This window comes from Pristiophorus japonicus, chromosome 23, assembly GCF_044704955.1.
Source record: "Pristiophorus japonicus isolate sPriJap1 chromosome 23, sPriJap1.hap1, whole genome shotgun sequence".
Classification (NCBI taxonomy): domain Eukaryota; kingdom Metazoa; phylum Chordata; class Chondrichthyes; family Pristiophoridae; genus Pristiophorus; species Pristiophorus japonicus.
This window is the reverse complement of record NC_091999.1, coordinates 38,546,652-38,618,740: the sequence shown is the minus strand read 5'-3', so window position 1 is coordinate 38,618,740 and position 72,089 is coordinate 38,546,652. Positions and strand designations below refer to the sequence as shown.

The 72,089-nt window shown below is 41.9% G+C and overlaps 1 gene segment (V, D, J or C); it reads right to left on the bottom strand.

Moving 5' to 3' along the window:
- Positions 1 to 19,894: 19,894 nt before the first annotated feature.
- LOC139235491 (Ig heavy chain C region, secreted form-like) lies at positions 19,895 to 43,483 on the bottom strand. The segment is given in 8 exon segments: positions 19,895 to 20,196; positions 23,534 to 23,714; positions 25,827 to 26,024; positions 26,140 to 26,267; positions 32,616 to 32,924; positions 34,876 to 35,193; positions 35,840 to 36,139; positions 43,441 to 43,483. Coding segments are annotated over 8 exon segments (1,779 nt in total).
- Positions 43,484 to 72,089: the final 28,606 nt, after the last annotated feature.

Genomic DNA, 72,089 nt, shown 5'->3' with positions numbered 1-72,089 from the left:
ATGCATTCTTAATTATGCTGTGGATATGTGGTCAAACACATACTTCAGAGTTAAGTATGGCACCAAGTTTGCAAACAGTCCGGTTCAGGCACAGACACAAGTTGGGGAGAGGGATTGAGTCAGTGGCTAGGGAGCTGCGTTTGTGGAAATGACAATTACAAATATCAGAATATTTAACAGGCTATCACGTGCAAAATGTGTGGATGCATTTTAAAATTCAATTGGTTCCAAAACCAGGTTACAGAAAGCAACGGATTTCAAATCTTATGCAAGGCAGTTCAATAAAGGGGCGGTTCAAAGGATTTCAGCTGAGTTTAAAGTAAGACTCTGCAATTAAGTCTACTACAACTACAACTCGTGTACTCAAACGGAACAAGTTTGGAGTTTGATATAATAGAAGGTGAACTAGCTGAGGAGTGATGTAAGTGAGATTAAGAAAAAGCACTAAAATGGAACAGTCGGTAACAGAATATCAATTAGTCTCCTCTGATCATGGAGCAATCAAATATTCGACACACTGTGTTTGAAACGAAGAGAATTTGTTCAACATTTATACAAGATATTAATCTCCATCTCATATATAGGCGTTATTAAGATAATCAGAAACAAACAAGAGCTGCCAGAATGAACATGGTTCAGTTCCCAAAGCAATCCCAGTAAATCCAGTTCTGTTTACAAATGCAGTTTTTCTCCTCAGACCATTTAAAACAAAGATGAGAAGGAATTTCTTCTCTCAGAGGGTTGTAATCTATGGCATTCTCTGCCCCAGCGAGCTGTGGAGGCTGGGTCATTGAATTTAATTAAGGCTGAGGTAGACAGGTTTAACAGAGGTGTTCAAACTTAGGAAGGCGTTAGATTGAGTCAGCGAACAGAATGGTTCTGCTCACACAATCAGAGAATGGTTACAGCACGGAAGGCCATTCGGCTCGTCGAGCTTTTGCCGGCTCCTAGCTAGTCCCATTGCCCGCCCTTTACCCCCGGTCGGCAAATGTTTTCTTTCAGATACTTATCCAATTGGCTTTTGAAAGCTGTGATTGAGTTTGCCTCCACCAACCAGGCCGTGCTTTCCAGATCCTAAAGACTCACTGCATAAAATAGATTTTCTTTCATTGTCTTTGGTTCTTCTGCTCATCCACTTTAAATCCGTCTCCTCTGGTTCTCGACCCCTCCACCAATGCGAACAGTATCTCTCTATCTACTCTGTCCGTACCCCTCATGATTTTGAACACCTCGATCAACTCTCCTCGCAAACTTCTCTGCTCCAACGAGAACAACCCAAGCTTCTCCAGTCAATCCACGTAACTGAAGTCCCTCATCTCGTGAATCATTCTTGTCAATCTTTTCTGCACCCTCTCTCAGGCCATCACATCCTAATCTGCGGTGCCCAGAATTGGAAATAATGCTCCAGTTGAGACCCAACCAGTGTTTTACAAAGGTTCATCATAACATCCTTGCTTTTGTACTCTGTGATGCCCAGGATCCTGCAAGCTTTTTTAACTGCTTTCCCAACCTGTTCTGCCATCTTCAGCGATTTGTCCACATATACCCGCAGATCACCCTGTTCATGCATACTCTTTAGGATTGTATCCTTTAGTTTATATTGTCTCTCCTTGTTCATTTAATCATGCTTTTCTAATTTTATTTCTCAACTCAGATTCACGGCCTCATTTTATTTCTTCCTCCGAGCCCCTCAACTTAATGTGGCAGTGTCATGTTGGCGAGTGGTGATTGATTGCCCTGGGAACCAACAGGAAGAGAGGCCAGAGTCCGGAGGGTCCAGGGAGCAACGTATTCTGCAACCAATCACGGTGCTTGAGGGGTGGATCCTGAGTCGGCCTATCGCGTGAGTATCTGTCAACAGACACTTCAGTGCCAAGTGGACCAGGTATTTAAAGATCATTCATTCCCTCTTTCCATGTCGCTGTAGTTAATGGACAGAGATTGATTTCCTCTCATTATGCATTTGTAGTAGTAAATATAACATCCTTCCTGTTGGTAGTGGTTTAAATTCTGTGCTGGGCGAGATGGCTGATGGCATCAACCTTTAAAATACACATTCTCGTGTTCAAATCTCTCCAGGGTCTCACCCTTCCCTATTACTGTAACCTTCTCCAGCACACCAATCCTCTTAATAGTTTGTTTTCTTTGGAACAGAGGAGGCTGAGCTCAGACGTTAATGAGGTATATAAAATAATGAGGGGCCTAGATGGAATGGATAGGAAGGACCTATTTACATTCGCAGAGGGGTCAGCAACCAGCTGAACCTTTTAGTCAGTATGTAGCAAGCCCAGCAAGAGAGGGGGAAGTTCTGTACTTAGTATTAGGGACTTAAGCTGGGCAGGTGTAAGGGGTATCAGTGGGAGAGCATTGGTGCTATTGATCGTAATTCTCCTAGATTTAGCGTAGTTATGGAAAAGGACAATGATAGACCAGGAAAATAGACTGGTAACAGCTACTTGAAATGGTGAGATATTGGGAAATGTTGCTGTTCAGAGGGACCTTGGTGTCCTTGTACACGAATCAATGAAAGTTAACATGCAGGCACAGCAAGCAATTAAGAAAAGAAATGGTATGTCGGCCTTTAGTACAAGAGTAGTTGAGGATAATAGTAAACATAAGAACAGGAAAATAAGAAATAGGAACTGGAGAAGGCCATACGGCCCCTCGAGCCTGCTCCGCCATTCAATGAGATCATGGCTGATCTGATCATAGACTCAGCTCCACTCAACCGCCCGCTCTCCATAACCCCTTATCCCCTTATCATTGAAAGAAATTATTTCTGTCTCAAATTTATTTAATGTCCCAGCTTCCACAGCTCTCTCAGGCAGCGAGTTCGACAGATTTACAATCCTCCGAGAGAAGAAATTGATCCTCTTCTGTTTTAAATGGGCGGCCCCTTCTTCTAAGATCATGCCCTCTTGTTCGAGTCATCCCCCATCAGTGGAAACATCAGCTCTGCATCCAACTTGTCAAGGCCCCTCATAATCTTATACGTTTCGATAAGATCACTTCTCATTCTTCGGAATTCCAATGAGTAGAGGCCCAAAGTACTCAACCTTTCCTCATAAGTCAACCTGCTGATCCCTTGTATCAACCTAGTGCACCTTCTCTGAACTGCCTCCAAAGCAATTATATCCTTTCGTAAATATGGAAAACAAAACTGCATGCAGTATTCCAGGTGTGGCCTCACCAAAACCTTATATAGCTGCAGCAAGACTTCCCCGCTTTTCTACTCCATCTCCTTTGCAAAAAAGGTCAAAATACCATTGGCCCTCCTGATCACTTGCTATACCTGCATACTATCCGTTAGTGTTTCATGCACAAGTAACCCCAGGGCCTGCTCTATTGCGGCACATTGCAATATTTCTCCATTTAAATAATAACTTGCTCCTCGACATCTTACTGCAATTATATAGGGCCCTCGTCAGACTACACCTGGAGTATTGTGTACAGTTTTGATTGCTTACGTAAGGAAGGATGTACTTACCATTGAGGATGGCAACGAAGGTTCGCCAGAATGATTCCTGGGATGGAGGGATTGTCCTGTGAGGAGAGATTGAGTAGACGAGGCCTATATTCTGTACAGGTTAGAAGAATGAGAGGTGATCTCTATTTAAAACATACACAATTCTTACAGGGCTTGACAGTGTAGATCAGGGGTGTCAAACATACGGCCCGCGGGCCGGACATGGTCCCGCAAGCCCCTTCCTCCGGCCGCCACATGTTTTAATTTATATGACTCCTCCCCATCGACCCCCCACCCCCGCCCCGATCTTTCACTTGCTGACTGAAACACAACCTGAATTTGTCAGCCATCATAGAACAGGAGGAGGGCGGCGGAGGTACGGGGAAGGTCAGTCGGTGTCCACGGGGAGCAATTCTGGGACAACGAGGGCACTCACATGGACTGTCAATGGGAGATAAGTTTTGAGTGAGGCAGTGAGTGGATAAATACCATTAGAGAGGGTGAGGAGTGTCGCTGGAACTCCAGGTGATGTAACAGATGATGGGTATTAGTGCAGGGTAGGTAGTGAGGGGGTTGTGTTCCTGCACATCTCCCCCCTCCTCGGCCCCAGTGAGGCGCTGATTTTAAAATTCTCAGCTTCCTGTTCACATCCCTCGATGGCCCCGCCCCTCCCTATCTCTGTAACCTCCTCCAGCCCCTACACCCTCCCTATCTCTGTAACCACCTCCAGACCCTACACCCCTCCCTATCTCTGTTACCTCCTCCAGCCCCTACACCCCTCCCTATCACTGTGACCTCCTCCAGCCCTACAGCCCTCCCTATCTCTGTCACCTCCTCCAGCCCTACAGCCCTCCCTATCTCTGTAACCTCCTCCAGCCCTACACCCCTCCCTATCTCTCTAACCTCCTTGAGCCACTACACCTCTCCATATCTTTGTAACATCCTCCAGCCCTACACCCTTCCCTATCTCTGTACCCTCCTCCAGCCCGACACCCCTCCCTATCTCTCTAACCTCGTCGAGCCCCTCCACCTCTCCCTTTCTCTCTAACATTGTTAGGGTTAACTTCAACCCACCACAAGGATTCTGTTAGCCTTAAAGTAAATGCAAATTTTATTAATACAAGCCGGCAGGGAAGCTATTCTTGAAGGAACGCTCGAACTAGAGCCAGAGACATCTTACTTTATACAGTTTCAGATGATAGCATTCAGTAATTACGAAAGTTACATTTAATACATGCTGATTGATTAATACATGATTGATTGGTACAGCGCCTCCTCCAATCTGGCTTCTATATGCCTTAATTGGCAATTCCAAATACATGTTGTGATGATTCTTTTTATTTAACTCTTATTTTGTTATACAATTGAAATTCTATGTTATTTGTGTCCGTGCCCAGCTCCCAAGGCCTTTGGTCTATGAATTGGAACATCTGCTCCTCTGTGGAAGGCATCCCACACATGCTTCCCACAGTCTGAAAAACAGGCTGTGGTTTCCAATTTAAAAACCTGTTAATTCCATTTTAAAATATCGCAATTATTATTATTAATTGAAATTACAATTTGTAATCTGCACTTTTAGTCCCTCCTGTTGATCCCTGATTATTTCTAAATAATCTGCTGACCATATATATGTTCTGAGCCATCTGCTCGAAATGATGATATCAAGTCCATATCCCTGGGATCAATTGTCGTTCCATCTTTTGCGGAGTCTTTACATACTGCCCCAGACCATTTCCCTGGGATATTGGCACGCCACTCATCTTTCTTTTTGTACAGACAGTGCATAAGCTCTGGGGTCTAGGTTGTTTCCCTAACGCGTTCCAAAGTCACTCGCCTCCCTATCATGCCTACATTACATAATTAACAAAGCTGTTTGCTTTTCATATAGTTGGATCACGATACATATCCCTTCCACGACCATTACTACCTCAATTAAATGCCACATCGATTTGAGGACTGCGTAGGCTTCAGGTGACCAGACCTTAAAAATATCCCACCATGAACAACAATCTCCCTTTCCTTGCCTTATCCTGTCCTGATTCCTATGTCTCCCGCCTCGGTTTCGTTTATCAGGCGATAGGATTGGGACACTCACGACTCAGATCATGTGTTCATGCCGTCTTTTTGTTTGATTAACCCTCTTTGGTTTAAGCAAAGGCTTTCTGCATTCTTGGTTACGGGCCTTGGCCAAACTCTTCTTCCTGTATCTCTTGTTTCTGCCTGCACAATCTCCCAGGAGCATCAACACCACTATCAGCAGCACTAGGACTAACACATGGGATATAATTCTAATCCCTATCTTGTAACTTTGCTCGGCTAAGCCTTGCCTATCTTTGCACTTGTTAGATAACATCACCAACCAACTCAAGGCTATTACTATCTTTACTGACACTAGGGTAAGGGAAAGGATCCTTATCCAGGGATGTATAATCTCATGTACCAAGGCGGGTTTTTCAAGTTTTCCTTTATTTCACTGTCCAGATCTTTTGCTTTATCCTTCAGCTCTTGATATCTTTTAATGTTATTTCTTGAGCTCAGTTAAATCTTCAAATAACAGGGGAATTGCTCTTCCATGTAAACATCAATATCTTGCTCAATCTCATCGCTTATATTTCATGTCATTTTCTTCCTGGCATGTCATGTTTGCTCTTCTCACTGCCACCGACATTCCTGGAGTAACATAAGATCCCAGGCTAGTTATCACACAATATTCTCCTCGCACTTCAGAGGTGTAATGTGTGGGTTTGGTTCGGGCATGGTTTATTCCAATGACACATCCTTTCGTAGTATTGTCAAACCCGCAGCTATCCTTGCTACCGTCTCCCACTGGGTGAGGGCCTATAGTTAGGCTTCCTTCTCTCCAGCACACGGATAAAGATATTCCCCTTATATTTCCATTCTTTTTGATCTCGTACTGGTCCATCGCGGATGTACTCTTCCCCTTGTATTATGTTTGTTTCCCCTCACATCCTCCTGTAACAGCATACACTCTTGTCATTCCTTTCAAAAAGGGCCACATTACAGCAAAAGTCTCAAGGGACAAAGTTGTTAAAAAGACAAGCCTGAAGTCTCTGTGCCTCAATGCGAGGAGTATTCGTAATAAGGTGGACGAATTAACTGCACAGGCAGCAATTAATGAATATGATATAATTTGCACCACGTTGACATGGCTGTCCTAAGGCTCTGTCCCCTGGTTCTGGACTTCCCCAACATCGGGACAAGCTACCTGCATCTAACCTGTCCCGTCCCGTCAGAATCTTTATGTTTCTATGAAATCCCCTCTCATCCTTCTAAGCTCCAATGTATAAAAATCCAGTTGATCCAGTCTCTCCTCACATGACAGTCCAGCCATCCCGGGAATCAGTCTGGTGAACCTTCGCTGCACTCCCTCAATAGCAAGAACGTCGTTCCTCACATTAGGAGATCAAAACAGAACACAATATTCCAAGTGAGGCCTCACCAAGGCCCTGTACAACTACAGGAAGAATCTGTTGAATCTGCATTTTACTGTAACTCTGTGACATTCTGAACCGATAAAGAAATGGAATCGTGAAATGTATCTGTGTCTTTCAGTCTCTGCCTCACTCTCTATCTCTGTCTCTTTAGAGATCTGTGCATGTGTTTGCGTGTTTGAGTCTTTGTCTCCCTCACTCTGCCTCTCTCTGACTCACTCTGTCTCTCCCTGTTTTTCTGTTTGTCTCGGTCTCTCAATCTGCCTGTGTCTTTCTCACAGTGTCCAGTTCTGTTCCAATGGGATTCTCTCAGTCTCTCTGTCTGACTGTCTCTATCTTTCCCATCATCACTGTCTGTCTATATCTCTGCCTGTCTGTCTCTCTTTGCCTGTCTCTGTTCGACCCTGTCTCTAACCTGTTGAGTATTTCCATCATTTTCTGTTTTTATCTCTCTCTCTCTCTCTATCTTATGTCTCATTATTTCTCTCTCTCTCTCTTTGTCGCTCTCTTTGTCCATAGCTTTGTCTTTGTCTCTGGCTTTCCATTACTATTTGCCTCCCTCTCTTTATGGAGCACACACACAGTAATCTCTGTGTATGTGTCTGTTTGAGTCTTTGTCTCACTCAGTCTGCCTATCTCTCTTGGTCTCACACTTGCTCTCTATATCTCTAGCTCGCTGTCTGTCTCTCCCTGTTTCTGTTTTTGTGTCTGTCTCTCAATGTGTCTGTCTCTTTCTCATGGTGTCAAGTTCTTTTCACAGCTCAATTCCTGCTGACTCAAAATCCACACCCGTCAGTACCTCGTTAATATAGTCGTGAGTATCCCCACCTGTCAGGCGGGAGGAAGCATTTTCGAAATGTAGAATTGTACTTATGTTATTCGGTATAGATTCATATTAAAAGATCAAATGCAACATAGAAGAGTAAAAATACAGCAAGAGGATATTGGCTCTTCCAGATTTTTAGGAATCGGAGACTTTTTCAGGACTCTGATGTTCTGATGCAGAGAAATGAATGATTGAGTTTTGTCTGAGTAACATTTAAAAACGTGCCAACGCAGTAGTCGTGGCCGAGTGGTTAAGGAGATTGACTCGATATCCATTGGCGTTTACCCGCGCAGGTTCGAATCCTGCCAACTACGAATCTCAAAATTTTTCATTCCATTTCAAACTTTAACCAGATCCCTGCAAAACGGTTGGGTGGAATAACGTCCCACACCTTTCAACACTGAAATTTTTTTCTCATTTTGATTAATCTGCAATATTCACGATACATACGGATAGAAAAACGCAAATATCAGCTAAATTAGCGACAGTGATTCAGCCTGTCTATCCCTCTATATGTCTAAGGCACTCTGTGTATGCCCATTGGTGCATCTATATTTTTGGTTATGTATGCGTCTCTGTCTCTGTGTCTGTCTATCTGTGTATATGTCACTGTGTATGCGCAACTGTCTGTGGATATCATCACCATGAATTTGGTATGTCCTGGAAGTTTTAAAAAAGATTTGGGGAAAATAATACGGTTGTGACATTTGATATCGGCTTTGCTACAGCGACAGCATTTTCGACTTCAAGTCCCACTCCTGAGACTTGAGCTTGTAATCTTGGTTGACACTCAAGTGCAGTACTTGCGGAATTTTGCATTGTTGAAGCTGTTGACTTTCGGATGAAATGTTAAATTGAAGCTCCGTCTGCTCTCTCGGGTGAATGTGAAAGTTCCCACAGCATTATTCGAAAAAGAGTAATGAGTTGTCCCCGTGTCACTTTTATATGAATATTCTGAAATGCTCACTGAAAACCTGTGTGTATGCGTGTGTCTGTGAGGGTGGAGCTCAAGCCCAGATTCTCACAGAGACAGAATGTGATGGTTCACAAGTGCAGAATGGCCGAGTGTATAAGTCGTTGCATTTAAGATCAAATGGTTTTATACCCACGTAGATTCGAACCCCACTTCTAGTAACTGTTGAATTTAACACCGATTTTCTCCCATCCTGCTCAGTGATACCCGAATGCCTTCTGTTGAAACTGTAACTCTGTCACACTCTCAACTGACCAAGAAATGTAATTGTGAAGTGCCTCTCACTCTCTGTCTTTAGAGCGCTCTATATATCTTTACGTGTTTGAGTCTCTGACTCACTGTGTCTGAGGATCAACAAGCTGAATTCAGGGAGCTTGGAGTTAAATTAAAAAGTAGGACTTCATAGGTCACAAACTCAGCATTGCTGCCAGTGCCACCTGCTAGTCGGAGCAGGAATCACAGGAGAGCTCAGATGAATGTGTGGTGCAGATGGGAGGGATTCAAGTTCCTGGGACTTTGGAGCCGGTTCTGTGGGAGGTGGGACCAGAACGAAACCGGACGGTCTGCACCTGGGCAGGACCAGAACCAAATTTCAAGGGGGAGTGTTTGCTCGAGTTTCTGGGGAGGGTTTACAGTAATATGGCAGGGCGACGGGAGACAGAGGGAAGTAGAATGGGCGCAGAAGTGAAAGAATAAAAGTAAAGTTGGAGGGCAGAGAAACCCACGGCAAATATCAAATAGGGCCACTTTACAGCAAAATTCTAAAGGGTCCAAGTGTGTTAAAATAACAAGCCTGGAGGCTCTGTGCCTCATTGCGAGGAGTATTCGTAATAAGGTGGACGAATTAACTGCACAAGCAGCAATTACTGAATATGAAATAATTGGCATCACGGAGACATGGCTCCAGGGTGACCAAGGCTGGGAATTCAACATTCAGGAAGCATAGACAGAAATGAAAAGGTGATCGGGTAGTGTTGCTGGTTAAAGAGGAAATTAAGGCAATAGTAAGGAACGCCATTAGCTTGGATGATGTGGAATATGAATAGGTGGAGCTGCGGAATACCAAAGGGAAGAAAACGCAAGAGGAGTTGTGTACAGATCCGCAGAGAGTAGTAGTGAGGTTGGGGACAGCATCAAACAAGAAATTAGGGATGCGTGCCATAAAGATACAGCAGTTATCAAGGGCGACTTTACTTTACATGTAAATTGGGCTAACCAAAAAGGTAGCAATACGGTGCAGGAGGACTTCCTCGAGCGTATTAGGGATGGTTTTCTCACTCAATATAGCGAGGGACCATCTAGAGGGCTGGCCATCCTAGACTGGGTGATGTGTAATGAGAAAGGACTAATTAGCAATCTTGTTGTGCGAGGCCCCTTGGGGAAGAGTGACCATAATAAGGTAGAATTCTTTATTAAGGTGGCGAGTGACACAGTTAATTCAGAGACTAGGGTCTTGAACTTAAGGAAAGGTAACTTCGATGGTATGTGACGTGAATTTGCTAGAATAGACTGGTGAATGATATTTAAAGGGTTTGAATTTCGATTGGCAATGGCAAACATTTAAAGATCACATGGATGAACTTCAACAATTATATTTCCCTGTCTGGAGTAAAAATAAAACGGTGAATGTGGCTCAACCGTGGCTAACAAAGGAAATTAAGGATAGTGTTAAATCCAGGGAAGAGGCATATAAATTGTCCAGAAAAAGCCGCAACCTGAGGACTGGAAGAAATTTACAATTCAGCTGAGGAGGACAAAGGGTTTAATTAGCAGGGGGGAAATAGATTATGAGAGGAAGCTTGCTGGGGACCTAATAAAGTTCTATAGATATGTGAAGACAAAAAGATTAGAGAAGACAAACGTAGGTCCCTTGCAATCAGATTCAGGTGAATTTATAATGGGGAAGAAGGAAATTGTAGAGCAGTTGAACAATAACTTTGGTTGTGTCTTCACGAAGGAAGGAACGCATAACCTTCCAGAAATACTAGGGCACCGAGGATCTAGCGAGAAGGAGGAACTGAAGGAAATCCTTATTAGTCAGGTAATTGTGTTCGGGAAATTGATGGGATTGAAGGCCGATTAATCCCCGGGGCCTGATAGTCTGCATTGGAAAGTACTTAAGGAAGTGGCCCTAGAAATAGCGGATGCATTGGTGATCATTTTCGAACAGTCTATCGACTCTAGATCAGTTCGTATGAACTGAAGGGTAAATAATGTAAAACCACATTTTTGAAAAAGGAGGGAGATTGAAAACGGATAATTATAGACCGGTTAGCCTGACATCAGTAGTGGGGAAAATGTAGGAATCAATTATTAAAGATGAATTTGCAGCGCATTTGGAAAGCAGTGACAGGATTGGTCAAAGCTGCATGAATTTATGAAAGGAAAATCAAGCTCGACAAATCTTCTGAAATTATTTGAGGATGTAGCTAGTATAGTGTACAAGGGGAACCAGTGGATGTGGTGTATTTGGACTTTCAAAAGGCTTTCACAAAGGTCGCACAGACGTATTGGTGTGCAAAGTTAAAGCACATGGTATTGGATATAATGTACTGACGTGGATAGAGAACTGGTTGGCAGACAGGAAGCAGAGAGTCGGAATAAACGGGTCCTTTTCAGAAAAGCAGGCAGTGACTAGTGGGGTGCCACAGGGCTCAGTGCTGGTATCCCAGCAATTTACAATATACATTAATGATTTAGATGAAGGAATTGAGTGTAATATCTTCAAGTTTGCAGATGATGCCAACAGGGTGGCGATGTGAGCTGTGAGGAGGACGCTAAGAGGCTGCAGACTGACTTGGACCGGTTAGGTGAGTTGGCAAATGCATGGAAGATGCAGAATAATGTGGATAAATGTGAGGTTATCCACTTTAGTCGCACAAACACGAAGGCAGAATATTGTCTGTATGGCAACAGATTAGGAAAAGGGGAGGTGCAACGAGACCTGGGCGTCATGGTACATCAGTCATTGAAAGCTGACATGCAGTTGCAGCAGGCAGTGAAGAAGGCAAAAGGAATGTTGACCTTCATAGCTAGGGGATTTGAGTATCGGAGCAGGGAGGCCATACTGCAGTTGTACAGGGCCTTTGTGAGACCTCACCTGGAATATTGTGTTCAGTTTTGGTCTCGTAATCTGAGGAAGGACTTTCATGCTATTGAGGGAGTGCAGCGAAGGTTCACCAGACTGATTCCCGGGATGACAGGACTGACATATGAGGAGAGACTGGATCTACAGTGGCTTGTAGTCACTGGAGTTTAGAAGCATGAGAGGGGATCTCATAGAATCATGAACAATTCTGACGGGACTTAACAGGTTAGATGCAGCAAGAAAATTCCCGATGTTGGGGAAGTCCAGAATTAGGGGACACAGTCTAATGATAAGGGGCAGGTCATTTAGGACCGAGATGAGGAGAAACTTCTTCACCCAGAGAGTTGTTAACCTCTAGAATTACCTACCGCAGAGAGTTGTTGATGCCAGTTCATTGGATATGTTGAAGAGGGAGTTAGATATTGCCGATATGGCCAAAGGCATCAAGAGGTATGGAGAGAAAGCAGGAAAGTGTTACTGAGGTGAATGATCAGCCATGATCTTATTGAATGGTGGTGCAGACTCGAAAGCCCGAATGGCCTACTCCTGCACCTATTTTCTATGTTTCTCTGTTTGTCTCTGTCTCTCATTCTTTTTCTTTCTTTCGGTGTCAAAGTTCTGCTCCAATGGGATTCTCTCAGTCTCTTTGTCTATTTGGCTCTCTCTTTCCCATCATCCCTCTCTGTCTGACTGTCTCTCTCTTTCCCATCGTCTCTTTCTATTTGTCTATGTCTGTGCCTGTCTGCCTTTCTTTTCCTGTCTCTGTTCGTACCTGTCTCTAACCTGCTGAGTATTTCCATAATTTTCTCTTTTTATCTCTATCTCTCTTTCTATCTGTCTCTCTCTCTATCTGGCTATCTCTGTGTCTCTCTTTGTCCCTGTCTTCATCTCTGTATTGCTATCACTCTTTCCCTCTCTCTCTTTATAGAGCATGCACATATCTCTGTGTATGTGTGTGCTTGAGTTATTTTCTCACTGTGTCTGTCTCTCCCTCTCAGTCTCACACTTTATCTGTCTCTTTGTCTCTATCTCGCTGCCTGTCTCTCCCTGTTTCTCTGTTTGTCTCTGTCTCTCAGTGTTTCTGTCGACTTCTCATGGTGTCCAGTTCTGTTCACAGCTCGATTCCTGCTCTGAGAGAGCACATACCCGTCAGTTCCTCTGTTTGACTGTCTCTCATTGTGTCTGCCTCTTTTTCATGGTGCCCAGTTCTTTTCACAGCTCGATTCCTGCTGTCTAAAAAGCTGCACCTGTCAGTACCTCTTTAGTACAATGTTGAATATCACCGCCTGACACGCGGGAGACCAGAGTTGAATTTCCCGATGGGGAGAAGGCTTTTTCAAAATGTAGAATTTTACTTTTGTTTCTTGGTATAGATTCATGTTAAAAAGTTCGAGAGCAATATAGAAGAGTAAAAATACTGAAAAAGAAGATTGCCTTCCAGATTTTTTAGCAAACGGAAACTTATTCAGGATTCTGTGGCCGGCTGCTGCACAGAGATAGATGACTGAGTTTTATTTGAGTAAAATTTAAAATGCAGCAAACCAGCAGTCGTAGCCGACTGGTTTAGGTGATGAGCTCGATAATCTATTGGGGTTTCCCCGCACAGGTTCGAAACCTACTGATTGCAATTCTTGGCATTTTTCATTCCATTTCACAATTTAACCAGGTCTTGCAAAACACATACCGAAATAGGTGGAATAATATCCCACAGCTGTAAAGACTGACATTTATTTTTCATTTCTATTAATCTGCAATATTGACGATACATAAGGATAGAAAAACGCAAAAATCAGCCAAAGTAGCGACAGTGATACAGCCTGCTTCTCCCTCTATATGTCTGAGGCATCGGTGCATGTCCGTTGGTGCGTATATATTTTTGGTTATGTGTTTGTCTGTGTCTCTGTGTCTGTCTATCTCTATATATGTCTCTGTGTATGTGCAACTGTCTGTGGAAATCATCACCATGAATTTGGTATGTCCTGGAACTTATTAAAAAGACTTCGGGAAAAATAATACGATTGTGAACTTTGGTATCGGCTTTGGTTCAGTGGCAGCATTCTCGACTGAATCAGGAGTTTGTGTGTTCAAGTCGCATTCCTGAGATTGGAGCATATACATTTTGGCTAACACCCAACTGCAGCACTTGGGGAATTTTGCATTTTGAAGCTGTTGACTTTCGGATGAAATGTTAAATTGAAGCTCCGTCTGCACCCTCGGCTTGATGGAAAAGTTCCCAGAGCATTACACGAAAAAGAAAAGGAGAGTTGCCACCTTGTCATTATTACTAAAAATGTTCGGAAATGCTCCCTGAAACCCACGTGTGTGTGTTTGTCTATGGGGGTGGAGTTGAAGCCCAGATTCTCGGAGAGACAGAGTCGAACTGATGACAGGACCCGGATGGCCGAGTGGTTAAAGCGTTGGCCTTAAAATTCCGTGGCTTTTTCCCGCGTGGGTTCGTATACCATTCCTTAATAAAACAGAGATTTTTCCCATCCTGCTCAGTGACACCCGATTTTCATGTGTTGCAGTTGCATTTTTCTGTAACTCTGTGAAACTCTGAGCAGATGATGAAATGAATTGTGAAATGTATCTGTTTCGCTGTATTTGTATCTGTCTATGCCTCTCTCTCTCTCTTTAGAGAGATGTGTATGTATTTCTGTGTTTGAGTCTTTGTCTCTCTCAGTCCGCCTCTCTCTGATTCACTCTGTCTATCCCTATTTTTCTGTTTGTCTCTGTCTCTCAATCTGTATTCTTCTCACGGTGTCCAGTTCTGTTCGAAAGGGATTCTCTCAGACTCTCTGTCTGACTGTCTCTCTCTTTCCCATCATCTCTGTCTGCCCATGTCTTTGCCTGTCTCTGTTCGTCCTTGTCTCTAACCTGATGAGTATTTCCATAATTTTCTGTTTTTGTCTACTTGTTTCTCTCTCTATCTGTCTTTCTCTCTGTTTGTCTCCCTCTTTTTCTCTCTCTTTGTCCCTGGCTTTTTCTTGTCATTCCATCACTATTTCCCTCCCTCTCTTTATGTAGCACGCAAACACATTTCTGTGTATGTATGTATTTGAGTCTTTGTCTCATTCAGTCTGACCCTCCCTCTCAGTCTCAAACTTTCTGTCTCTCTTTGTCTCTATCTCGCTGTCTGTCACTCCCTGTTTCCATGTTTGTCTCTGTTTCTCAATGTGTCTGTTTCTTTCTCACGGTGTCCAGTTCTGTTCCAATGGGATTCTCTTAGTCTCTCTGTCTGACTGACTCACTCTTTCCCATCATCTCTGTCTGTCTATGTCTCTGCCTGTCTGTCTCTCTTTGCCTGTCGCTGGTAGTTCCTGTCTCTAACCTGCTGAGTATTTCCATAATTTTCTGTTTATATCTTTGTCTCTCTCTCTCTCTACCTGCCGCTCTCTCTCTATCTGTCTCTCTCCTTGTTACTGTCTTTATCACTGTCTTTCTCTCAATCTTTCCCTCTCTCTCTTTATGGATCACACACACACACACACATCTCTGTATATGTCTGCGTTTGAGTCTTTTTCTCCAGCTGTCTGCCTCTCATTCTCAGTCTCACACTTTCCGTCTCTTGTTGTCTCTATCTCGTTGCCTGTCTCTCCTTGTTTGTCGGTTTGTCTCTGTCCCTCAATGTGCCTGTCTACTTCTCATGGTGTCCATTTCTGTTCACAGCTCGATTCCTGCTCTGATAGAATTCATATTTGTTAATTTCGTGGTCAGTATCCCTGCTTGTCAAGCGTGAGATGTGGGGTTCAATGCCCCGATAGGATGAAACTTTTTCAAAATGTTGAATCTTACTTCTGTTTCCTGGTATAGATTAATGTTAAAAAGTTGAAGAGCAATTTCGAACACGAAAAATACAGCAAGAGGGGATTGCCTCTTCCAGATCTTTCACAAACGGAGACTGTTTCAGGATTCTGTGGCCGTCAGTTGCACAGAGTTTTATCTGAGTAACATTTAACAAGCCAGTTAGCCAGTAGCCGTGGCCGAGATTTTAAGGCAATAGACGAGATAATCCATTGGGTTTTCATCACGAAGGATCGAACCTTGCCGACTATGGTTCTAAGCATTTTTCATTCCACTTCACAATTTAACCAGGTCTTTGCAAAACTGATCCTGTGATAGATGGAATAATGTGCCACACCTTTCAACACTGACACATTTTTACTCATTGTTATTAATCTGCAATATTCACGATACATACGGATAGAAAAACGCAAAAGTCAGCCAAATTTGCGACATTGCTTCAGCCTGTCTTTCCCTCGAAATGTCGAAGGCACTCTGTGCATGTCCGTTGGTGCGTGTATATTTTTGGTTGTGTGTGTGTGTCTCTCTCTGTCTGTCTATCTGTATGTATGTCTCTGCGTATGTGCAACTGTCTGTGGAAATCATCACCATGAATTTGGTATGTGCTTGAACATTTTTAAAAAACTTGCGGAAAATAATAGGGTTGTGAACTTTGGTATCGGCTTTGGTTCAGTGGCAGCATTCTCGACTGAATCTGGAGTTTGTGTGTTCAAGTCGCACTCCTGAGACTTGAGCATATAATCTTTGCTGATTTTCAATTGCAGTACTTGGGGAATTTTTCATTCTCGAAGCTGTTGACTTTCGGATGAAATGTTAAATTGAAGCTCCGTCTGCAACCTCGGGTGGATGTGAACGTTCCCAGAGCATTACTCGAAAAAGAATAGGAGAGCTGCCCCCGTGTCACTATTACTAAAAATGTTCGTAAATGCGCACTGAAACCCTTTGTGTCCGTGAGGGTGGGGTTCCACCCCAGATTCTCACAGAGACAGAATCCGAATGCTGACAGGACCAGGATTGCCGAGTGGTTAAGGCATTGGATTTAAAATGTAATTGATTTAAACCCGCGTGGGTTCGAACTCAACTCCTTAATTTAACACAGATTTCCTCCCATCCTGTTCAGTGGTACCCGATTTTCACCTGTTGAATCAGCATTTTTCTATGACACTCTGAGCCGATTGTGAAATGTATCTGCGTCGCTCAGTCTCTGCCTCTTTCTCTCTTCAGAGAACTGTTTGTGTGTTTGAGTCTCTGACTCACTCTGTTTGTCTCTGTCTCTTTCTCACTCTGTCCAGTTCTGTTCCAATGGGATTCTCTCAGTCTCTCTGTCTGACTGGCTCTCTCTTTGCCATGATCTGCCTGTCCATGTCGCTGTTATTCCCTGTCTCCAACCTGATGAGTATTTTCATCATTTTCTGTTTTTGTCTCTATGCCTCTCTCTCTATCTGTCTTTCTCTCTATCTGTCTCCGTCTTTGTCTCTATCTTTGTCCCTGTGTTTTTCTCTGTCATTCCATCACCATTTGCCTCCCTCTCTTTCTGGAGCACGCAAACACATCTCTGTGTATGTCTCATTCAGTCTGAACCCCCCTCTCAGTCTCACACTTTATGTCTCTCGTTGTCTCTATCTCGCTCTCTGTCTCTCCCTGTTTGTCGGTTTGTCTCTGTCTCTCAATGTGTCTGTCGACTTCCCCTAATCTGAGGAAGGACGTCCTTGCTATTGAGGGAGTACAGTGAAGGTTCACCAGCTTGATTCCCGGGATGGCAGGACTGAGATATGAGGAGAGACTGGATCAACTTGGCTGGTATCCACTGGAGTTTAGAAGAATGAGAGGCGCTCCCATAGAAATATATAAAATTCTGAAGAGATTGGACAGGTTAGAGGCGGGTAGAATGTTCCCATTGCTGGTGAGTTCGAGAACCATGGGTCACAGTCTAAGAATAAGTTGTAAGGCATTTAGGACCGAGATGAGGAGAAACTTCTTCACTCAGAGAGAGGTTAACCTGTGGCATTCTCTACCACAGAAAGTTCTTGAGGCCAGTTCGTTAGTTATATTCAAAAGGGAGTTAGATATGGCCCTTACGGCTAAAGGGATCAAGGGGTATGGAGAGAAAGCAGGAAAGGGGTACTGAGGTTGAATGTTCAGCCATGATCTTATTGAATGATGCTGCAGGCTCGAAGCACCGAATGGCCTACTCCTGCAAATATTCTTTTTGTTTCTATGTTGATGCGTGTATATTTTTGGTTATTGTGTGTGTGTCTGTGTATGTCTACCTGTATGTATGTCTCTGTGTATGTGCAGTTGTCTATGGAAATCATCACCATGAATTTGGTGCGTCCTGGAAATTTTAAAAAGCTTGGGGAAAATAATACGGTTGTGATCTTTGGTATCGGCTTTCTTTCAGTGGCTCCATTCTCGACTGAATCAGGAGGTTGTGTGTTTAAGTCGCACTCTGAGACTTGGTAACGTCATCTTGGCTGACACTCAAATGCAGTACCTGGGGAATTTGGGATTGTTGAAGCAGTTGACTTTCGGATGAAATGTTAAATTGAAGCTTCATCTCCACCCTCGGGTGGATGTGAAAGGTCCCAGAGCCTTACTCGAAAAAGAATAGGAGAGTTGCGCCCGTGTCAATATTAGGAAAAATGTTCGAAAATGCTCCCTGAAAACCTATGTGTCTGTGTGTGTCTGTGGGGATGGAGTTCAAGCACAGATTAATACAGAGACAGAATCCAATCTCTGACGGGACATAGACATAGAAAATAGGTGCAGGAGTAGGCCATTCGGCCCTTCCAGCCTGCACCGCCATTCAATGAGTTCATGACTGAACATGCAACTTCAGTACCCCATTCCTGCTTTCTCGCCATACCCCTTGATCCACCTAGTAGCAAGGACTTCATCTAACTCCTTTTTGAATATATTTAGTGAATTGGCCTCAAATACTTTCTGTGGTAGATAATTCCACAGGTTCACCACTCTCTGGGTGAAGAAGTTCCTCCTCATCTCGGTACTAAATGGCTTGCCCCTTATCCTGAGACTGTGTCACCTGGTTCTGGACTTTCCCAACATTGGGAGCATTCTTCCTGCATCTAACCTGTCTAACTCCGTCAGAATTTCAAACGTTTCTATGAGGTCCCCTCTCATTCTTCTGAACTCCAGTGAATACAAGCCCAGTTGACCCAGTTTTTCTTGATAGGTCAGTCCCGCCATCCCGGGAATTAATCTGGTGAACCTTCGCTGCACTCCCTCAATAGCAAGAATGTCCTTCCGCAGGTTAGTAGAACAAAACTGTACACAATACTCGTGGTGTGGCCTCACCAAGACCCTGTACAACTGTATCAACACCTCCCTGCCCCTGTACTGAAATCCCCTCGCTATGAAGGCCAACATGCCCTTTGCTTTCTTAACTGCCTGCTGTACCTGCATGCCAATCTTCAATGACTGATGTACCATGATACCCAGGTATCGTTGCACCTCCCCTTTTCCTAATCTGTCTCCATTCAGATTGTAGTCTGTCTCTCTGTTTTTACCACCAATGTGGATAACCTCACATTTATCCACATTATACGTCATCTGCCATGCATTTGCCCATTCATCCAAGCTATCCAAGTCACTCTGCAGCCTCATAGCATCCTCCTCGCAGCTCACACTGCTACCCAACTTCGTGTAATCCGCAAATTTGGAGATACTACATTTAATCCTCTCATCCAAATCATTAATGTACAATGTAACAGCTGGGGCCCCAGCAAAGAATCTTGCGGTAACCCACTAGTCACTGCATGCCATTCTGAAAAGTCCCCATTTACTCCTACTCGTTGCTTCCTGACTGACAACCAGTTCTCAATCCATGTCAGCATAGTACCCCCAATCCCATGTGCTTTAACTTTGTACATATAATCTCTTGCGTGGGATTCCTGTTTGATGCCCTCCCCAACATCACTACTACTGTTTGGAGGTCTGTACATTTGAGTTATACCTACATCAGCAAGTATTACATACATAAGCAATTCACTACCTTCATCATAATTCTGAGCCCCTATGTGCAACCTTATAATTTATCCTTTACAGGGGTCGATGCAAAGCCTCCCTCAGTGCTCTCTATGAGTCCTCTAATTGTTTGGTGAGACGGTTATCCACTCTGCTTAGATCTTCGTTTTAAATCTGAAGATTTCCTAATTTTTCCATTGCAGTGCCTACGTGAATTGCATTGATACTCAGCTGTTGCATTACTCAGTAGCTAATGCAAATTGACTCTGCAAAATCTCAGTTTTCTGTTTAATGTCTGAATCTATTTTTTGCAAATCTTCATTCTTAGCCGAATTTTGTTTTTCCAATCCGATATTTTATCCTCTAATTCTTTCTTGACCTTTGATTCATGTTCTGCGAAGTATGAAGGTGCATAGGTAACTAGACTCAGCGCCTTACCAAGCTTCTTTTTCTTAGCTTTAATCTGTTCATCAGTAAAAGTGACCGTATCCTTAAGCGACACATTCGGGTTTTCCCCTAGGCAATCTACCAACAGTGTCTGCACTTGCGTATCGTCACATCTTTTTTCTAACTTTTTCTGATGCACTTCCCAAAGACACTCCTCTGGCAATTTAAAATTAATTATTTTAATTAAGCTTCCTTATCGAAAATAATAGTCATTATCGGTTGATGTAAATTAACCCACCATAAGGTTTGATCGGTGATCAAACTATCTGCCTTGCGTCTGCTGTTTATACACAACAACCTGATTTTAAATGGAGAGAAAAAATTACAAGAGTCCCCAATGAAATTGGAAAAGAATATATTGTATTTTGTTTTAAATATCTCTTTGTTTTGTCCCTTCGTGGTTGCCAGATGTAGTTTTTAAATACTGACCAGCTTTTTGCCGCTTGCTAACTATAGCAATTCAACTATTCTCAGGGTTTATCTTTAATTCAAACTGGGAGACATTTTTTTCAAATCATAACAAATGCTTTTACTACAGGTATAATGGATAAAAAAACAGAGCTTTATAAAGTTAATTATGTTCTGTTACAAAAAGTAATACTTAACAAATTATAGTCACAGCCTACTTCTCGATAGTGACCTCTCGAGATGACTGTGGTGCCGACTCCTTATCTCCTGTTCTCTTGATTCGCACTGCATTCTGAGTAGAATAGCTGTTAATTTATACCATTTTTGTCCCATTCAAATGCTATGAAAATCTGCTGCTGTTTCACCCTTACAATAGATCATATCGTCTACTGCCTTTGACCTTTAATGTTATCTCTATCTCCCCTCCATCTCTGCGGCAGGAATCACTTCTCTGAGAACAGTTATATGGACCATGTCACACCGAATGCATTACAAAGCTTGGCTTTAAAAAATTATGATAAGAACTGGTACATGCTGCATACCTTTATCTGATTGATTAATAATTTTGGCCTCCATCCTTCTAGTTCTAAATTAAGTTCTATCAGCAGTTACAAAAATGGATAACATAATAATGGCTCAGTTTAGCATGATGCTTTGCTTCTCAGCCTTTGGTCACTTTAAAACGCGTTTTAAGCTATACGGCCATTTTCTATCATTTATAAACTAATTTTCCAGACTTTTACTGGAAATTACAAACATAAAAATTATTCATTAATTAAAGACGTGTAAAATAAGCTTCTTAACTCTAACTTCGAACATCTGTCAATAGGAGGTATATTAGATTAGGCAGCAACTCCATCCATTCCCAAACTAACTTCCAAGCCCCTTCAGTAGCGCCGATGAATCTACTCTCCCGCCAACGCTAAGTGTCATTCTACTGCAGGAGGCTTCAGGCCTTGACCGCATGGGTTTAGAGAAAGAGCAGCGCGGCAACAGAAGGAACACGGGGGAAGATACTCTGGTGTGACCACAAACCGTGGGAGGTGTTTTTTGGTCGGGGGGCTCCGAATGAAAGTTCAGACGGTAAAGGACAGTGTACACAAAGTTCAGCGAAACAGGGAGCGAATATCACTGGTAGAACTCAGCGTAATCATCAGTGAGTTCAGGGAGATGGTATCAGAGGGAATGGACTAGAGCAGGGAGTCAGAATCCCTGGGATGATGACCAATGATTTAAGGGAGATGGTAACAGAGCGAATGCAGTTGAGCAGCGAGGCAGGATCCCCGGGGTGATGATCAGTGAGTTCGTGGAGATGGTATCAGGGGGAAAGGAGCAGAGAAGGCAGACAGCATCCCCAGTTGATTATTAGTGAGTTCAGGGAGATGGTATCAGAGGGAATGGAGCAGGGCAGCGAGACAGGATCCCTGGGGTGATGATCACTGAGTTTGGGGTGATGGTATCAGAGGGAATGGAGCAGAGTAGAACATAAGAACATAAGAACATAAGAAATAGGAACAGGAGTAGACACAACGGTCCCTCGAGCCTGCTCCATCTTTCAATAGGATCAGTGCTGATCTGTTCATGGATTCAGCTCCACTTTCCTGCCCGCTGCCCATAACCCCTTATCCCCTTATCGTTTAAGAAACCGTCTATTTCTGCCTTAAATTTAATCAATGTCCCAGCTTCCAGAACTCTCTGAGGCAGCGATTTCCACAGATTTACAACCCTCTGAGAGAAGAGATTTCTGCTCATCTCTGTTTTAAATGGGCGGCCCCTGATTCTAAGATCATGCCCTCTAGTTCAGTGGAAACATGCTCGTTAAATCCATCCTGACAAGCCCCCTAAGATTATACTCTTCGATAAGATCACCTCTCATTCTTCTGAATTCCAATGAGTGGAGGCCCAACCTACTCGACCGTTCCTCATAACTCACCCCCCTCATTCCCGGAATCAACCTAGTGAATCTTCTCTGAACTGCTTCCAAAGCAAGTATATCCTTTCGTAAATATGGAAATCAAAACGTCACGTCGTATTCCAGGTTTGGCCTCACCAATATCTTATATAGCATTAGCAAGACATCCCTGCTTTTATAGTCCATCCCCTTTGCAATAAAAGTCAAGATACCATTGGCCTTCCTGATCACTTGCTCTACCTTCATACTCTCCTTTTGTGTTTCATGCACAAATACCCCAGGTCCTGCTGTGCTGCGGCATTTTACAATTTTTCTCCATTTAAATAATAACGTGCTCTTCGATTTTTTTCTGCAAAAGTGCATGACCTCACACTTTCTAACATTATACTCCATCTGACAAATTTTGACCCACTCACTTAGCCTGTCTACGTCCTTTTGCAGATTTTTTGTGTCCTCCTCACACATTGCTTTTCCTCCCATCTTTGTAACGTCATCAAACTTGAATATGTTTCACTCAGTCCCTTCTTCCAAGTCGTTAATATAGATAGTAAATAGTTGGGGTCACAGCACTGATCCCTGCGGCGCCCCACTAGTTACTGGTTGCCAATGAGAGAATTACCCATTTATCCCTACTCTCTGTTTATGTTCGTTAGCCACTTTTCTATCCATGCTACTATATTACCCCCAACCCCGTGAACGTTTATCTTGTGCATTAACCGTTTATCTCGCACCTTGTCAAATGCCTCCATAAGTCCAAATACACCACTTCCACTGTTTCTGGTTTATCCACCCTGTTCGTTACATCCTCAAAGAACTCCATCAAATTTGTCAAACCTGACTTCCACTTCATAAGTCCATGCTGATTCTGCCAGACCGAATTTTGCTTTTCAAAATGTCCTGCTACAGCTTCTTTAATAATGTACTCCAACATTTTCCCAACCACAGATTTTAGTCTAACTGATCTATAGTTTTCTGCTTTTTGTCTACTTCCTTTTTTAAATAGGCACATTACATTTGCAATTTCCAAATCTCCTGGGATCTCCCCAGAATCCAGAGAATTTTGGTAAATTAAAACCAATACATCCACAATCCCTATCACTACATCTTTTAAGACCCGAGGATGCAATCCCTCATGTCTAGGGGATTTATCCGCCTTTATTCCCATTATCTTACTGAGCACCATCGCCTTAGTGATTGTGATTGTGTTAAGTTCCACCCGTCCTATTGGCCCTTTACTATCCACTGTCGGAATATTGCTAGCGTCCTCGACTGTAAAGACTAATACGAAATATTGTTCAGAGTTTCTGCCATCTCCATGTTCCCCATTACTAATTCCAGTAGGGCTAACTGCATTCTGGAAACAGGAGACAGAGTGCCAGTGTTAATGGGTGTTGCTGAGATTAGAGCAGGATTGCAGGTGGTTATTTTGCTCCTCGTTCTGTTTAAAACGTTTGGACTCGGGAGTCATTTAAAGAGGACAGTCCAAAACCAAAATTCATTGTACAAATGCTCTCCCCGAGAGGAGGGCTCCACTCGCATACTTAGCCTGGTCAAAACTAAAATGGTATTAGATCAGAATTGGATTTTCCCCGGCGATCACACACTCTGCCCCCACCTAGCACACCGGCGGAGAGGGCTCCATAATACCCATGGGCACCGTGCCGTGCCGGATCTTATCTGCCTGAAATACTGTCTAAAAGCTGTTCAACTGGAAAATTGAGAGAGTCGCGGTGTATAACAGAAAAAGGTCGAGAGAGCGTGTGTATGTCTGAAAACCACCGAGCTCTGGGAATGATTCCCCAAGGTTGTGCACGGTGTTTGTGTCAGATTTCGAACCAGTGCTATCCCTGCCCTGCGACTTTTGCTGGGACACTGTAGAGGGAGTTTTACTCTATATCTAACCCGTGCTGTACCTGCCCTGGGAGAGTTTGATTCGTCAGGGTAGAGGGAGCTTTACACTGTATCTAACCCGTGCTGTCCCTGCCCTGGGAGAGTTTGATGGGTCAGTGTAGAGGGAGCTTTACTCTGTATCTAACCCATGCTGTCCCTGCACTGGGAGAGTTTGATGGGTCAGTGTAGAGGGAGCTTTACACTGTATCCAACCCGTGCTGTCCCTGCCCTGGGAGAGTTTGATGGATCAGTGTAGAGGGAGCTTTACTCTGTATCTAACCCATGATTTCCCTGCCCTGGGAGAGTTTGATGGGTCAGTGTAGAGGGAGCATTACTCTATATCTAACCGTGCTCTCCCTGCACTTGGAATGTTTGATGGGTCGGTGTAGAGGGAGCTGTACTCTGTATCTAATGCGTGCTTTACCTGCCCTGTGAGTATTTGATTGGACAGTGTATAGGGGCATTTACCTTATATCAATCCCATGCTGTACCTGCCCTAGGAGATTTGTATGGGACACTGTAGAGGGAAACTTACTCTGTCGTGTACTGAAATGTGACAAGCTGTGATGGAGCAGAGTCCTGCTCTTTGATAGAACCTGCCATGTGACTGCGACAGACCATAATATTCGAGGAGGCTGCATGGTGCATCTGGTCGCTGTGCAGTAATTGCGCCTCTGGGACCGGATACAACAAGGCAGCGGTAGAGGTGTCTTTACTCCAGGGACACTGGGTGGCGCAGTGGGTCTTTCACCAATGAGACTTGGTTTCAATCACAACCCAGACAGGACGGGTGAAACATACCTGTCAGGTAAATAAAACACAGTGTGACAGGGAAAATGGAGCCTTGGAGAAATAAACAGAGCAAATTCCAAGTTAGTTTATTTGTGATTCCAGATTTATTAACAATGTCATAGAAAACAATTTACAGGGAAGTTTAAAAAAGTGAATACAACTGAGCAGAACATTGAGAACCGAACTCAGATGGATTGGGCCTGTACTCTCTGGAGTTTAGAATAATGAGAGGTGATCGGATTGAAACATAAGATTCTGAGAGCGATTGACAGGATAAATGCTGAAGCGTTGTTTCTCCCTGGCTGGAGAGTCCAGAACTAGGGAGGCACAATCTAAAGATAAAGGATCGGCCAGTTAAGACAGAGACGAGGAGGAATTCCTCCACTCAGAGGGTTCTGAACCTTTGGAATTCTCTGCCCCAGAGGGCTGTGGATGCTGAGTCTCTAAATATATTCAAGACCCAAATAGATAGATTTTTGGCTCAAGCAGAACTAGGGATATGGCTATCGGGCGGGAAAGTGGAGTTGAGGTCGATTATCAGCCCTGAATGTATTGAATTGCGCAGAAAACTCGAGGGGCCATTAGGTCTACTCCTGCTCCTATTTCTTATGTTCTTATGTCGGAGCTGCCAGCTATCTGTACTGTTGTGACAGACACCAGAGGGAGAGAAAACAGGGGTTCAGCATAAAGGGAAGGGAAAAATTGTGAATAAAATGAGTAAAGTTACTTATTTGCACACGAAATATTCAAGGCACGGTGAAATCCCGAGATACAGTTACATTACAGCCACAATTATCGTACATATTTCAAACTCAAAGACGGAAATCCCAGTTATATATTTCTCAGCTACTGATTCGGATCTAGTAACTTGATGCATTTTACTCTGAGAATCACCAAGAGGACATAGTTTATTTTTAGTGACACAGAGATGATAAACAGATGAAGAAAATCCACGGCGGCCGAAAGTCAGACCATCATTTGACTGTAATAGAGAGATAAAAGAATGAAGCTGAGGTTTAGTGCTCTAGGGCATTTATCTCAGGATTTGTCAAACGGCTTCCGTCAGATGGAAGTGTGAGCGGATTGAATCTTCCCACCTTCACCAGAGTGATGGCAGTGCTGTAGGAAATGCTCAGGAAGAACAGGATGATGAATGTGGAAGCGGTTGTCCAGATTTTGTCGCTCTCGTCCTCGTACTCTTCACTCCAGATGTGGTCTGAGGAATCTACGGGGATGTAGGGGAGGAAATATATTCAGATCGTTTTTAATGCGGGATGTCATACTATTAATTTATTTCCTCTTTTCTTTCCCGTAAGGTATTAGTTTATACTCTAATTTAACTTTGAATGTATACCTTGTGTTAAGTTAATCACTCTCAGCAACCTCTCTCTGTGCCTCACTCCACAGTCGTTCTTTCTTTATGATCCTCTTTTCGTCCGTTTTGGAAAATATGATAGTTTTTCTTCAATCTCAGAGGCTAATTGATTTTGGATGACTTCGTTACGCTTGATCATTCCAGAATAATATGATGAAATATCGAGTGAGGATTACAGCTGGATCTCTATTGCTTTACCGGTAGGTTAAGGTAGTTAATTATTTGGAGCCTGCCAAAGGGGCTATTTAAGAGATCAGTTGTGAGTTTTTACCTTGTATATTTATTTGTTAAGACAATGCTCTGTCCATAATTAACATATCGGTTTGCAAGAACTATATTGATCCAGTGTATGTGTAAGGATAGAATAGTGAAATGTGAGATATTATGGTATCAGGTATTATTTATTCTGGCCAAGCATTGGTACTTTGTCCGGCCAAAAACTGCATTTTAATTGACATTCTTCTATAGCCGGACGTTTTTGTTTGTGCTCTTTACTGTAAATGTGAGTGCATGACTATCTCTTGTTCTGGATTAGTTCATGTTTCCGTGTCTCTGTGAGGGTGTTACTGTGTGTGTTTATGTAATTGTGTGCGTGCTTTTCTCTGTGTGTGTACGTTTATGTGTAAAAGTGTGTGTGTGTGTGTGTTTATGTGTAACTGTGTTTGTTGATGTGTAAGTTTGTGCACGTGTGCAGTTGTAAGATTGAGTATGCCTGTGTAAATCTTTGTGTTATTTTGTGTAAGTGGGCCTGTGTCTATATGGAAGCATGTGTTTATCTGTAATTATGAGTGTGCGATTTGGTGTAGTTGGGTGCAGGTAAGTTTATGTATAAGCACGTCCATGTCTAAGGGTTTGTGTATTGATGTTTGTGTGTGTATGTTTGTGTGCAAGTGTGTTCACGTGTGTGCATTTGTGTAAGTGTATGTGTATCCTTGTGTATATGTATGTAAGTTCATGTGTGTGTTTGTCTGTAACTGTAAGTGTGTGATTATGTCTGAGTGTTCGTTTATGTTTAGGTGTAAGCGTGTGCGTGTTTACATGTAACAGTGGGTTTGCAGGTAAGTTTGTGTGTGTTTGTGTGTGTGTGTTTTATGTTAGTGTGTGTGTGGATTGATGTGTGTGTTTATGTGTGTGTAAGTGTGTGTAAGTGTGTTTTTGTAAGTGAGTGTTTGGATTGATGTATGTGGAAGTGTGTGTTTGTAAGTGGGTGTTTGGATTGACGTGTGTGAAAATGTGTGTGTGTAAGTGTGTATAAGTGTGCTTTTTGTAAGTGTGTTTGGATTGATTTTTGTGTTTATGTGTATTTAAGTGTGTGTACGTGTGTTTTGTGTAAGTGCATGTGTGGATTCATGTGTGCGTTTATGTGTTTGTAAATGTGTTTTGTGTAAGTGTGTAAAAGTGTTTGCACGTGTGTTTTGTGTAAGTGTGTGTGTGGATTGACGTGTGTGTTTATGTGTGTGTAGTGTGTGTGTGTGTGTATTTTGGGTAAGTGCGTGTGTGGATTGATGTGTATGTTTATGTGTGTGTAAGTGTGCTTTGCGTAAGTGCGTGTGTGGATTGATGTGTATGTTTATGTGTGAGTAAGTGTGTTTTGTGTAAGTGTGTGTGTGGATTGATGTGTGTGTTAATGTGTGTGTAAGTGTGTGTACCTGTGTTTTGTGTAAGTGTATGTGTGGATTGATGTGTGTGTGTATGTGTGTGAAAGTGTGTTTTGTGTAAGTGCGTGTATGGATTGATGTGTCTATTTATGTGTGTGCAAGTGTGCTTTTTGTAAGTGTGTTTGGATTGGTATGTGTGTGTTTATGTGTGTGTAAGTGTGTTCCGTGTAAGTGTGTGTAAGTGTGCTTTGTGTAATTGTGTGTTTGGATTGATGTGTGTGTGTAAGTGTGTGTAAGTGTATTTTGTGTAAGTGTATGTGTGGATTGATGTGAAGTAATTATGGGTGTGTAAGTGCGTGTCAGTATGTTTTGTGAAATGTGTGTGTGGATTGAAGTGTTTCTTTATGTGTGTGTAACTGTGTTTTGTGTAGTGTGTGTTTGGATTATTGTCTATTATTGCTAATGTTCGAAGTTTCAGAGAGTATCAATAACTGGATTTTACAATGATGGTTTTCATTATATTCTAGTTATGTGTAATATTGTGTGTCAGAGTGTTAACGTATGTCATTATATATAAGTCTATGTGTGTTTATGTGTAATTGTGCACTTACACAAAAACACAAACACTTACACAAAATCATCAACACACTTCCATGGGAACACACACAACCTCACTTTCATATTTATTCTCCCGACTCTATAAATGTGTTCTGTTTGAGGAATAATGTGACGTCAGCCGAAAGAATGCAACAATTCAACCGATGGGCCTCAGAAACATCAGGGACACTGTGAGAAACCCGCAGAGGATTAATTCACCAGTTTAGATATGGCCCGTTAGAATTCAACATGTTCGTTTACAATTAACAGGGACAATTTCACCACAACACTATTTAAAAATATTACGTGGAATAAATAGTTATTTCAGAATAGAATACTCATGTGGCAAGTTTAAAATCTTTACACCATGGGTTAGAATCTCACATTGTACACAGTGTGTTTATGTGTGTGTAAATGTGATTTTTGTAAATGTGTATAAGTGTTTGTAAGTGTGTGTAAGTGTTTGCACCTGTGTTTTGTGTAAGTGTGTGTGTGGATTGACGTGTGTGTTTATGTGTGTGTGCGTGTGTGGATTGATGTGTATGTTTGTGTGTGTAAGTGTGTTTTGTGTAAGTGCGTGTGTGGATTGATATGTGTATTTATGTGTGCGTAAGTGTGTTTTGTGTAAGTGTGTCTGTGGATTGATGTGAGTATTTATGTGTGTGTAAGTGTGTTTGGTGTAAGTACGTGTGTGGATTGATGTGTGTGTTTATGTGTGTGAAAGTATCTTTTTTGTAAGTGCGTGTATGGATTGATGTGTGTATTTATGTGTGTGTAAGTATATGCAAGTGTGTTTTTTGTAAGTATGTGTTTGGATTGGTGTGTGTGTGTTTATGTGTGTGTAAGTGTGTTTGGTGTAAGTGTGTGTGTGGCTTGATGTGTGTGTTTATGTGTGTGAAAGTATGTTTTATGTAAGTGCGTGTATGGATTGATGTGTGTATTTATGTGTGTGTAAGTATATGCAAGTGTGGTTTTTGTAAGTGTGTGTTTGGATTGGTGTCTGTGTGTTTATGTGTGTGTAAGTGTGTTTGGTGTAAGTGTGTGTGTGGATTGATGTGTGTGTTTATGTGTGTGAAAGTATGTTTTATGTAAGTGCGTGTATGGATTGATGTGTGTATTTATGTGTGTGTAAGTGTGTGCAAGTGTGCATTTTGTAAGTGTGTGTTTGGATTGGTGTGTGTGTTTATGCGTGTGTAAGTGTGTTTTGTGTAAGTTTGCTTTGTGTAAGTGTGTGTGTGGATTGACGTGTGTTTTTATGTGTGTAAGTGTGTGTAACTGTGTTTTGTGTAGTGTGTGTTTGGATTGATATCTATTATTGCTACTGTTCGAAGTTTCAGAGAGTATCAATAACTGGATTTTAAAAAGATGGTTTTCATTACATTCTAGTTATGTATAATATTATGTGTCAGAGTGTTAATGTATGTCTTTATATGTAAGTCTATGTGTGTTTATGTGTAATTGTGCACTTACACAAAAACACACACACTTACACAAAGTCATCAACATACTTCCATGTGAACACACACAAACTCACTTTCACATTTATTCTCCCTGGCTCTGTGTAAATGTGTTCTGTTTGAGGAATTATGTGACGTCAGCTGAAAGAATGCAACGATTCAACCGATGGGCCTCAGAAACATCAGGGACACAACTGTGAGAAACCCGCAGTGGATTCAATCACCAGTTTAGATATGGCCCATTAGAATTCAACATGTTTGTTTACAATTAACAGGGACTGCTGCACCCCCAACCCTATTTAAAAATATTACGTGGAATAAATAGTTATTTCAGAATATAATACTCATGTGGCAAATTTTAAATATTTAGACCATGGTTTAGAATCTCACATTGTACTGATGCCAACTTAGTCCATATAAAATAGGGTGGTTCACTTCCCATGTCCCTGCAGGGGGCGCAGTGGTGATTACATGAATTACACATTGCCCTTTCCCCTCTCGCTGGTGGATGTGATAGGTCCAGTAAGCTAATAATTACCCTTTACTCTCTCACAGCTGGGGGAGTGGGGAGCGACAGTAGATTACCAATTACCCATCACAATCTCTGCTGGGGGAGTGCCTGATACAGTGGGTTAACTATTGCCCATTTCCCTATCTCTGGTGGAGGAGGGAGTGTACAGTGGGTTAACAATTGCTGTTCCTCTCACTCGCTGTTGGGGGAATGGTATTAAAGTGGCCCAACAATTACCGTTCCCCCCCCCTCTCTCTAGTTAGGGAAGTGGTTCTAAAGTTGGTTAACAATTACCCTTTCCCCTCTCTCAGGTGGGGAGTGGAGGTACAGTTCGTGTTCGTGTGTGGCACTCACTTCAGTTCCCCGTGGCTGCAATATGAAACTGACTTCAATTCTGAATTTGCGGTAGACAACCCGAGAAATAGGGACACCGAGATATAAATGTGCTGCCTTTATTTATCGGAAATAGGAAAGGTAGGAAGTTTGTGAAGTTACTTTCATGAATCCTGTAAAGATAGAGCTTCACGCTGTCTCTAGCCCATGGTGTTTCTGCACTGGGAGCTCTGGCTGTACAAGCCTTGGACCAGAGAACAGCAAACCCCCTACTTCGCCCTCACATTGGCCAAAATAGGAAACACAATTAATTGAGCGGCAGTGTGTTTAGCTCACTGTTGGAAGGAGAACACTTTATTGGTTTCTATTTAAGAACTGAAAGGCAATCGAGAGATTGTCATTGACAAGAATTGACGGTGTCCATCAGAACAAGGGAAATGTTCACAAAACTGGGTTTACCGCTGGATTTATTGACGATTCTGTTGGTGATCTTCAAGGGGATCGCTGCATGTCCCACCACACAGGAGTAAGAAGCGCCGCTGGCCCACTCCTCGGCTGCAATGGATAGCAGGCTGTACATGAAGAAGGAGCTGCTGCCGTTCTCCGCCATCACCTCGGTGTTCTTGTAGTTGCCGGAATCCACCGGCTAGTCATTGACGGTCCATTTGACGAAGATCTCTCGGGGGGAGAAACCTCTCACTAAGCAGGTGAGGCTGACCAACCTCGGAGCGGAGACTTCTTCTACCGAGGGCAGGAGGACAGACACGGCCGGTTCCCGCCGATCTTTCGCTGTAGAACAGTTAGAATAAAGGTCAATGAACTGGACAGTTCCAGAGACAATGGGGGTGAACTTTAACCTAACGGAGCGGGCAGATTGTGGTCGTGGAGGTGGCTAAATTGGTAAAAATCGATATCCCGACCTCAACGCGCCCACTCCCGGTTGTAATATTATAGTTGAGTAAAATATTTAAATGAGAATGGAATCTTCAATTTTAACCACCATTTGGTGTTTAACAGTCGCTGGTCCAGTTTGACACACTGTGTAAATCCCTGCAGTTACAGCGAGGCGGGGATAACTGCAGCCAGGTGGTAATTGCCCTTACACCTACCCCTGGATCCAGGGTCCCTACCTAACCCACCCCCCGCGATCCGAGACCTCCTCACTCGGCTTCCAATCCTCCCGTTCTCCCGGGTGGCCTGTGATACCACCGCCCACAACTCGCCTTCCTTATTTAAATTTAGCCAATTTCAGGTGGTTAGATGTGAGAGAAATGGACACTGCGTTGAATTTTAACGCTTTTCCTTTTCCCCTCTGGGGCCTTTCTGGTTTTTCATCCAGCAGCAGAGGGAACACAATCTTTCTCTCTGAAATCTTGAAGGATTGGTCTGGAAAATTACATAGAATTTACTGCACAGAATGAGGAGATTTGGCCAACTGGTCTATGCCGGTGTGTATGTTCCACACAAGCCACCTCCTAGCTCACTTAATTTAATCCTAATAACATACCCTTCTATTCCTTTCTCACTCATGGACTAATCCACTTTCCCCTAAAATACATAATGTCAGGTCACAGAGTGCAGAGTTCGTGGAATTACCAAACTGAATGATCAAAGTAGCCCATTAAACATTTTATATAATGATTGGCTCTTGCACATGCCTTAGTCACAGTATCTCACTTATTGCAACAATCGCCCCGCTCACCCTTTTCCTTGTGGATGGAATCTCTGATCGGAGTCGGCATATCCTGATGGCTCACAACGCAGTAGAACTTATCCCCACTCAGCCAGTCTTGTGTCGAGATGTTTAAGTTGCTGATCACGCTGTTGGGATCCTCTCCCGGTTGGACGGCAATCTCTGATTTCAAAGCCTCCTTTTCTCGGGTCCAGGACACGGTGAGCCCATAAGGAGCGTCAGACACGACGCAGGTTAAGGTCACCGTCGCCTCCAGTAAGACCTGTTCCAGTGACGGTGGGCGAAGAGTGATTTTTGAATCACTGCATGGGACATCCACTGCGAAACAGGAATGAAAGTCAGGAAAAGCTGCAGCTTCAGAATCAGGACACCAATATTTAGCCTTAACTCTTTCAAGGGGAATATATCACATTTGAGGTATCAACCTCCCGCTGTTGCTTTAACACCGTTATTGGAAGGACAATTAATTGGCAACGATTCCAGGAGAACTGTAACATTTCCTGTGTATTTGCAGCCAGAGACACCTGTAACGGGCTGTGAAGCAAATACCCGGAGTAAAATGGGAATTCTTTGGGGCGCAATTATGTTAGGCATTGAATAGCGCTCTTCCTGAAATCCCTTGCTCCTTTACACCCGTCTATAGATACTTGCACCCAAATTCATCTCTGCTGGTTATAATAGCTGAAGCCCGAATAGCCCGAGGTTCAAGAGGTCGACACCAGCATTATACTGGTTCAAAACCAGTGTCAAATTAATTTCAAGATTTATGGGACAACAGGAAACAATGTTAAGTTTCTGGTATCTTGCTGCGTTTTTTGTTGCGGTGAAAATGTGCAGTAACCAGTCACAGCCCACGTCTGAGGAGAAGTGCAAGGTCGGGAGAATGGAGTTCCAAGGAATCTTTATGGTGGGGCATCATTTGTAATGGTGTGAAGTAGATTTTTTAATTTCTGTAAGTACTGAATATTTATCATGTCTGGTGAGAGAAAGTCAGAGTGAAATATGACCTCAGGGCATTAATAGCAACATAGGAACAGTAGGTGGCCATTCAGCCTATCCATCCTATCCCGCCATCCAGTTAGATCATGGCTGATCAACACTCAACACCATCTTCCCGCCTTGATAACCTTGCCTGACAAAAATCTATCAATCTCAATTTTCAACTTTTCAATTGAAAGCAAGCATCAGCAGCTTTTGGGGAGGGAAATCCCGACTTGCACTATTCTTCCTGTGAGGAAATCCTTTGTGACATTACCTCTGCAAGGCCTAACTCTAATGTTAAGGTTCTGCTACTTGTTCTGGACTCTCCCATCAAACTAAATAAATGTTTCTATATCTACTCGATCAATTCCATTGATAAACTTAAACACCTCAATTGGATCATCTCTTAACGTTCTATACTCGTCTCCAGATCATTTTACATTATAGGCCCGGTTTAATTCGGGTAAACGTGCAGTTTAGCGCATCCACGTATATCCTTCCTGAGGTGCGGAGCGCAGAACTGGGCTCAGTGCTCTGAATAGGGTAGATGCTCATTCTAGCAGGGTTCCTGGACAGTTGGCAGGAAAGGGTTCCAGACTCCTACTGCCACTCCGTATATGATCAGCCAACTCAGGATAAACCTGTGACTAAGGACACTTCACTCACTGCCTGACATCAGAGCAAGGGGAAAACTTCTTTGGCGAGGTTAATAAAGCTGAGCAATGAGGAATCCTGAACCAGAAGATAGTGGATTGAATTCACACTCCAGATACTTGATCACAAAATGTAAGCTGAGTCTCCCAGTGCAGTACTGGGAGCATGGCGCAATGTCGGAGGTGCCGTCAGTTGGATCAGGTGTTAAACCGTGGATCCATCTGGCCTCTCAGGTGGAGGTAAAAGATACCTTGGCATTATTTCAATGAAAAGCAGAGGAGTTCTCCCTGGTAGCCTGGGAATATTTATCCCTCAAGAAATATCACTCAACAAAAAAAAATGGTCATTATCACACTGTTGTTTTTGGGAGCTTGCTGTGCACTAAATGACTGCCGAACTTTGTACATTACAACTATGACAACATTTCACAACTTAATCCATTGGCTGGCAAGCGCTTTGGTTCAGTCTGTGGTCGCTGAAGGCGCTGTATAAAGGCAAGTTTGTATCGCAAGAATACACAGACTGCATGATTGGAAATTTGGAACAGTCCTCTGCTTTTTACTAATTCCAATGAAACACCTGACTAGGTCAGCGCTCAGAATGGTCTGGAACCTCCCGGGATTGTGCCTCTTACCCTGAGATCTGCTGAAGTTACGGCTTTGCGTGACCCCTTCATGAGTGACTTGGCAGGTGTAGACCGAGCCGGTGAACCATTCCTCGGCGGGGACTGTCAGCCGACTGGCCGTCGAGAAGTTCCCGTTCACCTCAAAGACGGGAGAGGTGACGAAGCCCGAATCCAGGAGTTGTCCACTCTTCAGCCAATTCACGGTCAGTGACTTTGGCCGGAAATCGATGATTGAACACACGGCGCTTGCATATCTGCTGGTGGTGATTTGTTCAGTGGAACTCAGCGTGAGGAGAACAGTTGGAGGACCGATGTCCGGTTCAGGATCTTCAAAAAAAAACATATTACTGACATTGCTTGTAAAATAAATGATTAAGAAATGCAAAGTGTCCTTATATTTTAACAGGTTCTTTGCTATCAGACTAACACTAACCAGGCATTTACAGAGAGCAGAACTGTGCACTGTATTCTCAGTGTAATATGCAGACCAGAACTGTGCATAATATTCTAAGTGCGATATGAGGTCCAGAACCATGCACAGTATTCTAAGCATGATATGGAGACCACAACTTTATGCCGTATTCTAAGTATGAGATCGAAACCAGAACTTTAAAGAATATTCTAACTGTGATATGGAGACCGGAACTGTGCATAATATTCTTAGTATGATATGGAGACCAGAACTTTAGACACTAATCTAAGTATGAGATGGAAACCAGAATTGTGACCAATATTCTAAATGTGATAAAGAAACTAGAACTGTGCTCAGTATTCTAAGTATTATGTGGAAATCATAACTGTACACAATACTCTAAGTGTGATTTGGAGACGAGAACTGTACACAGTATTCTAAGTATGATAGGGAGAGCAGAACTGTACACAGTACTCTAGGTGTTGTCTTACCAAATTGCTATACAAGTTGAGCATAATTTGTCATCTTATCATTGTTTGCCCTGTAACCCACATCACTAACCTGGCATTGTGATGGCCCAGACCGACACACCACGTCGAACCTCACAGAAGATTGTGCTGCTCCCCACATCTGACTTGGTGATGGTTAACTGGCTGCTCTGGGTGTAGATTCCTTTCTTGTTGAACACTGACGGGTAGGTCTTCAATGCAGTGGTGATAGGATCTTTATCTTTCTTCCAGGAAAGGCTGGTGATATCGGGGGAGTAGTCCATCGCCAAACAGCCGTATGTGATGGAGCCATCGGTGCTGGGTTGTTCACAGCAGGAGAGCAGGGCGTAGAGATTGGGGGGAAACGGTGTTACTGAGAAAGAATGGCCCATTGAACAAGTTAGACTCTGTAATCCATGCTTATAAAAGAAAGAAACAACTCGAAATTTGACTGCAGAATAAACTAATTCCACCATTTTCCCATCAAAGACTACACGGGCATTTGAGCTTCTGTCAGTTCCTTTATAAGCACCTGTCGATGCCCTGGTCAGGAACACACCTTTCTATCCCCGAGCTCTATCACATTACACAACAAGAACCTTTACACAACTCGCCAATAAAGAATCCTTCATTGGTTCATACAATAGAAGAACAGAGGCATGTTCCTGCTATTTCGGCCTGCATTTATTTCTCAATCAGCACCATTTCTGGTCCTTTATTTAATTGCAGTTTGGGGAAGTTCGCTCTGTGCACATTGCCTGCAGTGTATCCCAACAAAACAATTGTGACTGCACTTCAAAGTAACAGCGGAATTCCTGCTTCGGACGTTAGCAAAAAACCCTCTAAATTTGCCTACCACATAATTCAACAGATAGCATTTCCATAGTCTAGTTTCTAAGATTCAAGCTGGAGATGAATCGCGATTGAGTCGAATTTCTCCCTTATTTCCTCAGCATTTGAGGAAGAGCGATGTCACTCAGTGCAATGTGATCTGGGCTCTATCCCATCCTATTGAATGCATGCCTCTTGAGTTTCCTCCTCCATCCCATTCAATTAATAATCTGAATAAAATACCATTCCAAAATCCGGTTAATTGGAAGTTTCTCCTTAAATGGCCCATTTCAGTTCCCATTGCTGTTCTTGTTATATAACAACGACCTGGACTTGGTTATCGGGAATACAATTTCGAAGTTCGAAGATGAGGCAAAACCTGGCAACGTAGCCTATAGTGAGCATGAAAGCAGCAGACTCCATGAGGAGACAGATGGACCAGTGAAATGGGCCGGGACATGGCAATTGCAATTTAATGCGAATCATTGAGAAGCGATGCACATTGGGTGGAAGATGGAGAGGCAGTGTAATCTAAATAGTATTGTTTTGAGGGGATGCACGAACAGAGAGTCGTAGATGTACATATTTACAAATCTTTGAACGGGGCAGGGCAAACTGGTAAGACAGTTATGAAACATTATGGGATACTTGACTTTCTAAATGGGGAATTGACTACAAAAACAAGGCGGTTATGCTAAACATACAGATCACGTGTTAGGCCTCAGCTGGAGTATTGTGCACAATTCTGGAACAACAATGTAGGAAGGATGTCAAGCCCTTGGGGAGTGTAGAGGGGAGGCTTTTACCAGGATTATGCCAGGGATGCGGACTTCAGTTATGTGGAGAGATTGGAAAAGCAGGGATGTTCTCCTTAGAACAGAGGTTAAGAAGAAACGTAAGAGAGATATTCAACATTATGATAGTTTTTGATAGAGCAAGTAGGGAGAAACTGCTTCCGCTGGAAGGTAGGTGGGTAACCAAAGGTCACAGATTTAAAATAATTGGCAAAAGATCAAAAGGGAAAATTGGGGCAATTGTTTCACACAGAGGGTTGGTAATTTCAGGAATGCTCCAAGCAGATCCTCCTGTATGTCAGGAGGACACATGTGCACGTTTACAAGGAAAACCCAGGGGAGTTGGATTAAATTGGACAGCTCTTTCAGAGCCGGCACAGGCACGATGCTTGAATGGCCTTTTCAGTGCTGTGAGATGCTATCATTCTACACGAGTCAGTGTGAATAGTGCTTCTAGATTTAATGGAAGGAAACGCTTCATATTTTGGACACCTCTACCAGATCTATTTTTACTGTTCGTTATAATGAAAGAGGATATTTAAAATAAAGGGATCTTATAAATCTGACGCAAATTAGTCAATCGCATGCTGTTATAAAGGCTTAAAGTTCATTGCGAATGATGACTTATTGCAGGTTGACTCTATCTCTTTAAATGTTTCACAGAATTGCAGCTCAGTGACTGTGCACCTTGTGTTGTGACCCAGGCCAATAGCTGCATCTCTCATAGTTTGTCCCTACATTTAACCTGCTCAAGATGAATTGAACAACATAATGTTTCTAAACACGAGGTCCTCATGACTGTTATTTGAAGCGGGAGTCTCGATATCCTCCATTTAAATTGTGAAAATAACTTACAGCCTCCCAACAGATCAGAACAGCCGCTGCTTTCTGGAGCGTTATTCACTTCCTGAAACGGTTTGTTCTGAAAGTGAGCTGAGGATCAGGCGAATCGTGTTCAATAGAAATCTGATGCCCAGAATGTTCAAACATGAATAACTCATTAAAAATTTGGCATTTTTTCAGAAAGAATATAAACATCAATGAATGTGCGTTGTTTAATCTGGGCAATCGGACGATTTATTGTTTATATCTGGCACGAGTAGTTTATCTGCTATCTGTTAGTGGCAGATAACGGTGCCTTGAACATTGCCTGACCAAGCACTCTCAGGTCAGATACAGCACGATACAAGAGCAAAGCTCCCGCTATGCTGTCGTGTGGGTCAGGCAAGGTATAGCAAGGGTTACACACAGAGTAATATGTTATCTGTACTATCCCGTCAAACATTCCCAGCTCAAGTACTGCAGAGATGTGCTACGAAATGTCTCCCCATAAAATGCATTATCAAATTGACCGATTATACTCAGCACAATTATCACACGTACAAAGAAAAGCTTCCCATACACTTCCCCTTTAAAGCACACCAGCTCACCTATAGCTCTGATTAAATAGAAGATCAATCTATATTGAAGGACCCAATTAAGCTCCACGTCCTTCTAAAAAAAAGGTTAAATGTTGATTAAAGCTATCTCTGCAATGTCCCACCAAGCAATGCCAGATAAGGTAAAGTATGGGTTAGTTGCAGAGTAAAGCTCCTTCATCACTGTCATATCAAACACTCCCAGTGTAGTTACGGCACGAGTTAGATAAACAGTAGATTTCCCTCCACACTGCCAATTAAACACATTCAGGACAGGTCCAGTACGGCTTGGATAAAAAATAAAGCTTCCTCTACAATGTCCCATCAAACACTCCCAATACAGGTACAGTGTAAAGCTCCCTCTAGAATGTCCCATTAAACATTCCCAGGGCAGGTACAGCATGGGTAGATACAGACTTAATCACCCTCTACAGTGTCCCATCAAACAGTCCCAGTGCAGGTACAAAATTGCCAAAATAAATTGGAGCATCCATCTGATCAGACGAGGCACTGCTTTCCTGAAACTGTTTGTTCTGAAAGTAAGCTTAGGATCAGACCAATCTCATTCAATAATTAGCTGATGCTCAACTGTATAACAATAACTAATTCAATATCGTATTAGTTAGATGCAGATTGAGGTTTCTTCAATTTGTTTTCGAAAAACACTCGAATCAGATACAGGACAGATTCGATAGAGTAAATCTCCCTCTTCACTGGTCTGTCTGGCGCTGTAAGGTCATGTAAAGCAAAGGATGAATGCATATTAAACTGCACTACCCTGTAAGACGGGTCAAATATAGCAAGGTTTAGATTCCGAGTAAAATTATTTCTGCACTGTGCCATCAATCCACACAGGGCAGATACAGCATCGGTCAAGATACAGAGTTGAGCTCCCTCTACATTGTCCCATCAAACACGCCCAGAACAGGTACAGCATGGGTCAGCACAGAGTAACACTCCCTCTACACTGTCCCATCAAACACTCCCAGGGCACGTACAGCATGGGCTAGATACAGAGTAAAGCTCCTTCTGCACTGTCCCATCAAACACTTCCAGGGTAGGTACAACCGGGTTAGAAACTGATTAAAGCTTCTTCTACTGTCCCCCCGTGGTGTTTCGGAACTGCTCCTTCTGACTGTCAAAAGCTGGGTTACTGATCTCATTTCAGCGGCGACTCCTCAACCTTAAAGTCAATCTTTTACGTTTCTCACATATACCAGTTTCTTAAATAACTGAGTTAAATGACACTCCCCGCAATACACGATCACAATCCAGAAGTTTTGCAACCCGTCAGGAGGACTGATGATTCTCACACAGTGAGCAGGCGCACAGGAACAGAACTGACACAAACGGTGCAACAACGGTGCTCCAGTGAGAGAGACCAGTTCTATCTGTTAATTTCAATGAAGCTGTTTGATTTCTAATTTATTTCTTGTCAATTTCCAACCACCTCAACTCTGCAGATTTTTTGAAATTAAACTGATCTTTATTTGAGAAACTATTCAACATCCAGCCATTCCTCCCTCTCGGTCGACTATCTTGTAAACCGTGTAAAAATTAATTTCCCTGAAAATAAGTATCTGGAAATAATTCTCATTCCACGGAAAGTGCTGCGCGTTAAACGGGACTAGCTAACAGCGTAAGAATGTCACAATCCAGGAGACATATACATTGAAACCTGATCACCCACTGATTTGACATATTTGCAATAGTAAATATAACCTGTAAAATCATCGAGGCAAAATCAACTAAAATATTAAGCGATAGCTTATCGAACTCAGCACAGCCGAGTTATACATGCATTATCTTCTAAATTAATTTAGGAATTAATTAAACATTCTCTCCAACCCTTGTGTTAGTGTAATAACTGTAATGTTGACCAGTATGCAATGCAATTGCAAGAGATCATTTATGTTTAATGAATTAGAACGAATATTACATTTTAAGTTTGTGTTCGTGTTAGCTGATTATTGGAAATACTCTGAGTACCTGTCTGGCACTTCCTCCTCAGAAGCACACGTACCTGGAACTTTTGAAATTAACTTAATGTGCTTGAATTTCAGTCTTACTGATACAATTAATGAATAATAATTTAAAAACCTTTTCTGCCTGGCAACTTGTGATATATTAAGGTTTACTTAACTTACCATAACAATTCATCAACAGTAAAATATTAAGCAGCATATTAATACATAAATACAATCAGAAAAATAAATTATTTTTACTTAACTCAAATCACATTTGACTAATTGACGCTCATTACGCAGTTCTACTTCTGTCCCGTTCTCTACCGATACATTTTTAAATTCTACATATTCTGACATAACAAAAACTGGGTCTATTTTCAGAGTACATTGCACATGATGGATTGAGGAGTGGACTATTTTAAATAGTTCACTGTCCGGCCCGGGTCACAAGTCCGATGTGCTGTAAACCACTTGTTTACTAAACTGGACTCTCGAGCTGAAATATTCTCCACAATCTTAACTTCCCAAAAATGGTTTTCTTAATTAAAACCAGTTTGCAGTCAGTAGCAGAACTTCTGCTATTTAATAACACAGACAATCATTTACAGTTCACTCCCATTATTCACACAATGCCCCCAAATTAATTATTAAATACATTCTGCTATTTCTTGAAACTAATTTCCAGAATGGTTAGTGTAAAACTGTAGGATAACAAATCATTCAGGCCATCTGCCACACTGAACCTGAATGAGAAAATGGAGGAGAGACTTTGTTCATCAATTTAATATTAATAATAATTAACATAATTCTCAGATATGACCTGTGCTTTGTCTACCGTTCTATCCCTTATATAGCACCGCTTTGGGAGAAAGGAAGTTGTGTTAAATTCTAAACAAGATGAACATTTTTTAAGTAAATTAATCTGCTTGAATTTCAATGGATTATTTGCCTATCTCCAGCCTATGCAGTCTTGAATTTGAATATAATCACATGTATAATTATTTGACTGCCGGTGACGCCTGACTCACAGCCGCTGATCTTGCAAACTGTTTAAGATTAGTTTAGTGATAATTCTATCGGTATCAAACAAAACACAATAGTGATTCAATAACAAATTTCGGTTGCACAGTAAGAATTTCATATTAAATTGACAAAATGCAATTTACAACACGGCTTTGAGTTATAATTAAAGACAATGCCAATCATCTCTGTAAACAGGAGGTAAAAAGTAACTGAACTCCCGACTCAAACTGAACACACGGTGGAATCAATATGTTGTCAGTGAACTAATTGCAGGCATAATTAATAATTGTATCCAGCCTCTAAAAGTTTCTGCTCCTCTTAATGGAGCCCAGTGTACAGCAGGATTTTGGAAGGCAAATAATATTAAGAAAATTATATTGATATTATAACATATTTTAATAACATTGGAAGATATTATCGCATTATAATATTATAATCGGTTTGTTAATCGTAATTTATTTCAGCTACAACCTGAATAATTGCTAATTATATAGCTGGTAATTACAGTTACGTTTCACTCAGTAAATATCAGCATCGTAAACATAAATTTATAGTTGAATATATAATTATCACCAATAATTGTTATGTTAAAATATATTTCAATGATTTCTGATTCCTAAAACCTTCCTGTTCTCTGCCTACAATCTGCTTTCAAACAGTTTCAAACACATATCTTGTTTGTATTCGATCAGGAACCTGCTGCTGCCCGCTGTCACCGATATTAAACATTGTAGAAACGGGAAATAGTTTCACAAATTTTTGGTATTCTGAATAACACCGGCACAAACTCTCCTCAGCAGATCAATACTAAATCACATCACTGAGGGGCGGACAGAACCTTTCATGAACAGATCCTTCATTCTCTAAACCATTTCAGCAGAATTAAATGTATCATTGCAAAAAGTCTCTTTACACAATCACCGAAGCCGCCTAAAACTAAAATAACTTATGATTGAATTTAACTGAAATATAAAATAATGACAGCAGAATTGTGATTTGATGGATCATGTAAAATACATTAATGTTAATATTATAGCATATTTTAATAATAATGGGTGATATTACTACATCATTATAATGTTAGTAATATTAATTTAAATCAGGTCCATCTGGAAATGTGTTAATTTTTCAGTCCTTAATTACAGCAACACTTCACGTATTGAATCTGTGCATTCGGGAACATTCGGTCAGTAGATGACAAATGTAATTTTCACTAAAATCTTTAAATTCCTTAAGAATATATATTGAGCGCTAAGATTTATGTTATGTGTTTAAAATGTTCTTTCAAAAATATTTAAACACAATGTTTGTATTCGATCAGAAAAATTGCAGCAATCATAGGTCACCGAGATTAAACATTGCAGAAGTGTCAAAGAGTGTAACAACTTTAAAGGATTTAACGTAACTCAAGCACAGAAACTCGTTAGCAGATAAACACCAAATCACTTCAACAACAACTTATGTGGAGAAACAGTTGAATTCTATAATCACTTTGTAGCAGAATTACATAAAACATTGAAAAATCTCAATAGAGAACCCACCGAACCCAAGTTTCAGTGAACGAAATAATTATTAAAATAAAGAGAAATGTAAAATAAAGGCACAAATACAACAGTTGCAGAATGTAGGAATGTTCCTTACCTGCAATCACCGTCACCATGGTCCCTGGTCCCCAGTAGCCCATGGCGTCCTTATTCCCGTGGTCCCACAGTGATAGGAACCCGTACAAATATTGCATTCAGTCTCTGCTCAGTACTGATTCTCAACATTCATTCGAAATACACATGCACTTCAAATACAAATTCGCTTCTTATCAAGTTTAGAATTTAGCCAACAGTTTGTAGAACAAATAGAAGGAGAACACAGTTCTCACCAGCTCCCTGCAGGTATCAGGCACAGTGAATCGAGCATCATGTCCAGCTGGGCAATTGTTGACACTGTTAACATTAAACAGGAGCACAACCGAAACCTCCCTCAGTACATTGGTTACAGTGTTATATTTTCACCATTGAATTATCAGTGTCTTAGTTTTGTAAGAAGCGGTTTGTGGTCTGGTTTTGAACAATGCCGTTATCATTGCATTTGACACAATTACTGACCGTCAGGTTATGATGGACGTTATTGAATTCCCCCTCGATCTGTTCTTGTACGGGTCAAGCCCTGGTTCCTCTCGCTGTGGTGCCTTGCACAGTAATAGATGGCGGTGTCTTCGCTCCGCAGTTTCTTCATGTCCAACGCGAAGATGTTGCTTGAAGTATCTTTGGACACAGTAAATCGGCCCTCAGTCCCCGGGGTGTAATGCTTATCCGATGAACTGTAATATCTAATCAGCCACTCCAGCCCCTGTCCGGGAACGTGGCGGACCCAGTACATGTAGCTGCCACCAAGATCTAAGCCGCTGGTTTTACAGGTCAGTCTCAGGGAGCCCCCGGGAATCCTGGTCTCTGCCTCGGGCTGAGTCAACACCATATCCGACTGGACACCTGTAGAAATAATCAAAAACCCCGAGGATCAATCCTGGTGAAACGATTCCTAATTCTGTAACATTCCAGAGAGACTAACACTGAGACAGGAACAATGAAAGACTTGGACAATAAAAACTACTCACGGGAAAAGAAAGCCAGCAACAGACTGAGAGAAATAGCCGACCTCATCCTCCTGGCAATGTGTGGTGAATGATTTCGGCAAGAACTCACTGGGCAAACGCACTCCCAGACTGTTGTATTGCGGTCCCAGTGACCGGCAGTTAAATACCCGGGAGGTGGGGGCGAGGTTACAGGCGCCGCCCGTTGATTCCCTGATAGAGGCGGATTCTGGGTCCACGTCACTCCTTCCACATCACCAACAGAATGGACTCACATCTGGACTGTAAATAAAATCAATTTATTTCCTCACTGCTTCACAGGGTCGTGAATCTCTGAGATTGAAATACATTATCAGGTTCTAAAGACACGACCAGTTTGTGTTTCTCCATCTCCTGCTATATATCCATGCATCTGTACCAATAAAGTATCCCCTATAATCTGAATTTTTATCACTCTATGTAACCGAGTGCTGGAGATGGGTATAAAAGATGGGTATAAAAGGCTCAGCAGTCCGGGGAGCGTCGGGAGACGCGGGAGTCGAGAGAGGCAGCGGCCTATAAAAGGCTCAGCAGTCCGGGGAGCGTCGAGAGACGCGGGAGTCGAGAGAGGCAGCGGCCTATAAAAGGCTCAGCAGTCCGGAGAGCGTCGAGAGAGGCGGGAGTCGAGAGAGGCGTACTTGTGCAGCTCCAGCTGAGAGAAGTCAAAAAAGAAGTAGAAAGAAATCAATAGGTGACGTCACAGCCAACGTGGGAAGTGATTGGCTGCTGATTGGTGAGTAGTTTTTCTTTTTCTTTTTAGTCAGTAACTTTTAACATTGTTGTCGGCAATTTAAGTGTATCTAAGGGTTGAGTCATGGCAGGACAGCTCGGTCACGTGATATGCTCCTCCTGTACCATGTGGGAACACGAGGACAAAACCAGTGTCCCTGACGACTACATGTGCGGAAAGTGTGTCCACCTCCGGCTACTGACGGTCCGCGTTGCGGAGTTGGAGCTGAAGGTGGATTCACTCTGGAGCATCCACGATGCTGAGAACGACGTGAGTATCACGTGTAGCGAGTTGGTCTTACCGCAGGAGAAGGGTCCACAGCCAGCGAGGGAATGGAAGACCAGCAGGAAGAGTAGTGCAAGGAAGGTAGTGCAGGGGTCCCCTGTGGTCATCCCACTGCAAAACAGATACACTGCTTTGAGTGCTGTTGAGGGGGATGACTCATCAGGAGCGGGCAGCAGCAGCCAAGTTCATGGCACCGTGGCTGGCTCTGTTGCACAGGAGGGCAGGAAAAAGAATGGGCGAGCGATAGTGATAGGGGATTCAATTGTAAGGGGAATAGATAGGCGTTTCTGCGGTCGCAACCGAGACTCCAGGATGGTATGTTGCCTCCCTGGTGAAAGGGTCAAGGATGTCTCGGAGCGGGTGCAGGACATTCTAAAAAGGGAGGGAGAACAGCCAGTTGTCGTGGTGCACGTTGGTACCAAAGACATAGGTAAAAAAAGGGATGAGTTCCTACGAAATGAACTTAAGAAGCTAGGAGCTAAATTAAAAAGTAGGACCTCAAAAGTAGTAATCTCGGGATTGCTACCAGTGCCACGTGCTAGTCAGAGTAGGAATCGCAGGAGAGCTCAGATGAATACGTGGCTTGAGCAATGGTGCAGCAGGGAGGGATTCAAATTCCTGGGGCATTGGAACCGGTTCTGGGGGAGGTGGGACCAGTACAAACCGGACGGTCTGCACTTGGGCAGGACCGGAACCAATGTCCTCGGGGGAGTGTTTGCTAGTGCTGTTGGGGAGGAGTTCAACTAATATGGCAGGGGGATGGGAACCAATGCAGGGAAATAGAGGGAAACAAAAAGGAGGCAAAAACATATGACAGAAAGGAGATGAGGAAAAGTGGAGGGCAGAGAAACCCAAGGCAAAGAACAAAAAGGGCCATTGTACAGCAAAATTCTAAAAGGACAGAGGGTGTTAAAAAAACAAGCCTAAAGGCTTTGTGTCTTAATGCAAGGAGTATCCGCAATAAGGTGGATGAATTAACTGTGCAAATAGATGTTAAAAAATATGATGTGATTGGGATTACGGAGACGTGGCTCCAGGATGATCAGGGCTGGGAACTCAACATCCAGGGGTATTCAACATTCAGGAAGGATAGAATAAAAGAAAAAGGAGGTGGGGTAGCATTGCTGGTTAAGGAGGAGATTAAGGCAATAGGTAGGAAGGACATTAGCTTGGATGATGTGGAATCTCTATGGGTAGAGCTGCAGAACACTAAAGGGCAAAAAACGTTAGTGGGAGTTGTGTACAGACCTCCAAACAGTAGTAGTGATGTTGGGGAGGCATCAAACATGAAATTAGGGGTGCGTGCAATAAAGGTGCAGCAGTTATAATGGGTGACTTTAATATGCACATAGATTGGGCTAACCAAACTGGAAGCAATACGGTGGAGAAGGATTTTCTGGAGTGCATAAGGGATGGTTTTTTAGACCAACATGTCGAGGAACCAACTAGGGGGGAGGCCATCTTAGACTGGGTGTTATGTAATGAGAGAGGGTTAATTAGCAATCTCGTTGTGCGAGGCCCCTTGGGGAAGAGTGACCATAATATGGTGGAATTCTGCATTGGGATGGAGAATAAAACAGTTAATTCAGAGACCATGGTCCAGAACTTAAAGAAGGCTAACTTTGAAGTTATGAGGCGTGAATTGGCTGGGATGGATTGGCGAATGATACTTAAGGGGTTGACTGTGGATGGGCAATGGCAGACATTTAGAGACCGCATGGATGAACTACAACAATTGTACATTCATGTCTGGCATAAAAATAAAAAAGGGAAGGTGGCTCAACCGTGGCTATCAAGGGAAATCAGGGATAGTATTAAAGCCAAGGAAGTGGCATACAAATTGGCCAATAATAGCAGCGAATCTGGGGACTGGGAGAAATTTAGAACTCAGCAGAGGAGGACAAAGGGTTTGATTAGGGCAGGGAAAATGGAGTATGAGAAGAAGCTTGCAGGGAGCATTACGACGGATTGCAAAAGATTCTATAGATATGTAAAGAGAAAAAGGTTCATAAAGACAAACGTAGGTCCCCTACAGTCAGAATCAGGGGAAGTCATAACGGGGAACAAAGAAATGGCGGACCAATTGAACAAGTACTTTGGTTCGGTATTCACGAAGGAGGACACGAACAACCTTCCGGTTAAAAAAGGGGTCGGGGAGTCGAGTAAGGAGGAGGATCTGAGGGAAATCCTTATTAGCCGGGAAATTGTGTTGGGGAAATTGATGGGATGGAAGGCCGATAAATCCCCAGGGCCTGATGGACTGCATCCCAGAGTACTTAAGGAGGTGGCCTTGGAAATAGTGGATGCGTTGACAGTCATTTTCCAACATTCCATTGAATCTGGATGAGTTCCTATGGAGTGGAGGGTAGCCAATGTAACCCCACTTTTTAAAAAAGGAAGGAGAGAGCAAAAAGGGAATTATAGACCGGTCAGTCTGACATCGGTAGTGGGTAAAATGATGGAATCAATTATTAAGGATGTCACAGCAGTGCATTTGGAAAGAGGTGACATGATAGGTCCAAGTCAGCATGGATTTGTGAAAGGGAAATCATGCTTGACAAATCTTCTGGAATTTTTTGAGGATGTTTCCAGTAGAGTGGATAAGGGAGAACCAGTTGATGTGGTATATTTGGACTTTCAGAAGGCGTTCGACAAGGTCCCACACAAGAGATTGATGCGCAAAGTTAGAGCACATGGGATTGGGGGTAGTGTACTGACATGGATTGAGAACTGGTTGTCAGACAGGAAACAAAGAGTCGGAGTAAATGGGTACTTTTCAGAATGGCAGGCAGTGACTAGTGGGGTAACGCAAGGTTCTGTGCTGGGGCCCCAGCTGTTTACACTGTACATTAATGATTTAGATGAGGGGATTAAATGTATTATCTCCAAATTTGCGGATGACACTGAGTTGGGTGGCAGTGTGAGCTGCGAGGAGGATGCTGTTAGGCTGGAGAGCGACTTGGATATGTTAGGTGAGTGGGCAAATGCATGGCAGATGAAGTATAATGTGGATAAATGTGAGGTTATCCACTTTGGTGGTAAAAACAGAGAGACAGAATATTATCTGAATGGTGACAGATTAGGAAAAGGGGAGGTGCAAAAAGACCTGGGTGTCATGGTACATCAGTCATTGAAGGTTGGCATGCAGGTGCAGCAGGCGGTTAAGAAAGCAAATGGCATGTTGGCCTTCATAGCAAGGGGATTTGAGTACAGGGGCAGGGATGTGTTGCTACAGTTGTACAGGGCATTGGTGAGGCCACACCTGGAGTATTGTGTACAGTTTTGGTCTCCTAACCTGAGAAAGGACATTCTTGCTATTGAGGGAGTGCAGCGACGGTTCACCAGACTGATTCCCAGGATGGCGGGACTGACCTATCAAGAAAGACTGGATCAACTGGGCTTGTATTCACTGGAGTTCAGAAGAATGAGAGGGGACCTCATAGAAACATTTAAAATTCTGACGGGGTTAGACAGGTTAGATGCAGGAAGAATGTTCCCAATGTTGGGGAAGTCCATAACCAGAGGTCACAGTCTAAGGATAAGGGGTAAGCCATTTAGGACCGAGATGCGGAGGAACTTCTTCACCCAGAGAGTGGTGAACCTGTGGAATTCTCTACCATAGAAAGTTATTGAGGCCAATTCACTAAATATATTCAAAAAGGAGATAGATGAGGTCCTTAGTACTAGGGGGATCAAGGAGTATGGCGAGAAAGCAGGAATGGGGTACTGAAGTTGAATGTTCAGCCATGAACTCATTGAATGGCGGTGCAGGCTAGAAGGGCCGAATGGCCTACTCCTGCACCTATTTTCTATGTTTCTATGTGTCTATGTTTCTATGTAATGTGATTCTATTTACGGTGCACTTGGCTAAAGCTACACACTTTTGGTCTGGAGATGAGATCATACTTCTCACATTATACAATTTATTCTCATTGCATTTCACTAACTGCCCATTAGTCTGCGAACCCCAGACAGTCCTTTATAAAATTAGCTGTAAAATGAATCCGCTTGCCTGATCACTAAGCACAGCTGTTGAAGGAGACACATAAGAAAGGTGTGCCCGCTTCTGACCAGTGTTTTATGAGAGAAACTTTTGAATCAGAACCGATAATGTGATCAGCAAACCTCGACATCCAAACCCTTGCAGCTAACTTTAACAGCGACCGAATGTGTAACAGACACGGGTAACAGGAACACGGTGTATCAGGACATAGCGGTGTGTTACAGAATATCACAGGAACAAATGCTTCATCTCCAGCAGAAACAGATCACAATCTGGGCATTTCACAACCCAATGGTAGCCGGGCTATGAGAGGGGTTATTCAGGGATCCAAATCAGCTCAAATTACACCGCACACTGCGCGGCTACTAATGAGGAATAATGGAGACATTAGTTTAGACCAGGCGCAGAATTCTGTGAGAATATTAAAGAAGTGCAGCTGGCACTTCTCTGTGAGAATATTCAAAGCAATTAAATCTGTTTTAGTTACTTTGCGAATCTCACTCATCTCTCTGCAGTGTAGGGTGGGGCCATTAAACCTCACTCCAGTACTTCATGCTGTACTGATTAACGGGACTGGATGTCTAGAATGGTCTTTATTTGGAAATAGTTTACAGTCGATACCGTGTGGATCAATTCATTATTTTCCAATCCTATTTTATAAAATGGTGAGCATGAAATTTACGGACAATCATTCTCGAGATGTTATACCATGTAAAATATTTCTTGTTTTAAAAGTGCTACTGAATAATTTAATGTTCAAACATTTAAATACGATCTTTCTCCCATTCTTGTTCACGCTAATCTGAACCACACAACTTTTGGCAGTAACCCAACCGACTGCCGTCAGCGAGCATCGAACACCAGTGTCATTTACATGAAGCATGTGGGGTTCTGTGCAGTCCATCAAAGGTCTGTTTTCTCACTACTGACCGCATACCTGGAAGCCAACTTTAAAACCTTTACATTATCAAAATACACATTTTTATACACATCTGCCCAGTAACAGTACTGGAGTTAAGTTTAATTTTTTTCGACATGTAAATGTGTGTAACTGTTCCCATATCCCAGGAAAGGAAATATATCCAATGTCTCAGATACAATGTCAGTAGTGGCAGTCAGCTGGAGTCTCAGTACCGCACATAACCCTGTAATAGATAGAGAGATAGAGATATAGAGATATATATAGATAGATAGATAGATAGATAGATAGATAGATAGATAGATAGATAGATAGATAGATAGATAGATAGATAGATAGATAGATAGATAGATAGATAGATAGATAGATAGATAGATAGATAGATAGAAAGAAAGAAAGAAAGAAAGAGGGATCCCACATGGATCAGTGCTGGGTCTACGACTGTTCACATTTTCTATTAATGATTTAGATTTTGGAGTCGAAAACACAATTTCTAAATTTTCAAATGCACGAGTGGGGGGCGGGTCGGGGTTTAAATACTGTGGAACACTGCTACGAATTGCAAGAATGCATGAATTGACTAATTAATTTCAACACAGATAATTATGAGGTATTATGTTTTGGTAAGAAAAATAAGGTCACTTATCACTTATAAAATAAGAATCCTAGTGAGATGGAGGAACCAAAGTCTCTGAGAGTGCAAATACACACATCATTAAAAGTAGCAACACAATTAATAATTCCATAAAAAGAAGGAAACATGCACGCGGGTTTATTTCTAGAGGGATAGAATTGAAAAGTGCAAAAGTTATGCTAAACTTGGTGATACCACATTTGAAGTACTTTGTACAATTGTGCCAAACCCACGCCCTTTCTCCGAAGCCCTGCATATGTTTCCATTTAGATATGTGGATAGTGCAGGGAAGTGCAGTTGAGGTAGAAGTTCAGCTATGATCCCGTTGAATGATGGGACATGCTCGAGGAACCGTATGGCCTACTCCTGCTCCCAATTCTTATGTTCTTATGTTCTGATTTTCTAGAAAATATGGTCCTTAGATACACAATCTCTCCTCATAGGACAGCCGCCGCCCCACCCCCCCGACCCCTGCTCCGCCATCCCAGGAATCAGGCTGATGCACCTTTGATGCACTCCCTCTAAGGCAAGTATATCCTTCCTTAGTTTAGGAGAAATAAACTGCACACAATACACCAGGTGTAGTCTCAGCAGCGCCCTATAGAAGTGCATAAAGGCTTCTTTGCTCTAATACTCCAATCCTTTTGCAATAAAATGTTGCTTACCATTTGCTTTCCTAATTGGTCACTTTGGCTCTATGTTAGCTTTCTGTGATTCGTGTACAAGCCCATCCAGGTCTTTCTGAGTAGCAACATTACCCACTTTCACAGCATCCAAAAAATATTCTGCGTTTCTATTTGTCCTATCAAAATGCGTAACTTCACACTTCTCCACATTATATTCAATCTGTCATGTCCTTGCCCACTCACCTACCTTGTCAATATGCCTTTGCGGCCTCCTTACTTGCTCCTCACTGTTTACTGTCCTACCTAACTTTGTTTTGTAAAGTACACTAATTTAAGTCATCTTTCTATACACGTGTAGAAGTACAAACAGTCTGTTTTTAGGTTTTTGATAGCTTATTTAATTTTATATTTTCTCCCATATTATCAGTTGCATGTGCATCTTTTGCAGAATTCTAATATCTTCCCAATTTTCGGGCTTACTACTGGTTTTGTCAACATTCTACGCAAGTTCAATTAATTGAATACTATCTTTAATTTCCTTTGTTAGCCACATTTGCACCATTTTTCCTGTCAGGTTTTTATTCATTATGGAAGTTTATCTAATCTGACGGCTCTGTATTATGAACTGAAGGTGAATTTGCAAAATCATTTTGCAAATTCCGCCCTTGATACTTTTTGATCATCTGCACCTCTTGTGGTTCGCTCTAAAAACAAATCCTCTGCGTAAACGTTCAAGTACGTTATAGTGGTTGGAATTGTGAATCATGTTTAAATTAAGCTCTGGGGCCTACAGCTGATATCCTTTATCAGCAGGTGGCGTCAGTGATCATATTGAAAGATGAGTCATGTGGCTGAGCATTTCAGTCACCGTCTGCATTGTCAACACAAGTAATAGCATTTTAACAATATAATTAATGCTCAGATTACTTCTCAGTTAGTCAAATTTGAAAGGAGCATGTATCCTTCGAAATAATCTGAAGGGCAAAGAAAGATAGCATTATTTCAATGCACACTTTAGGAAGATTGTCGGGCTGTTGCCGAGGATGCAGAGGAGATTGCTGCAAGGCATGAGGAAGTTCAATTATGTAGACACGAGAGAGGATGGGATTATTCTTATTATAGCAGGGAATGCTTAAGGCGGAATTAACAGAGGTTTTCAAAATTGTGAAGGGGTTTCATAGTGTTGATAGGAAGGTAGGGTTTCCATCGGCAGGACTAACCAGAGGACAAAGATTAAGATGATTGATAAAATAAATAAAAGATGGGAGATAAGGAGATTTTTTATGCAGCGAGTTGTAATAACCTGGAATGTATTGTCTGAAAGGGTGATGGCAGCAGATTCAATTATAACTTTCAAATCGGGAAATGATATATATTTGAAAATGAAAGATGATCTGTGTAATAAAAAGAGAGACAGTGTCGAGGATAATATAAACAGAGACAGTGCCTGGCGTAATATAAACAGAGACTGGGCCGAGTGTAAAAAAACAGAGACAGCATTCAGTTTAATGTAAAAAGAGACAGGGTCAGTACTTAAGGAGGTGGCCTTGGAAATAGTGGATGCATTGACAGTCATTTTCCAACATTCCATTGAATCTGGATCAGTTCCTATGGAGTGGAGGGTAGCCAATGTAACCCCACTTTTTAAAAAAGGAGGGAGAGAGAAAACAGGGAATTACAGACCGGTCAGCCTGACATCGGTAGTGGGTAAAATGATGGAATCGATTATTAAGGATGTCATAGCAGTGCATTTGGAAAGAGGTAATATGATAGGTCCAAGTCAGCATGGAGTTGCGAAAGGGAAATCATGCTTGACAAATCTTCTGGAATTTTTTGAGGATGTTTCCAGTAGAGTGGACAAGGGAGAACCAGTTGATGTGGTATATTTGGACTTACAGAAGGCTTTCGACAAGGTCCCACACAAGAGATTAATGTGCAAAGTTAAAGCACATGGGATTGGGGGTAGTGTGCTGACATGGATTGAGAACTGGTTGTCAGACAGGAAGCAAAGAGTAGGAGTAAATGGGGACCTTTCAGAATGGCAGGCAGTGACTAGTGGGGTACCGCAAGGTTCTGTGCTGGAGCCCCAGCTGTTTACACTGTACATTAATGATTTAGACGATGGGATTAAATGTAGTAAATCCAAATTTGCGGATGACACTAAGTTGGGTGGCAGTGTGAGCTGCACGGAGGATTCTATGAGGCTGCAGAGCGACTTGGATAGGTTAGGTGAGTGGGCACATGCATGGCAGATGAAGAATAATGTGGATAAATGTAAGGTTATCCACTTTGGTGGTAAAAACAGAGAGACAGACTATTATCTGAATGGTGACAGATTAGGAAAAGGGGAGGTGCAAAGAGACCTGGGTGTCATGGTACATCAGTCATTGAAGGTTGGCATGCAGGTACAGCAGGCGGTTAAGAAAGCAAATGGCATGTTGGTCTTCATAGCGAGGGGATTTGAGTACAAGAGCAGGGACGTGTTGCTACAATTGTACAGGGCCTTGGTGAGGCCACACCTGGAGTATTGTGTACAGTTTTGGTCTCCTAACCTGAGGAAGGACATTCTTACTTTTGAGGGAGTGCAGCGAAGGTTCAGCAGACTGATTCTCGGGATGGCGGGACTGACCTATCAAGAAAGATTGGATCAACTGGCCTTGTATTCACTGGAGTTCAGAAGAATGAGAGGGGACCTCAAAGAAACGTTTAAAATTCTGACGGGGTTAGACAGGTTAGATGCAGGAAGAATGTTCCCAATGTTGGGGAAGTCCAGAACCAGGGGACACAGTCTAAGGACAAGGGGGAAGCCATTTAGGACCGAGATGAGGAGGAATTTCTTCACCCAGAGAGTGGTGAACCTGTGGAATTTTCTACCAGAGAAAGTTGTTGAGGCCAATTCACTAAATATATTCAAAAAGGAGTGAGATGAAGTCCTTACTACTAGGGGAATCAAGGGGTATGGTGAGAAAGCAGGAATGGGGTACTGAAGTTGCATGTTCAGCCATGAACTCATTGAATGGCGTTGCAGGCTAGAAGGGCCGAATGGCCTTCTCCTGCACCTATTTTCTATGTTTCTATGTTTCTATACAGGGTCTAGTATAATATACAGAGGGACAAATTCTACTGTAATTTAAATAGAGACATGGTCTAGTGTAATATAAACAGGGATCGTGTCTAGATAATTATAAACAGATACAGTATCTAGTGTAATTGAAAACAGAGACAGGGTCTAGTGTAATATAAACTGGGGCAGGGTTTAGTACAATATTAACAGAGGCAGCGTCTAGTGTAATATAAGCAGAGACAGGGTGTAGCGTAATATAATCAGGGACAGAGTCTAGGGTAATATAAACAGGGACAGGGTCTAGGGTAATATAAACAGGGACAGGGTCTAGTGTAATATAAACAGAGACAGGATCTTGTGTAATATAAACAGAGACTGGTTATAATGTAATATAAACAGGAACAGGATCTAGTGCAATATTAGATAGAAGTACAGATAGATGGATAGAAGTACGAATCGAATGACGGATGGACAGACGGACAGTCCGACCGACCAAACGACAGATAGACAGACGGATAGACAGTCAGAAAGACATGAAGATTTGCAAGGTTGGAATGTTGCTATCAAATTATTCTAGACATTCTGCGTGGTTAAATTACCCTAGACCCTGTTTAATTATAACTGCTGTGGACCATCTCTCTATTCAGATTGCACAAGGCCCTGTCTCAGTTATTACTGCACTAGTCTCGGGATCTATTTTATTACTGTAGATCCTGTCTCAGTTACACTGCACTAGATCCTGTCCCTGTTCATATTATGCAAGGCTCTGTATCAGTTATCACAGTACCTGACCGTCTGTTATAATACATTAGATTCTGTCACAGTTACTACTGAACTAGACGCTGCCTCTGTTTATATTACCATACACCCTATTTCTGTCAATATTTCACTAGTCCTTGTGCTGTTTATATTACACTGGACTCTGTCTCAGTTTACATTGCAATAGAAAATGTCAACGTTTATAATACAATAGATCATGTATTAGTTATTATTACAGCAAGATATCCTTTATTATGTTATGTTGAACCCTGACACAGTTTATATTATTCTAGCCCCTGTCTCTTTATAATAGATAGGCCCTGCCTCTGTTTATATTATACTAGACCCTGTCTCTGTTTATATTACACTAGCCCCTGTCTCTATTTTTATTCACTAGACCCTGTCTCAGTTTATATTATACTAGAACCTGTATTTTTTTTAATAAACTCGACACTGCCTCTGTTTATGTTAAACTAGACTCTGTATTTTTCATGTTACACTGGACCCTGTATCTGTTTATATTACACAAGACCCTGTCTCTTTTCATATTTCACGAGACCCTGTATCTGTTTATATTACACTAGACGCTGCCTCTGTTCATATTACACTAGACGCTGTGTCTGCTTATTTTACACTAGACCCTGCCACTGTATATATTACACTATATGCTCTCTCTGTCTATGTTACAATTGGACCTGTCTCGGTTATTACGACACTGCAGCTTGGGGTATAGATGTGTCTACATAGTTCAAATTGAACAATCCGAGTGGCTGAGGGTCATAGGTCGCACTGATGTAGCTATGGCGACCAATTCACGTTGATGACGCTGCATTGTTGTGAACAATGATGTCACCCTTTGTTTACGTGTTGCTGACGTGAACATGTCAAACAGGCAAAAACGAAATGCAAGTTTCAGGAAGGTGCACTGATAATAACATTTTTCTGGGATAGTGATGTCACACTGTGCCATCAAACATTCCCAGGGCACGTACAGCGCGGGTCTATGCAGAGTAAAGCTCCCTCGATGTTGTCCCAGCAAACACTCCCAGCGCAGTTACAGCATGAGTCGAGAAACAGTAAAGCTCCCTCTACATCGTCCCATCAGACACTCCCAGTACAGGTACAGCACGGTTTAGATAGAGAGTAAAGGTTGTTCTGCACCGACCCATCAAACTCTCCCAGGGCAGGTACAGCACTGGTCTATGCAGAGTAAAGCTCCCTCCACATTGTCCCATCAAACACTCCCAGGGATGGTACAGCACAAGTTAGCTACAGAGTAAAGCTCCCTCTACCCCATCTGATCAAACACACCCAGGGCAGGTACATCAATGGTTAGATGCAGAGTAAAGGTCTCGCTACAGAGTCCCATCAAACACCCCCAAATCATTGAGTTCACAAAATATATTTTATTATAATGCTGCCTCTCCGCACACCCACCAATTTGGTTTGAGGCCTGGAAATAGACCTTAGGGAACATTTGTGATAGACATTGACTTCGTATTGTGAGGTAAAGATAATGACGCATTCTTTAGAGGCAAGGCAGAAGGTGGGGATAGCAGAGAGAAGCAGAGAGGGAGGGGAAACAGGGAATTGCCACTAATGCATTTGAGCTGTCACTATATACGGTGACTAGAATCTTTCCCCATTCTGACCGTGGATATCATCGTTAATTTGTTCACCAATAACTGAAAGAAATCTCCGAAACATCAATTGTTGCTGGAATCCGTTGAGACATTAGCATTTCTCTCTCTGTTTATTTCTATTCTGTATTGATGAGGAAACATTTATTGTGTTTCTATCATTCACTATTCTAATCTGGGACTTCTATTTATGTGTTTATTTACATAAACACCTCACTGGTTTCCATGACGTGTTCATGGCAGCAAGACCAGATCCACAAAGTCATTAACTGATTAGTTTAACACACAGCACGGGTTTATTTTATGAATATTGACAGTTGGTATGAAGAAATGGAAATATATCCAGCAGTGACATCGGTTTTTGGTTTGTCCAATTAGAAGAGATGTGATTTATATCAAAGAGAAAATATTAAAATTAAAAATTCAATTCTGAATATTCTGCTCCCAAAGTCAGTGGAACTTCTCTGAACAGATCAGTAATTCACTGGATGTCCATTTAGCATAAGATTCCAGCCATGTAAACTAAACAAGTAAAAACTGCAACCAGAGGAGTAACCCATTGCAAAGTGTATTTAAATGTTGACATTTAGAAATAACTTTCACGACTTTCACGTCCTCGGACTGTCCAAAAGCACTTTACAATGAAGTACATTTGAAGTGTAGTCACTTTTGTAATGTAGGAAACGTGGAGGTAAATTGCGCACAGGAAGCTCCCACAAACGTAATGTGATAATAACCACAGAATCTATATTTTAGTGATGCTGGTTAATGGCTAAATATGTGTAATGGACATCGGGTTGAACTCCACTGTTATTTAAAATCGTACCATTCAATCTCTTACATCCAACTGTGAGGGAAGAGTCAGCAGATGTAACGTCTCATCCGAAAGACTGCACTACCGAGAGTATACCCCCTCCCCCACCCCGCCACCCCGGTACTGGTACCAGGAGTGTCAACCGAGATTATGTGCTCAGTCTTTGGAGAGGGGTTTGAACCCACAGCCTTCTCACTCAGAGGCTACTGTAATCCCATTGTAGCGGGGCTTTAGCACACCACAGCTTTATTTGTTAGATGTTGTAATTTAGTTCCGAGTGTCCAAAGTTCAGTGCCTGAGACTAGTCCTGCACAGTCGGTTTATTTCCCGGGGATAATGCTCTTATCTTGCCTGGGATGATATTCCGGCACTTGTAAAATGTGATTTCCATATCAAATCTTAGCGACTTCGCATCTGGATGTCCGTGAGGTGCATCAGTCGAGCAGCAGGAAACTGGGACGGTGCTCCTTAGATCCGAGAATGTTTAGGGTGATTTAATAGGGGTGATCAAAATTATGAGGAGCTTTAATCGAGTAAATAGTTAGAAATCTTTTCCACTGGTAGGACGTACATTAACCACAAGCCAGAGATTTAATATGTATCACTGCACTAGATCCTGTCCCTGCTGAGATTACACTAGATCCTATCCCTGTTTACATTACTCGAGACCCTGTCTCTGTTTATATTAACTTGGACCCCATCTCTCTTTATATTACACTAGATATTGTCTCTGTTTATAGTACACCAGGCCCTTTTTCTGTTTATATTACACGAGACCCTTTCTCCGTTTAAAATTCACGAGACTCTGTCTCAGTTTCTACTCCACTACACCATGTCTCTGTTTATATTACACTAGACCCTGTCTCTGTTTATATTACGCTAGAACCTCTCGCTGTTTATGTTACACTAGACCCTGTCTCTGGTTATATTTCACCAGACCCTGTCTCTGTTTAAATTACACTAGACCCTGTCTCTGTTTATATTACCCTAGAACCTGTCTCAGTTTATATTACACGACCCTGTCTCTGTTTATATTACACTAGACCCTTTCGCTGGTTAAGTTACACTCGCCCATATATCTCTTTATATTACACTAGAACCTGTTTCTTTTTATGTTAGACAAGGGCCTGTCTCTGTTTATCTTGCACTCGGCCCAGTCTCTATTTAAATCACTCTAGACGCTGTCTCAGTTATAATTCATTGCAACTTATCTATGCTTATATTAGGCCTTACATCTCAGATGGAATATTATGGGCAATTTTGTGCACCACATTTCCATAACGATGTACAGACATTAAAAAGGGTACTGAAGAGGTTTAACTGGTTGTTACCAGCGATGAGGGACTTCAATTAGAGAGTTCAAAAGTTAGAGCTGTTCTCCTGTAAAAGAGAAGTTTATCTAGCGACCTAATAGATGTCTTCAACATGATAACTAGTTTTCTAATGTAGAGGCAATATGATGGGGCATGTCTTCACCGAGAGGGTGGTGAAAAGCACTGTATGAAATATTGGTAGAGGCAGGAATTCTCACCATATATAAAAGATTCTTGAATGTTCAGTTAATGTGTCGTAACCTGCAGGCTACTGAACACGAGCTGGAAAGTGGGATTTGGCAAGATAGCTCTTGGTCGACTGGCACTATACAATGAGCTGAAATGGCCTCCTTCCATGCTGTCAATTTCTAAGATTCTATGATATATTATATCGGCTCCCACTAAGCAGAGGTCCTAGATTTAAAAGCATTGGCATAAGATCAGGAGCGGAGAAAAGCAGAATTGGTTTTCACTCAGGGTCAGCAGAGGCACGATGGACCGAATAGCTTCCTTTAAGCTGTAATTGTCTGTGACACTATGAAATCAAAGCAGATTGTTTCTCAGCTTTTACTCCACTACACCATGTCTCTGTTTATATTATACTAGACCCTGTCTCTGTTTATATTACGCTAGACCCTGTCTCTCTTTATATTACGCTAGACCCTCTCGCTGTTTATGTTACACTAGACCCTGTCTCTGTTTATATTGCACCAGACCCTGTCACTGTTTATATTACACCAGACCCTGTCTCTGTTTATATTACACTAGACCCTGTCTCAGTTTATATTACCCTAGAACCTGTCTCAGTTTATATTACACGACCCTGTCTCTGTTTATATTACACTAGACCCTTTCGTTGGTTATGTTACACTCGCCCATATATCTATTTATTCACACTAGAACCTGTCTCTTTTTATGTTACACTAGAGCCTGTCTCTCTATATCTTGCACTAGGCCCAGTCTCTATTTAAATCACTCTAGACGCTGTCTCAGTTATTAATTCATTGCAACTTATCTCTGCTTATATTAGGCCTTAGACCTCAGATGGAATATTATGGACAGTTTTGAGCACCACATTTCCATAACGATGTACAGACACTAAAAAGGGTACTGAAGAGGTTTAACCGGTTGTTACCAGCGATGAGGGACTGCAATTAGAGAGTTCAAAAGTTAGAACTGTTCTCCTTGTAACAGAGAAGTTTAACTAGCGACCTAATAGATGTCTTCAACATGATAACTAGTTTTCTAATGTAGAGGAGATATGAGGGGACATGTCTTCACCGAGAGGGTGGTGGAGTCTGAAACGCACTATATGAAATATTGGTAGAGGCAGGAAATCTCACCATAATAAAAGATTCTTGAATGTTCAGTTAACGTGTCGTAACCTACAGGCTACTGAACACGGCAGGAAAGCTCTTGGTTGGCTGGCGCTATATAATGAGCTGAAATGGCCTCCTTCCATGCTGTCAATTTCTAAGATTCTATGATATATTATATCGGCTCCCACTAAGCAGAGGTCCTAGATTTTATAGCATTGGCATAAGATCAGGAGCCGAGAAGTGCAGAATTGGTTTTCACTCAGGGTCAGCAGAGGCACGATGGACCGAATAGCTTCCTTTAAGCTATAATTGTCTGTGACACTATGAAATCACGGCAGATTGTTTCTCAGTTTTTACTCCACTACACCATGTCTCTGTTTATATTACACTGGACCCTGTCGCTCTTTATATTACACTAGGCCCTGTCTCTGTTTATATTACGCTAGACCCTCTCGCTGTTTATGTTACACTAGACCCTGTCTCTGTTTATATTGCACCAGACCCTGTCTCTGTTTATATTACACCAAACCCTGTCTCTGTTTATATTACGCTAGATGCTCTCGCTGTAATAATGACACTAGACCCTGTCTCTGTTTATATTACACCAGACCCTGTCTCTGTTTATATTACACCAGACCCTGCCTCTGTTTATATTATAATTAGACCCCGTCTCTGTTTATATTACACCAGATCCTGTCTCTGTTTATATTACACGAGACCCTATCTCTGTTTATATTTCATTAGACCCTGTGTCTGTCTACATTACCCTCGACCCTGTCTCTGTTTACTTTACACTAGACCCTGTCTCTGCTCATGCTACACTGGATCCTGTCTGTGTATATAATATACCAGAGCCTAACTCTGTTTATATACCATGCCTCTGTATACATTGCATGAGACCCTACCTCTGTTTCTTTTACACCAGGCTCTGTCTCTGTTTATATTACCCTAGTCCATGTCTCTTTATATATTACAGTAGAGCCTGTCTCTGTTTACATTATACTAGACCCTGTATCTGTTATATTAGACTGGACCATGTCTCTTTATATATTACACGAGACCCTGTCTCTGTTTATTTTACACCAGATCCTGTCTGTGTTTATATTGCACTGGATCCTGTCTCGATTTATATTGCACTGGATCCTGTTTCTTTTAATATTACACTAGACATTGTCACTGTTTAAATTACCCTAGACCCTATCTCTGTTTATAATACACGAGATCCTGTGCGATTTTAAAAAGGAGACTGCAAAAAGCAGGAAACTATAGGCAAGTTAGCCTAACATCTGTCGTTGGGAAAATACAGGATTCCATTATTAAGGAAGCAGTAGCGAGATATTTGGAAATGCATAATTCAATTAAGCAAAGTCAGCATGGTTTTATGAAAAGGAATTCATGTTTGACATATTTGCTTGTGTTCATTGAGGATGTAACGATTAGGGTAGATAAGGGAGAACCAGTGGATGTGTTATATTTGGATTTCCAGAAAGCAATCGATTAGGTGCCACATAAAAGGTTCCTGCACAAGATAAAAGTTCAAGGGGTTGGGGCGAAAGTCTTAGCATAGATAGAGCTTTGGATAACTAACAGAAAACAGAGAGTCGGGATAAATGGGTCATTTTCCGGTAGGGAAACAGTGACTAGTGTGGTGCCGCAGGGATCGGTGCTGTGTCCTCAAATTTTACAATCTATTTTAATGTCTTGGATGAAGGGACAGAGTGTAATGTAGCCAAGTTTGCTGATGATAAAAAGATGGGTGGGAAAAAAAATTGTGAGGAGGACACAGAATATCGGCAAAGGGATATATACAGGCTAAGTGAGTGGGCAAAAGTTTGGCAGATGGAGTATAATGTGGGAAAATGTGAGGTTATCCACTTTTGCTGGAAAAATTAGAAAAGCAAATTTTAATTTAAATGGAGAAAAATTGCTAAGTGCTGCAGGACAGAGAGACCTGTGTGTCCTTGTGCTTGAAACACAAAACGTTAGTATGCAGGTACTGCAAGTAATCAGGAAGGCAAATGGAATTCTGGCCTTTATTGCAAGGGGCATAAAGTATGTAAGCAAAGGAGGCCTGCTGCAACTGGACAGGGTATAGGTGAGGCCACACCTGATGCACAGCGTACAGTTTTCGTCCCTGTATTGAAGGAAGGATATACGTGCATTGGAGGCTGTTCAGAGAAGATTCACTAAGTTGATTCCGGATATGATGCGGATGACTTATGAAGATAGGTTGAGTAGGTTGGGCATATACACATTGGATTTAAGTACAATGGGAAGGGATCTTATCGAAACGCATAAGGTAATGTGGGCCTCGACAGGGTGGATGCAGAGAGGATATTTGCACTCATCGGGGAAAATAAAATTTGGGACATAGTTTTAGAATAAGGGACTGCCGATTTAAAGCTGATATGAGGAGGAATTTCTTCTCTCAGAGGATTGCAAATCTGTGTAATTCGCTGTCCCAGAGATCTGTGGAGGCAGGATCATTGATTATATTTAAGGCGGAGATCAGCAGATTTTTGAGCGATAAGGGAATGAACGGTTATGGGGAGCGGGCAGGGAAGTGCAGCTCTGTCCATGATCAGGTCAGCCTACACCTGCTCCTATTTCTTATGTTCTTATGTTCTTACGATTCTATGACAATGTTTACACTTGCAGGAGGGCTATTATCCGGAGGACACAGCTATTACTGCCCAAGACCATGCCTCAGGTTATATTGTACTAGGCACTGTCTTTGTTTTGATTTTATTAAGACCTGTCTCATTTATTACTGCACAGGGCCCTGACTCCGTTGATATTATATTAGACCCTGTCACAGTTATTTCTGCACTAGACTCTGTCTTTGTTTATATTAGATCAGAGCCTGTTTCTCTTTTTATTATATTAAACCCTGTCTCAGTTATTACTGCACTAGTCCAGTCTCTGTTTACATTACACAGAACCTTTCTCTGATTTCAGGGCTGTAGGCACGGACGCAGTTACCTTTCTGCTAAACAATGTTTCTCTTTATATTACATTCAACAGTGTCTCTGTTTATATTACATTGGGCCCTCTCTTAGTATTGACTGTACTAGGCCCGTTTTTTAAAAATTACGCAAGATCTTTCTGTTTCTATTGTACTAGAACCGATCTCTGTTAAATTACACTAGATCCTGTCTCTCTTTATATTACACTAGACCCTGTCTCGTTTATATTAAACTAGATCCTGTCTCTGTTTATACTATGCTCGACCATGTCACTGTTTATATTACTCTACATCCTGCCTCTGTTTATATTACACTAGACCCTGTCTCTGTTTATACTACGCTAGATCATGTTACTGTTTATATTGCACTATATCATGTCTCTGTTTATATTACACTAGACCACGTCTCTGTTTATATTACAAGAGATGCTGTCTCAGTTTCCATTATACTACAACCTGTCGCTGTATATATCACACTCGACCCTGTCTCAGTTTTTATTACACTAGACCATGTCTCTGTTTATAATACACTCGACCCTGTTTCTGGTTATATTACACTAGACTTTCTGTCTCTGTTTATATTACACTAGACCACGTCTCTGTTTATAATGCACTAGATACTGTCCGTATTTATATTACACGAGAACATATCTCTGTTTATATTACACTAGATCCTCTCTCGGTTTATGTCACATTAGACCCTGCCTCTGTTTGTATTAAACTCGAACCTGCCTCCGTTTATTTTACACTAGACGCTGCCTCTGCTTATATTACATTACACCCTGTCTCTGTTTATGTTACATTAGGCCCTGTCCCTGTTTACAGTACACTAGACCATGTCCCTTTTTATATTACACTCAAATCTGTCTCTGTTTATGTTAAATTAGAACCTGTATCTTTTTAAAGGCCTCTAGGCCCTGTCTAAGTTACCATTCTGCTAAACCATGTTTCTTTTTACATTACATTCAACGGTATTTCTGTTTATATAAAGTAGGGCCCTGTCTTAGTTATTACTGCACTAGACCCTGTCTTTTGCTATATATTACACGAGCCCATTTCCCTGTTTATCTTACACTAGACCCTGCCTATGTTTATATTACACAACGCCTGTCTCTGTTTATATTACACTAGAAGTTGTCACTGTTTATTTCATGCTAGATCCTGTCGCCATCTAAAAAAGGACGTAGACAAAAGCAGTAAACGATAGACCAGTTTGGCTAACATCTGTCGTTGGGAAAATGCTGTAGTCCATTATTAAGGAAGCAGGAACGGGCATTTGGAAAAGTATAATTCAATCAAGCAGAGTCAACATGGTTTTATGAAAGGGAAATAATGTTTGACAAATTTGTTGGATGTCTTTAAGGTTGTAACGAGCAGGCTGGATAAAGTAGAACAAGTGAATGCAGTGTATTTGCATTTCCAGAAGGCAATCGATTAGCTGCTACATAAAAGGTTCCTGCACATGATAAAATTTCACAGGGTTTGGGGGTGATATATTAGCATAGATAGAGTATTGGTTAAATAACAGAAAACAGAGAACTGACTTAAATGGGTCATTTTCCGGTTGGCAAATAGTGTTGTGTGGTGCCGCAGGGATCGTGCTGTGGCCTCAACTATTTACATTCTATATTAATGACATGGATTAAGGGACTGAGTGTAATATAGCCAAATTTGCTGATGATAGAAAGATGGATGGGAAAGCAAACTATGAGGAGAATACAAAAGATCTGCAAAGCGATATAGCCAGGCTAAGTGAGTGGTCAAAATTTGGCAGATGGAATATAATGTGGGCAAATGTGATGTTATCCATTTTGGCAGAAAAAATAGAAAAGCAAATTCTAATATAAATGAAGAAAAATTGCAAAGTGCTGCAATACAGAGGGACCTGGGTGTCCTTGTGCATGAAACACAAAAAGTTAGCATGCAGTTACCGCAGATAATCAGGAAGACAAATGGTATGTTGACCTTTATTGGTACTGTACTAGACTCTGCTTATGTTAATATTGCACAGTGCCCTGCCTCATTTATTATTGCTCTTGACCCGGTGTCTAGTTATATTGCATTATGCCCTGCATCTGTTCATATTACACTGGGCCATGCCTCAATTATTACTGCACTAAACCATGTCTCTGTTTATATTACACAATGTTCTCTCTGTTATACTGCATGAGAACACGTCTCTCTTCATAATACATTAGGCCCTGTCTCAGTTATTACAGCACTGCGCTGTGCCCCTTTTCATATAGTCTTATATTAAATACTATCTCATTTGTTGCTGCCCTCTGGTATGTATCTCTCATATTACATGAAACCTTGCCTCAGTTATAATGCACTAAGCAATGTCTATGTTTATACTACACTGGGTACTCTCCGTTATTACAATCGATACCATCTCTCTAGTTATATGACATTCGGCACTGTCACAGTTAATACTACACGAAACGACGTCTCCTCTTTATATTGCTGTAGGTTTTGTCTCTGTTAATAATGCATTAGACCATTCTTCTCTTTAAATTACACGATACACTTTCTCAATTAGTACTGAACTATGCCATGCCTCTATTCAATTAGATGACGGATGATCGACATCTTAACTCCATCGACCAGCTTTGGTTCCGTCACCCGTAATCTCCTAACCGAACCAAAATCTACCAATCAATCTCTGGCAGCAATTAGAAAATAATGCCTCTGCCTGTTATAGCCTTCCCTTTATGAAGGGATTTGATACGGTTAAAAGTGAGACAGTGTTTACACTGACAGGAGTGTCGGTAACCAGAGGATACATATTTAAGATCATTTGCAACAAAAAAACAGAAGGGAGATGTGGAGATGTTTTAATGTAGCAAGTGGTTCTGATCTGGAATGCAGAAGATATACACTATCGTTCGTTTTTATGAATAGAGATATAGGGTGCAAATGCAAGGAACATACAGTTAAGCATCTGTAAAATATTGGTTATAGTCCAGCTGGAGTATTGTGTTTAATTCTGAGAGCCACATTTAGGAAAGATTGAACGGCCTTGGAAAGGGTGCTTGGGGAATTTACTAGAATAGTACCTTGGATAAAATACTTCAATTCAGTGAAGACACTCGGGGCATTGAGATTGTTGTCATTAGAGCGGAGAAGGTTAAAAAGAGCTTTTACAAACATGTTCAAGACCGTGAATGATTCTGACACTTGAAATAAGAAGACAATTTTGCAGTGGCTGACGGGTCTGTAACAAGATGACACACATTTAAGGAATTGGCAAAAGAGCACGAGGCGAAATGAGGAAAAAGAAATACACAATGTGCTGTTATGATCTATAATACTCTATCTGATAGGGTGCTGCTTTCGGTAATAAATTTCAAAAGTGAATTGGATAAATAATTGAACTGGAAATAATGCAGGGTTATTGGGAAATAGCAGGGGTAGTGGGACCAATTGGTTAGCTGTTTCAACTCAGTCAGGGATAGGCACCAGAGAGCTGAATGTGCACGGTGTGTGCTGTATCATTCTTCCATTCTGCGATTCTATATCTACATCATCTCTCGGTTCATATTACACTAAGGCCCCTCTCGGTTTATAAAACACTTGTTCCTGCCGCAGTTATTATTGCACTAGTCAAGGCATTTTTTATATATCACGCTAAGACTTTAGAACACAAGAACATAAGAATATAAGAAATAGGAGTAGGAGTAGGCCATTTGTCCCCTCAAGCCTGCTCTGCCATTTAATAAGTTCATGGCTGGTCTGATCATGGACACAGCTCCAATGCCCTGCCCGCTCCTCCTAACCCTTTAATCACTTATTGCTCAAAAATCTGTCCATCTCTGCCTCACATACATTCAATGACCCAGCCTTCACACCTCTCTGTTGCAGAAAATTACACAGATTTACAAGTCTCTGAGAGAAGAAATTCCTCCTCATCTCAGTTTTAAATGGCAGCACCTTATTCTGAGATTAAGCCTCCTAATTTTAGTTTCCCCTGTGAGTGGAAATGTCCTCTCTGCATCAACCTTCTCGAGCCCCTTCATTATGTTATAAGTTTCGATAAGATCATCTCACATTCTTCTGAACTCCAACATGTATAGGCCCAACCTACGCAACTTTTCTTCATACATCAATCCGCTCTTCTCCGGAATCAACCTAATGAACCTCCTCTGAAAAGTCTCCAATGCATGTATAACCTTCCTTACATTCGGAGAACAAAACTTTACGCAGTACTCCAGCTGTGGCCTCACCAATACCCTGTCGAGTTGTAGCAGGACGTCTCTGCTTTTGTACTCAATTCCCTTTGCAATAAAGGCCAACATTCCATTTGTCTTCCTGATTACTTGCTTTACCTGCATAGTAATATTTTGCGTTTAATGCACAAGTACACCCAGGTCCCTCTGTACCGCAGCACTTTGCAATTTATTTCCATTTAAATTATAATTTGCTTTCTCATTTTTTTCTGCCAAAGTAGATAATCTGAGATTTTCACCGTTATAATCCATCTGCCAAATTTTTGTCCACTCAATTAGCCTGTCTATATCACCTTGCAGATTTTTTTAGTGTCTTCATCACAATTTGCTATTGCACCCAAAATGTATTTTTACCCAACCACTTGAATGGCCCCATTATCTCCGTGTTGTGGTCAGTTTACTCATCCTCCCAGCAGTCCCTCTCTTGGTTATCGATGCCCTGGACCCTGTCACAGTTATTACTGCACTAGACCCAGTCTCTGTTTATATTACACTGGACCCTGTCTCTGTTTAATTAACACACGTCCCTATCTCTATTTATATTATACTAGACCTTGTCTCTATTTATATTACATTAGACCCTGCCCCTGTTTATATTACACCAGAACCTGTCTCTGTTTATATTACACTAGCCCCAGTCTCTGTTTATATTACACTAGACCCAGTCATGGTTTATATTACACAAGCCCCTGTCTCTGTTTATGTTACACTAGGCCCTGTCTCTATTTATATTACACTCGTCCCTATCTCAGTGTATATTACACTAGACTCGTTCCTTATTTATATTACACTGGACCATGGCTCTGTTTATATTATACTAGGCACTGTCTCAGTTATTCCTGCCATAGACCATGGCTGAAATATATTATAATAAATTCCTGTCTCTCTTCATGTTACTTTGGATCTTGTCTAAACTATTAGTGCGCTGGATCCTGTCTCTATTTCTTATACCATAGAACCTGCCTCAGTTATTACTGCACTTGCACATGCGTCTGTTACATAAGCAGACGATATGAAGAGAGATCGATAGATATTAATATAAATAAAGATGTGTATATGTGTAGGTGTGAGGATGCAATACTTTTTTGTTTGGAAGTATATGTTTAGATTTGTTAAAAGCTATCAACACGTGTGTGCAATCTCTAATTGATCTGGTATTATGACGGTAATATTTGCGTTGCGAGGATGGGGTGAACCTTGTAACAATCTCCCAGAGATGGACTGGAATTGAGGGACAGGACGGAAGGTGTGCACTTTGAACTACTGGCAACATCCGTGTGTTGGAGGTTACTAAATCACAATGTGTTTTCCTGTGTCCATTTCTCCAAGTTCTTTAACATTAACGATTGTTTTTCATCCAGTATTTTCTATTTAGCTGTGACGTGACCCACTGAGTATGTCAGACAGAGCCTGGAACCGTGACCTCAGAGCACCGCCGGATGGGCGGCCGCAGGGTCCTAATATTCACCGGAAAAAAATTCTCACCTAGTGAAATGAACAACTGAAAAGAGAACACAAAAAGTGTTTGGTATATGTGTATGTGTGTTTGTGTATATGTACGTTTGTGTGTTTATGAATGTGTGTGTGTGTGTGTGTGTGTGTGTGTGTGTGTGTGTGTGTGCGTGTGTGTGTGTGATGTATGTGAGTGTGTACAAAACAATTGCAGACATTCATAATGTGTGCAAGTGCATTCCACAAAGATAAATGATTAGCTTCAGCCAATATTTTCCAGCATTTTACTTTATTCAAAATGCAATCACAGGTCGGTTAATTGCTTTAAAATGTATTGATAACCCATTCTCTTGCTTGATCTTGTTTAGAAAATAATGTCAATCTGACCATTCTGTTACCAGGTGACCATTTCTGTCAGCAGTATTCAGTGTGAAACGGGATTAAATCACACCTAGGATAATGAGCATCCAGACGCCAGTCTCTGCGCTTTATCGTCTTGTAATCACCTCATCATCACCCAGAAAACACTGATGTACTCCTTGAGGGAGCGCAGCCAAAGTTCACAAAACTGATTCGCGGGATGGCAGGATTGACCTATGAAAAAAGATTGGATTGACTAGCCTTATATTCGCTGGAATTTAGAAGAATGAGAGGGGATCTCATAGAATCATATACAATTCTGACGGGATTGGACAGGTTAGAAGTAGGAAGAATGTTCCCGATGTTGGGGAAGTCTAGAACTAGGAGTCACAGTCTAAGGATAAGGGGTAAGCCATTTAGGACAGAGATGAGGAGAATCTTCTTCACCCAGAGAAATGTGAACCGATGGAATTCTCTGCCACAGAAAGTTTTTGAGTCCAGTTAGTTGGATATATTCAAAAGGGAGTTAGATGTGGCCCTTACGGCTAAAGGGATCAGAGGGTATGGAGAGAAGACTGGAGTGGGGTACTGAAGATATATGATCAGCCATGATCATATTGAATGGTGCTGCAGGCTCGAAGGGCCGAATGGCCTGCTCTTACACATATTTTCTATGTTTCTATACTTCTATGGTTAGTGCACCTGTACCTGGCAGGAGGTTAATAAATCCGTAATTATCTGGCATTATTTCTCTCATTACACCAGATCCCGACCCCGTCGCAGGTTTTAGTGCACTAGACCCAGTCTCAGTTTATACGGTTTATGTGGTGGACTTCTAAAAGTTGTTTGATAAAGTGCCATAAAAATTTAAACCCATAGAATAAAGTGGACAGTGACAGCATGATATATGACAGAGTAGTGGTTACCAGTTATTTTTTGCTGGACTGGGGGAAGGTATACTGTGATATTCTGCAGCGTTTGGTACAAGGAACACTGCGTTTCTTCATTTATATTCATGACTTAGACTTAGGAGTACAGGGTAAAATTTCGAAATTTGCAGATGATACAAAACTTGCAAATACAGTGAACAGTGAGGAGGATAGTGATGACTTCAAGAGGACATAGACATGCTGATGAAAGGGGTGCACTCGTGGCAAATGAAACGGAGAAAAGTATGCAATTAATCACTTTTATAAGACGAATGAGGAGAGGAAAAATAAACCAAAGCGTACAATTCTAAAGGAGTTGCATGAACACAGTGACCTGATGGTATATGTGCACAAATCATTGAAGGTGGCAGGGCCGGTTGAGAAAATGGTCAAAAAAGCTTACATGATCCTAGGTATCAAAAATACACACATAATGTACAAAAGAAAGGAAGTTATGATGAACGTTTATAAAACACTGGTTAAGCCTCACCTGGAGTATTGTGTCCAATTCTTTAGGAAGGATATAAGGCCTTAGAGAGGATTCAGAAAATATTTACAATTGTGGTTCCAGTGACACGGTACTTCGTTTAAGTAGATAGTCTGGAGAAGATGGAATTGTTCTCCTTGGAGCAGGAAGGTTGAGATGAGATTTCATAGAGGTGTTCAGAACATAATGGGACGAGACAGAGTAGATATCTAGAAACTGTTCCCATTGGTGGAAAGATCGAGAACAAAGGGCACAGATTTACGGTGATTAGCAGATTGGAAAACTGCAAATATAATGCCCCTATTGACAGGCTAAAAGCTGGTAACTATAAACCAGTTAGTCTAACAGCTGTGCTTGGGAAAATGTTGGAATCCATTATTAAAGAAGCAGTGGCAGAATATTTGGAAAATAAAAATTCGGTCAGGCAGAGTTGGCATGGATTTATGAAGGGGAAGTCATGTTTGACACATTTTCTGGAAATCTTTGAGGATGTAACACACAGGGTGGATAAAGAGGAACCAGTGGATGTGATGTGTTTGGGCTTTTAGAAGGCATTTGACAAGGTGCCACATAAAAGGTTACTGCACAAGATAAACATTGACGGGGTTGGGGCTGAAATTATAGCAAGGATAGAGGATTAGCTAACTGACAGAAAACAGAGAGTCAGGATCAATGGTTCATTCTAGGGTTGGCAATCAGTAAATATTGGGGTGCTGCAGGGCTCAGTGCTGTGAACCCATCTGTATACAATCTACCAACTTTGAAGAAGGGATCGAGGGTAACATAGCCAAGTTTTATGATGATACAAAGATGGGAGAAAAAGCAATGTGTGACGAGGACACAAAAATACTCCACTACATCTCAGTAGACCATTCTCAAGTTTATTTTACCCTATCCATCACGTTAAATATTCCCTCCCTCCTCCAACGGTGCAGCATGCCTGCAATGATTAAAATCGCCAAGATGCTTTGCAGCAACTCCCCAAGACATCCTCGACAACCCTTTCCAGACCTGCGACCTCTTCCACCTGGAAGGGCAAGGGTAGCGTGGTCATGGGAACACCATCATCTCCATGTATCCCTCCAAATCACACATCAACCTGACTTGGAAACTTATTACCGTTCCTTCATAGTCGCTGGGTC